At 36.5% G+C, this 72,089-nt stretch overlaps 1 protein-coding gene and 2 non-coding genes across 3 annotated transcripts; 1 reads left to right on the top strand and 2 right to left on the bottom strand.

Moving 5' to 3' along the window:
- The first annotated feature begins 9,750 nt into the window (after positions 1-9,750).
- Positions 9,751-9,858, top strand: LOC112761809 (small nucleolar RNA R71). The gene has a single exon (XR_003182185.1). It is a non-coding gene; the product is annotated as a small nucleolar RNA R71 (small nucleolar RNA).
- Positions 9,859-25,907: 16,049 nt separating this feature from the next.
- On the bottom strand, positions 25,908-26,015 carry LOC112761422 (small nucleolar RNA R71). The gene has a single exon (XR_003181815.1). It is a non-coding gene; the product is annotated as a small nucleolar RNA R71 (small nucleolar RNA).
- A 9,912-nt stretch (positions 26,016-35,927) lies between these two features.
- LOC112754709 (protein DETOXIFICATION 21) lies at positions 35,928-45,563 on the bottom strand. The gene is made up of 8 exons (XM_025802435.3): positions 45,319-45,563; positions 44,168-44,706; positions 42,424-42,510; positions 42,285-42,341; positions 41,897-42,135; positions 36,635-36,753; positions 36,180-36,266; positions 35,928-36,062 (listed from the first exon to the last, which is right to left on the bottom strand). Exons 1-8 carry the CDS (start codon positions 45,553-45,555, stop codon positions 35,988-35,990), a joined length of 1,440 nt encoding a protein of 479 aa, XP_025658220.1. The 5' UTR covers positions 45,556-45,563; the 3' UTR covers positions 35,928-35,987.
- Between the last annotated feature and the right edge of the window lie 26,526 nt (positions 45,564-72,089).

Consider the following 72,089-nt stretch of genomic DNA (forward strand, 5'->3'; position numbering starts at 1 on the left):
CTAATAGCACATAGACACATACACAGAGATTGCACAGAAGTATAGTCAGTCTGTCCTCAGTCTCTATAGGAATGAACTGCTCTGATACCATAATGTAACGCCCTACTACACAGAGCTTTACGCTTAAGTCATAGAATAGAGGTGGTATAGTGTTACGGACCTCTAATCGTAAAATACATACGTATAATAGTGGAAAAATATAATATACTAGGAGTCTTGAAAAACGGGTAAAGCAAAATCACAAAATAAAAAGCGCAACACTCAGGAAACGGAATTACTTGCGGGCTAAGAAACCTAAAGATCATAGATATGAATAAGCGAAAGACTGGATAGATAGCCAAGAATACAGCATAACTAGCTCCTGACTCAGCCTACGAAGCCAAGGCTGGCCGGAGAATATTTACTTACATATACAAGTCTCCCAAAATATCCAATATACAGAAATAAAACCTTAACTCTCCTTTAACCTCTATGAGGGACAAAATAATCAAGTTTCTTGGAGAGAAAGCTAAGTACATATATACATAAACTGATAATCAAAAGAACCCAGGGACTTCTCTGCTTCACGAATCTAGACGCCTAACGAGGAGCCTCTCGACCTGTATCTGAAAACAACAACACAGTATGGGGTGAGAACCGGGGGTTCTTGGTGCACGAAATTGTGATCTCAGGCAACGGCGCCAAAAACTCTGTGCGCACGTCTTAATAAATTGTTTTTCATTCACAACTTCGATACAACTAACCAGCAAGTGCACTGGGTCGTCCAAGTAATAAACCTTACGTGAGTAAGGGTCGATCCCACGGAGATTGTTGGTATGAAGCAAGCTATGGTCACCTTGTAGATCTCAGTCAGGCGGATATAAAATTGATTATTGAGTTTTCGAAAATAAATAATAAAATAAACAGAAAATAAGGATAGAAATACTTATGTAAATCATTGGTGAGAATTTCAGATAAGCGTATGGAGATGCTTTGTTCCTCTGAACTTCTGCTTTCCTGCTGTCTTCATCCAATCAATCCTACTCTGTTCCATGGTTGGCTTTATGTAAGGACATCACCGTTGTCAATGACTACTTTTTATCCTCTCTGGAAAATGGTCCGATGCGCTGTCACTGCATGGCTAATCGTCTGGAGGCATCACCCTTGTCAATGGCTGCATCCCATCCTCTTGTGAAAATGGTCCAAATGTTCTGTCACAGTACGGCTAATCATCTGAGGTTCTCGATCATACTGGAATAGGATTCACCCTCCTTTTGCGTCTGTCACTACGCCCAGCACTCGTGAATTTGAAGTTCGTCACAGTCATTCAATCCCAGAGTCCTACTCGGAATACCACAGACAAGGTTTAGACTTTCCGGACTCTCATGAATACCGCCATCAATCTAGCTTATACCACGAAGACTCTGATTAAGAGATTCAAGAGATACTCATTCAATCTAAGGTAGAACGGAAGTGGTTGTCAGGCACCCGTTCATAGGGAATGATGATGATTGTCACGTTCATCACATTCATGTTGAAGTGCGAATGAATATCTTAGAAGCGAAATAAGTTGAGTTGAATAGAAAAACAGTAGTACTTTGCATTAATCTTTGAGGAACAGCAGAGCTCCACACCTTAATCTATGGAGTGCAGAAACTCTACCGTATGAAAATACATAAGTGAATACAAGGTAAGCATGGCCGAGTGGCCAGCCTCCCATGGAGGTCTAGAGATCTAAATATGATCAAAAGATGTCTAATACAATAGTAAAAAATCCTATTTATACTAAACTAGTTACTAGGGTTTACAGAAGTAAGTAATTGATGCATAAATCCACTTCCGGGGCCCACTTGGTGTGTGCTTGGGCTGAGCTTGAATGTTACACGTGTAGAGGTCAATCTTGGAGTTGAACGCCAGTTTGTAACGTATTTCTGGCGTTCAACTCTGGCTTGTGACGTGTTTCTAGCGTTTAACTCCAGACAGCAGCGTAGAACTGGCGTTCAACGCCCTTTTACGTCGTCTAAACTCGGCCAAAGTATGAACTATTATATATTGCTGGAAAGCCCTGGATGTCCACTACAAGAAAACACGTCTATTGCCACACTTTTAAAGCGTGGCGAAAAGCTGAAAAAAGCGTGGCAATAGCTTTTCGCCACGCTTTTTGAGCTACCGCCACGCTTTTGAAAGGGTGACCTATCAAAGGGTGGTGGTTGCTCTATCGCCACGCTTTTGGTGACCTATCGCCACGCTTTTTCTTTTGCCACGCTTTTTACAACTGGCCACCCATTAAAGCGTGGCCATATGCGGGAGATATGGCCACGCTTTAGAAGCGTGGCCATAGGGAGAGATACGGCCACGCTTTGGAAGCGTGGCAATAGCAAATATATACAGCCACGCTTTAAAAGCGTGGCGAAAGCCTTGTTAAATTAAAAAAATATATTTATTTTCCTTACTTGATCTTCATTACTACACAATATAAATTTTCAATCCTTTTTTATTACCAAACCTACAAATAGAGTATGCAATTTTTATTACAAGACAAATCAAACAATAGTTAGTGACATATATAATTTACTATAATTGTTTTATACATTAAAAAACTAATACTCAAATACAAAATAAATCTCGAGTTCAAATTCCAAAACTAAAAATCGAAGAAAAATACAAAAACAATACAAATTAGAACTGCTCATAGTATATCAAATTACACTAATAGAGATGATCATCAACCTAAAGTGTAAGCAGCAATTTTTGTTTTCTCAAATGGTGTTGCGAGTTTACCAGCACCTTTTAGTCCTTCAATCTTCCCAGAGGTTGTGGCTAACAGGAATTGTGTGTATTTTACCATTGCAGAATTAATATTGTTCTCTTTTGCAAGGTCCAATCCCCACTCCTACACCATTTGCATAAAACAACAATGATATAAGCAAAATGGAGAAGGGAGAAAATCTATCAGCACAAAACGTGTTAGAATGACACATACATTTAATACAATTCACATTTAAAGATTCTCTTAATCTAAAACAAAGGTTTATGAGTAAAATAATCACATCCATAGAAAACTCAGGTTGATTTGGGCGAAACACCTACTTTTCTTCTCTTTCCCTAAATACTCACTCAAGTTGATTTGGGCGAAACACCTACTTTTCTTCTCTTTCCCAAAAATACTCTCTTATTCCACCAAAATTGCTTGGGCCATGTTCCAACAAAATAAAGCTTCATTATAATTCATGCAAATTGTTAAAAGTTTTTTAAACATTGAAAAGGAATCCAACTACTATTAAGCAGATAATTTATCTCATTCAGCTACACAGTCCCTTGACATTAATTGTGATCCATCTCAATTCACAACAAGAATCTTCCCCTCAAACTTCAAAATTCAAGTTACAATGCACAAACCTGAGTAAGATTCCTAAGGATAAAATGAATAACTCTGCTCAAATTCAGGCTCATATAAGTGGAAAATGCCCTACCTGTACCAGTGAATTATGCATCTTCAACTCCTCTAAAACCGCCTTCCTCAACTCAGAGATTCCAACCTTTGCATCGTCATCATCAGTACAATCTTCAACTAACTCGTACCTAAAAATTCAACAAAATTTCAATAAAGGAAGTTTAAACATGATTCCCCCACCCACCCAGCTGCTGTGGCCAATCCCCACCCTCCAAAAAATTGACAAACTAGTCTTAAAAAGAGGCAAACGTCCTGCCAAGCATCATAAATCTTCAAATAGCCAAACTCACCTCAAATCACTGTATCACCAACACCAAATAATCTAACCTTCCAGTTTTGGTTGCTGAAAAAGACTGACAAGTGACAAATAGAACCAAAAAATAAAAGAAAACTAAAAATCAAAACTCCAGTTATATTTATTTAATTACCACTTTTCTCCACATCCCTATAAAATTCACCCATCAAAAGCCATAAAAGTACAGCGGATTCAACATGTTATCACTAAGCTCAAAGCAAGAAATATTCCAGTTTTCGCAGTCTTCGTTGATAAGAATGATTTTATGCCACTACTCAACTCATGAAACAAAACCAAACCCAGTCATACATCTTCAATTTTTCTTTCCCATCTTCAATCTAAATCACCAGTTTTAACATAAGAAAAAAAAAAGAATGGTAGCATCTCTTGTTTGTTTCTAGATTATATGGTTCAGTAAAAAATTATAACCAACTCACATCATCCATATAAGAAGGCAGAACCTAAGGTATAAAATATAAGCATTTCATTTCCTAGTACTGTTTTACCATTTTGTCCTAAATCTTTGAATCTATCTATTCTGCCATTCCAGAAGCCATCTTGTAGAAAAAGCAACAAAAATAAGGGAATCCATACCTGATATTCAAGTAATGGTTTGACACACTTTGGTTTGCAAGAGTCTTCGAGATATCTCTTTTGATCAACGGGTTCGTCGTCAGCCCTAAGTGCAGGTCAATAAATAAGAAAACAACAAATTAACATAGGATCAGATCCATGGGAGAAATCAAGTACAAAGAGAACAGATCTGACTGAGGAGACTTACATTGCAGTTAGCGTTGGGAGCAGAGAGAGAGACGACACTGACGATGCAGAGGAGATCGGCGAGGAGGGCGACCCTAGTGACGAGGGGGAGACGAGGCAGAGGGGAGGCTAATGGCGCAGCGAGGACGGTGCTGGTGACGGTGGGGATCTGAGCTCTTCCAGGGTTGAGAGATGGGAGTTGAGAGTGACAGCGTAAGATCGAGTTGAGAGTGAGAGAGGAGAAGAGATCATACCTTTGGAATCGGAGGGCTTGGAGGAGAAGAGAGCGTCGCGGATACCTTGTCGTCGCCCATGTTTGGTGGAGCTTGAAGGTGAACAGAGAGATGAAGAGTATGAAGAAGAAGATGAAGATTAAGAAGATGAAGATGAAGAGTATGAAGAGTATGAAGAGTGACGAGGGCGAAGGGCGAAGGAGCTCTTCCAGGCGAGTATGGTTTCGAAGGGAAAAGAAGATTAGGGTTAGTGTCTAACGGGTTGTGGACCGGGTTGCGGGTCGGGTTGGTGTCAATGGGTTGGGGACCCTCTTGCCACGCTTTTACAACGTAACTGTTTCTCTCTACGGCCACGCTTTCGAAGCGTGGCAGAAAAAACCTTTTGGCCACGCTTTTAAAGCGTGCCAAAAGAGGACCAGGATATGGCCACGTTTTCCAAGCGTGGCCTTAATGAAACCCTTTCGCCACGCTTTTAAAACGTCCTTGTTGCTCTCTATGGCCATGCTTTTGAAGCGTGGCAGTTTTAAAACGGGGCCGTTGATCCTTTTCGCCACGCTTTTGAAGCGTGGCAAAAAAAAAGGTGGCCAAATCTCTAATCTATCGCCACCCTCATAAAAGCGTGGCAAGAAAAAAGCGTGGCCATAGGCCTTTTTTCTTGTAGTGGTCTACTTTCCAACGCAATTGGAAGCGTGCCATTTTGAGTTCTGTAGCTCTAGAAAATTCACTTTGAGTGCAGGGAGGTCAGAATCCAACAGTATCAGCAGTCCTTCTTCAACCTCTGAATCTGATTTTTGCTCAAGTCCCTCAATTTCAGTCAGAAAATACCTGAAATAACAGAAAAACACACAAACTCATAGTAAAGTCCAGAAATGTGAATTTAACATAAAAACTAATGAAAACATCCCTAAAAGTAACTAGATTCTACTAAAAACATACTAAAACAATGCCAAAAAGCATATAAATTATCCGCTCATCACAACACCAAACTTAAATTGTTGCTTGTCCCCAAGCAACTGAAAATCAAATAGGATAAAAAGAAGAGAATATACTATAAATTCCAAACTATCAATGAAACATAGCTCCAATTAAATGAGCGGGACTTGTAGCTTTTTGCCTCTTGAATAGTTTTGGCATCTCACTTTATCCATTGAAGTTCAGAATGATTGGCATCTATAGGAACTCAGAGTTCAGATAGTGTTATTGATTCTCCTAGTTCAGTATGATGATTCTTGAACACAGCTATTTTATGAGTCTTGGTCGTGGCCCTAAGCACTTTGTTTTCCAGTATTACCACCGGATACATAAATGCCACAGACACATAATTGGGTGAACCTTTTCAGATTGTGACTCAGCTTTGCTAAAGTCCCCAATTAGAGGTGTCCAAGGTTCTTAAGCACACTCTTCTTTTGCTTTGGACCTTGACTTTAACGGCTCAGTCTCAAGTTTTCACTTGACACCTTCACGCCACAAGCACATGGTTAGGGACAGCTTGGTTTAGCCGCTTAGACCAGTATTTTATTCCTTTAGGCTCTCCTATCCACTGATGCTCAAAGCCTTGGGATCCTTTTTATTACCCTTGCCTTTTGGTTTTAAGGGCTATTGGCTTTTTGCTCTTGCCTTTTGGTTTTAAGAGCTTTTGGCTTTTTCTGCTTGCTTTTTATTTTTATTTTTTTCGCCTATATTTTTTTTCTGCAAGCTTTGTTCTTTGCTGCTTTTTCTTGCTTCAAGAATCATTTTTATGATTTTTCAGATTATCAAATAACATGTCTCCTTGTCATCATTCTTTCAAGAGCCAACATATTTAACATTCTAAAACAACAACTTCAAAAGACATATGCACTGTTCAGGCATTCATTCAGAAAACAAGAAGCATTGTCACCACATCAATATAATTAAACTAAGTTCAAGGATAAATTCGAAACTCATGTACTTCTTGTTCTTTTGAATTAAAACATTTTTCATTTAAGAGAGGTGATGGATTCATAGGACATTCATAACTTTAAGACATAGTTACTAACTACTCATGATCATGTAATAAGACACAAACATGGATAAGCACTTAACATTAAGAAAATGAAAAACAGAAAATAAGAACAAGGAATGAGTCCACCTTAGTGATGGTGGCGTTTCCTTCTTGAGGAACCAATGATGTCCTTGAGCTCTTCTATGTCTCTTCCTTGTCTTTGTTGCTCCTCCCTCATTGCTTTTTGATCTTCTCTAATTTCATGAAGGATGATGGAGTGCTCTTGATGTTCCACCCTTAGTTGTCCCATGTTGGAACTTAATTCTCCTAGGGAGGTGTTGATTTGCTCCCAAAAATTCTGTGGAGGAGAGTGCATTTGAGGCATCTCTAGGATCTCATGGTGGTGAGCTTCATGCGTCTCTTGAGATCCATGAATGGGCTCTCTTGTTTGCTCCATCCTTTTCTTAGTGATGGGCTTGTGAGATGAATCTTTCCATCTCCCATGGCTCAGAGGTGGAAGCAATTGTCTTTCCTTTCCTCTTTCTTGAGGTTTCTCTGGCCTTAGGTGCCATTAATGGTTATGGAAAAACAAAAAAGCTATGCTTTTACCACACCAAACTTAGAATGTTGCTCGCCCTCGAGCAAAAGAAGAAAGAATAGAAGAAGAAGAAGAAGAAGATATGGAGGATATGGAGGGATGTGTGTATGGATGTGAGTGGTGAATGGAAAACAGAAGGGATGACCATGAATGGAGAGAGAGAGAGGGTGAGGTGGGTGGGGATCCTGTGAGATTCACAGATCCTGAGATGATCCTGTGGTGTCCACAGATCCTGAGGTGATCCTGTGGGATCCATAGATCCTGAGGTGTTCAAGGATTTACAACCTTGCACCAAATTAGGCATGCAAAATGCCCTTGCACACAACTCTGGGCGTTCAGCGCCAGATTGGTGCTTGTTCTGGGCGTTGAACGCCCATTTGTTGCCCATTTCTGGCGTTGAACGCCAGAACCATGCTTGTTCTGGGCGATCAGTGCCAGCTCTTCTCCAGGGTGCAATTCTGGCGTTCAAACGCCCAGATGCTGCCCATTTTGGACGTTCAGCGCCAGAACCATGCTCTGTTCTGGCGTTGAACGCCAGCCAGATGCTTCTTACTGGCGTTTAAACGCTAGTGAGATCCTCCTCCAGGGTGTGATTTTTCTTCTGCTGTTTTTGATTCCGTTTTCAATTTTTATATTTATTTTGTGACTCCACATGATCATGAACCTGATAAAACATGAAAGAACAAGAAAAATAAAATTAGATAAATAAAAATTGGGTTACCTCCCAACAAGCGCTTCTTTAATGTCAATAGCTTGACAGTGGGCTCTCATGGAGCCTCACAGATGTTCAGAGCATTGTTGAGACTCCCCAACACCAAACTTAGAGTTTGGATATGGGAGTTCAACACCAAACTTAGAGTTTGGTTGTGGCCTCCCAACACCAAACTTAGAGTTTGACTGTGGGGGCTCTGGTTGACTCTGTTTTGAGAGAAGCTTTTTATGCTTCCTCTCCATGTTTACAGAAGGATGACCTCGAGTTTTAAACACAAGGGAGTCCTCATTCAATTGAAGGACTAGTTTACCTCTGTCAACATCAATCACAGCTCTTGCTGTGGCTAGGAAGGGTCTTCCAAGGATGATGGATTCATCCTCATCCCTCCCAGTATCTAGGACTATGAAATCAGCAGGGATGTAAAGGCCTTCAACCTTTACTAGCACGTCCTCTAATTGTCCATAAGCCTATTTTCTTGAATTGTCTGCCATCTCTAATGAGATTTTAGCAGCTTGCACCCCATAAATTCCCAGTTTCTCTATTACAGAGAGGGGCATGAGGTTTATCCCTGAACCAAGGTCACACAGAGCTTTTTCAAAGATCATGGTGCCTATGGTACAAGGTATTAAGAACTTTCCCGGATCCTGTTTCTTCTGAGGCCATGTCAGTTGATCCAGATCACTTAGTTCATTGGTGAACAAGGGAGGTTCATCCTCCCAAGTCTTAATACCAAATAATTTGGCATTCAGCTTCATGATTGAACCAAGGTACTTGGTGACTTGTTCCTCAGTAACATCCTCATTCTCTTCAGAAGAGGAATACTCATCAGAGCTCATGAATGGCATAAGGAGGTTTAATGGAATCTCTATGGTCTCTAGATGAGTCTCAGATTCCTTTGGTTCCTCAAAGGAAAACTCCTTATTGATCACTGGACGTCCCAAGAGGTCTTCCTCCTTGGGATTCACGTCCTCTCCTTCCCTTACAGGTTCGGCCATGGTGATCAATTCAATGGTCTTGCACTCTCCTTTTGGATTTTCTTCTGTATTGCTTGGGAGAGTACTAGGAGGGATTTCAGTGATCCTTTTACTCAGCTGGCCCACTTGTGCTTCCAAATTTCTAATGGAAGACCTTGTTTCATTCATGAAACTTACAGTGGCCTTGGACAGATCAGAGACTAAGTTTGCTAAATTAGAGGTATTTTGTTCAGAGTTCTCTGTCTATTGCTGAGTGGATGATGGAAAGGGTTTACTATTGTTAAACCTATTTCTTCCACCATTATTAAAGCCTTGTTGAGGCTTTTGATGATCCTTCCATGAGAGATTTGGGTGATTTCTCCATGAGGGATTATAGGTGTTTCCATATGGTTCACCCATGTAATTCACCTCTGCTATTGCAGGGTTCTCAGGATCATAAGCTTCTTCTTCAGAAGATGCCTCTTGAGTACTGTTGGATGCAGCTTGCATTCCATTCAGACTTTGAGAAATCATATTGACTTGCCGAGTCAATATTTTATTCTGAGCCAATATGGCATTCAGAGTATTAATCTCAAGAACTCCCTTCTTCTAAGGTGTCCCATTACTTACAGGATTCCTCTCAGAAGTGTACATGAACTGGTTATTAGCAACCATATCAATGAGTTCTTGAGCTTCTGCAGGCGTTTTCTTTAGGTGAATGGATCCACCTGCAAAAGTATCCAATGACATCTTAGATAACTCAGACAGACCATCATAGAATATATCTAGGATGATCCATTCTGAAAGCATGTCAGAAGGACACTTTTTGGTCAGTCCTTTGTATCTCTCCCAAGCTTTATAGAGGGATTTACCTTCTTTCTGTCTGAAGGTTTGAACATCCACTCTAAGCTTACTTAGCTTTTGAGGAGGAAAGAACTTGGCTAAGAAAGCCTTGACCAGCTTATCCCAAGAGTTCAGGCTATCCTTAGGTTGAGAGTCCAACCATACTCTAGCTCTGTCTCTTACAGCAAAAGGGAAAAGCATGAGCCTGTAGACTTCAGGATCTACTCCATTAATCTTAACAGTATCACATATCTGCAAGAATTCAGTTAAGAACTGAAAGGGATCTTCAGATGGAAGTCCATGAAACTTGCAGTTCTGCTGCATCAGAGAAACTAATTGAGGTTTCAGCTCAAAATTGTTTGCTCCAATGGTAGGGATGGAGATGCTTCTTCCATGTAAATTGGAATTAGGTGCAGTAAAGTCACCAAGTATCCTTCTTGCATTATTATTATTTTCGGCTGCCATCTCCTCTTCCTGTTCGAAAATTTCTGAAAGGTGCTTGCTGGATTGTTGTAATTTAGCTTCTCTTAGTTTCCTCTTCCGAGTCCTTTTAGGTTCTGGATCTGCTTCAACAAGAATGTTCTTGTCTTTGCTCCTGCTCATATGAAAAAGAAGGAAACAGAAAAATAATAATAGGGATCCTTTTTACCACAGGTATAGAGGTTCCCCTGTGTGAGTAGAAGAAGAAAAGAATGTAGTGTAAAGAAAGAAACACAAGGGTAAGGAGAGCAGAAATGTGGGAGAATTTTCGAAAATAGTTTTTGAAAAAGGTTAGTAATTTTTTGAAAATCAAAAATTAAAATAATTAGTTAATTAAAAAGAAATTTTGAAAAAGAGGGAAGATATTTTCGAAAATTAGAGAGAGAGTTAGTTAGATAGTTTTGAAAAAGATAAGAAACAAACAAAAAGTTGGTTAGTTAGTTGAAACAAATTTTGAAAATCAATTTTTGAAAAGATAAGAAGATAATAAGTTAGAAAAGATATTTTAAAATCAGATTTTTGAAAAAGATATAATTTTGAAAAAGATAAGATAATAAGATATTTTTTTGAAAAGATATGATTGAAATTAGTTTTGAAAAAGATTTGATTTTTAAAATCACAATTAATGACTTGATTCACAAGAAATCACAAGATATGATTCTAGAACTTAAAGTTTGAATCTTTCTTAACAAGTAAGTAACAAACTTGAAATTTTTGAATCAAAACATTAATTGATGATGTTATTTTCGAAAATTATGTGATAAAGATAAGAAAAAGATTTTTGAAAAATATTTTTATAATTTTCGAAAATACTTAAGAAAAATGAAAAAGATTTGATTTTTGAAAAAGATAAGATTTTTAAATTGAAAATTTGATTTGACTCATAAGAAACAATTGAATTTTAAAAATTTTTGAAAAAGTCAAATCTAATTTTCGAAATTTATGAGTGAAAAAAGGGAGAGATATTTTTTTATTTTTGAATTTTTAATGATGAGAGAGAAAAATAATGAAAATGCTCAATGCATGCAGATTTTAGATCAAAACAATGAATACATGCAAGAATGCTATGAATGTCAAGATGAACACCAAGAACACTTTGAAGATCATGATGAACATCAAGAACTTATTTTTGAAAATTTTATATGCAAAGAAAACATGCAAGACACCAAACTTAGAAATCTTTCATGTTTAGACTCTATGGATGCAAAAATGCACATGTAAAACAAGAAAAGATGCAAAACAAGAAAACATCAAGATCAAACAAGAGGACTTATCAAGAACAACTTGAAGATCATGAAGAACACTATGAATGCATGATTTTTTTTCGAAAAATGCAGGATGAACATGGAATTGACACCAAACTTAAAAATTGACTCAAGACTCAAACAAGAAACACAAAATATTTTTTATTTTTATGATTTTATGATTTTTTTGGATTTTTATTTATATTTTTCGAAAATTAGTGTGAAAAAGAAAAATAAGGATTCCAAAATTTTTAAGAAGAATTCTAGGAATCTTTCAATATTATCCTAAAGCTCCAATCCAAGGGTTAGACATGGCTTAATAGCCAGTCAAGCTTTAGCATGAATATGCGAGTAATTCATTCAATTTTAGGCAAAAACCTCAGTCCAAAAGAATTTAGACATGGCTTTATAGCCAGCCATGCTTCAACATGCTTCATGAAATACTAGAATTCATTCTTAAAAATTCTGAAGAAAAATATATTTTTGAAAAGAATTTTTATTTTTTTTTCGAAAACAGATGAGAAATTTTTTTGAAAGATTTTTGAAAAATTTTTTGAAAAGAAAACAAAAAGAAAATTACCTAATCTGAGCAACAAGATGAACCGTCAGTTGTTCAAACTCGAACAATCCCCGGCAACGGCACCAAAAACTTGGTGCACGAAATTGTGATCTCAGGCAACGGTGCCAAAAACTCTGTGCGCACATCTTAATAAATTGTTTTTCATTCACAACTTCGATACAACTAACCAGCAAGTGCACTGGAAGTAATAAACCTTACGTGAGTAAGGGTCGATCCCACGGAGATTGTTGGTATGAAGCAAGCTATGGTCACCTTGTAGATCTCAGTCAGGCGGATATAAAATTGATTATGGAGTTTTCGAAAATAAATAATAAAATAAACAGAAAATAAGGATAAAAATACTTATGTAAATCATTGATGAGAATTTCAGATAAGCGTATGGAGATGCTTTGTACCTCTGAACTTCTGCTTTCCTGCTGTCTTCATCCAATCAATCCTACTCCGTTCCATGGCTGGCTTTATGTAAGGACATCACCGTTGTCAATGGCTACTTTTTATCCTCTCTGAAAAATGGTCCGATGCGTTGTCACTGCATGGCTAATCGTCTGGAGGCATCACCCTTGTCAATGGCTGCATCCCATCCTCTTGTGAAAATGGTCCAAATGCTCTGTCACAGCACGGCTAATCATCTGAGGTTCTCGATCATACTGGAATAGGATTCACCCTCCTTTTGCGTCTGTCACTACGCCCAGCACTCGTGAGTTTGAAGTTCGTCACAGTCATTCAATCCTAGAGTCCTACTCGGAATACCACAGACAAGGTTTAGACTTTCTGGATTCTCATGAATACCGCCATCAATCTAGCTTATACCACGAAGACTCTGATTAAGAGATTCAAGAGATACTCATTCAATCTAAGGTAGAACGGAAGTGGTTGTCAGGCACGCGTTCATAGGGAATGATGATGATTGTCACGTTCATCACATTCATGTTGAAGTGCGAATGAATATCTTAGAAGCGGAATAAGTTGAGTTGAATAGAAAAATAGAAGTACTTTGCATTAATCTTTAAGGAATAGCAGAGCTCCACACCTTAATCTATGGAGTGCAGAAACTCTACCGTATGAAAATACATAAGTGAATAAAGGGTAATCATGGCCGAGTGGCCAGCCTCCCATGGAGGTCTAGAGATCTAAATATGATCAAAAGATGTCTAATATAATAGTAAAAAGTCCTATTTATACTAAACTAGTTACTAGGGTTTACAGAAGTAAGTAATTGATGCATAAATCCACTTCCGGGGCCCACTTGGTGTGTGCTTGGGCTGAGCTTGAATGTTACACATGTAGAGGTCAATCTTGGAGTTGAACGCCAGTTTGTAACGTATTTCTGGTGTTCAACTCTTGCTTGTGACGTGTTTCTGGCGTTTAACTCCAGACAGCAGCGTAGAACTGGCGTTCAACGCCCTTTTACATCATCTAAACTCGGCCAAAGTATGGACTATTATATATTGCTGGAAAGCCCTAGATGTCTACTTTCCAACGCAATTAAAAGCGTGCCATTTTGAGTTCTGTAGCTCCAGAAAATCCACTTTGAGTGCAGGGAGGTCAGAATCCAACAGCATCAGCAGTCCTTCTTCAACCTCTGAATCTGATTTTTGCCCAAGTCCCTCAATTTCAGCCAGAAAATACCTAAAATCACAGAAAAACACACAAACTCATAGTAAAGTCCAGAAATGTGAATTTAACATAAAAACTAATGAAAACATCCCTAAAAGTAACTAGATTCTACTAAAAATATACTAAAAACAATGCCAAAAAGCGTATAAATTATCCGCTCATCAGTTCTCAGCATGGTAAAGGTGCCACGAATATAATATATAAAATCTTGGGAATGTCAGAGGCAATCCTAGAACACCAACACTCAGTTATAATGCTTAGATTCTACACAGAAGCCATAAAAAGGTAGGTGTCCTACAGAATTCAAGACTTATCTACTTAACCTTAACCTTATCGCCAACCCATTCCACCTTTCCTCCGCTCCTCCATCACCAGTGGTTTAGCAGAGACAGACAACCAAACAGTTTCAAGCACAAATAAAAAACAGGTAGTGCAGGTAGCAAATATAACAATTAGCATATTATATATTCAGTTAAGCAATCCCAAGTAATGCAAAGCAGACAAAGCAAATAGAATTCACATGATGTATGCCTGTCCTATGGCTGATGAGGCTCATCTGTCAGTTATCCAACCAACCCGACAAGTCCGAAAACCTTAGACTGTCCCTCGTCGTGCATTCTCATGAGTCTATGCATAGATTTTCTCATTCATTCATAATTCATATATTCATTCATTCTTTTATATCTCACTCAATGGGGGATATCCATTCCCGGGAATTTATACATGCCCGGTCAACCTTACGACGTAGGGTCAACAGAGTATTGAGTTTCAACCTGGAATGCGTGGTGGCAACTAACGGTTCTGTTATCCAGAAAAACTCGTATCTCAGATATCATCAAATTCATAGGCTGCATAATATTCAAACCATTCACATTCATCATATAATCATTCATCTTAGCCATAGCAACATATATTCATTTAGCTTTCACATTATTCTCTTATAATTCATCACGTTTACCCTTTTCTTCATCCCCAAGTTACCTCAATTTCCTAGCTTCAACTAATTACTAAACTTACTAATAAGATCTAGGGTCAAAAGGATAAAAATAGAGGTTTAGAGGTTTGAAACCATGTATGAATCATAAAAATACAAGTGCTGGAAAAAACAGAGTGTGTGCGAACGCACACAGGTGTGTGTGCACAATTTGTGAAAGGCAGAGCGTGTGCGTGAGCATGAATGTGTGTGTGTGATTTCTTACAATAATTGTTGTTAGATTTTATTGTTGTTATCCATTTACTATGCTTTTCTTTAGTGCCTTCCAAGTATTTGATGAAATGCTTGGTTGGATTTTAGTGTAGATTTTGTTCCTCTTGGCTTTGGTAGAGTAATTAGTGACGCTTGAGTTATCTAATTCCTTTGTTGATTGATAATTAGAAGTTGCTAATTGATTTGGATACCACTAACGCTAGTCTTTCTCTTGGGAGTTGGCTAGGACTTGTGGAATCAAGTTGATTCATCCACTTGACTTTCCTCCATGATTAGAGGTTAACTAAGTGGTAGCAATGGACAATTTTGGTCACAATGGAGGAGGATAACTAGGATAGAACTTCTAGTTCTCATACCTTGTCAAGAGCCTCTTTTAGTTGTTAGTTTATTTTCATTGCCATTTACATTTCATGTCTAATATCTCAAAAACCCCAAACATAGCTCCATAACCAATAACAAGGCACTTTATTGCAATTCCTAGGGAGAACGACCCGAGATTTAAATACTTCGGTTTATAGATTTTAGGGGTTTGTACTTGTGACAAACAAATTTTTGTATGAAAGGACTATTGTTGGTTTAGAAACTATACTTGCAACGAGATTTCATTTGTGAATTCTAGATCACACAAAAGTCCTTCTCATCAAAATGGCGCCGTTTCCGGGGAGTTGCAATGGTGTTATATTATTGGTTATTGTATATATGTGAATATTGTGAATAGCTTGATTTTTGGATTGCTTGTTAGTTTTTGCTAGTTTTAGGACTTTGTTTCATTATTTCTTGTTACCTTTTGTTTCTTATTTTCACTTTTCACTATGAATTCTCACTTTGGCTATGAGTGTGATTACAACTATGTTGTAGATAATGGGAGCTTCAATGAAGATGTGCATCAAGGATGGGATACTCAAAGATGGGGGGAGCCATATACATATGATCTATCCTCTTGGCAACAACCCCCACCAATGCACTATGAACAAGAGCCATTCTATGATGCATATCAATCCAATGGCTATGGTGAGTATCCTTGTGACTTTCAAGAACCACCACTATATGCCTATGAGCCATACCCTCAACATGACCCTCAACTATACTCACAAGCCACTTTTCACCAACCACCTTCATGTGACCCTAATCCATATCCAACCTACCAACAACCATATGAGCCATATGAACCACATATAGAGCCACCACCATCCCAACATTAATATTTTCAAGAGCCACCCACTCCATAGTATTACCAAGATAAACCACTTCCAATGTATAAAAATTTTCAACCACAAGATGAATACTACTTTCCACCACAACCTCCCATGAAAGAATATTCATGTCCATTGATCCAAGAGCCACATGATCCGAATCATATTATCCAAGAAGAACAAAAGTCACGGGATCATCTCAAGGAAACATTGGATCAACTTCAAGCAACCATGGAGCGTGTTGTGCAACAAGTGAAAAGAGTGGAAAGTAGTGAACCACCACAACTCTACCAAGAAGAACCACCTTCCTACTATGAATCCTTCCCCCAAATTGATGAACCCTTCCATCCACCCCAACCTCCAATGGATGACATCCTTGATGTTCTTGTTCAAGGACAAGAGGAGATGAAAAGGGATGTGCAACAATTCACGACCGCCTTGGATGAGGTGGTAAACCGGTTAGCATCCCAATGCTTGAACACTCAAGGAACTCCCGTGGCTAAATGTGGAGAAAAAAATGAAGAGCATAACATGAAGGAGAGATTGGTGGAGAATAAGAGAAGTTGCTTTGTATTGGAACAATTGAAGGAAGCTATAATTGTTGAAGAAGAGGAAGAATTGGTTGAAGACTTAGGAGATGCGGAGCCTCCATGGGAACATAGAATTGAAGAAAACCCCTCCAAGATGATTGAATTTGATGCTAAGGAGGAATGTGCACAACCTCCAAGGCATATTCCATATGAAGACTTGGATGGGATAGAGCAAGAAGTGAGTTCCCTTGGTGATGAAGATCAAGCATCAAACCTTAGTGGTGAAGAATCCTTTAAGCATGAAGAATCCTCTCCCGGTGAATTAGAAAGCAATATGGAGGTAAATTTTTCTCACTCTCCCAATTATGATTTGAGTAAGGGAAAAGGCTTATATAGAATTGATGAAAAAAGGATTGAAATTAAGAGATCTTGTGAAGAGGTGGAGACCCTTAGAAAAAGGAGGATGGGAATTGAATACGCTTTGTCAAGACCCTTAGGAGCTTCTTTGCCTAGGTTGCCATCTACTCCTACATTTGAGTGGGTAAAATTTATTTCTATTACCTTTATTATCCCACTCGAATATGGCTTGCTTGAAATGGATGGTCAACTTAGGATGCTTTGTGGGATGAAGCATAAAAGAAAGATGTTTCGTGGTTGGCGTTGCAAATCAAGGTTCATTATGGTTGATACATCAAACATGAGATATAAAGGTTGGATTCGTGCTCAATTAGATGGGTCTAGGAGGATTGTTGGGCACTTCATAGAGAATTCACCTTACTCACCACCCGGATGGACTAATAATGATGATCAACTTTAAGACGGGTGTGAAAATAAAGTGTGGGATCCCGGATCACAAGACGAGGATCAACTTTGGGAGCCCCAAGCTTGTGAAGAACTCAATCAACACTTGGTGCAACAAATAAGAAATCTTGGGGCACAATGGAGAGCCAAGCATTGGTGGGAGTTCCAAGGTGAATTCAAGCACAAGCCACCTTGATGAGGAGCTCCCCATAAGTCCAACTTAAGGACAATAAACAAAAGTGTTAGGTGGGAGACACCCCACCATGGTACACTCTTTCCACTCTCTTGAAGCTTTGATTAATAAGTGATTTGAGTTGCCATTGTAGGTAGTTTTCCTCTTCATGTAGTTTTATCTTAATATCTTGGTTGTTAGTTGCTTAAAGTGCAAGTTATGTTTGTTTGCACTTGAAATTTTTTGTTAATTTTGCATTTTAGTTGATCTTGAGTTGTAGGTAGTGTTAGGGAGATTTTAGCTGTTTATAGTATTTTTGAAAAAAAAAATTCAAGGACGCGTACGCACGCTGTGCGCGTGCGCGTCCATACGCATTATTCAGGCCCATACTTTTTTCAGAGAGTTGGGCCAATCTCGCGCAATAGCTGGGCCAATTGGACAACTGTGTGTATGCGTGCGCGCACTGTGTGCTTATTCATCGATGTCCTTATTTTGCATACGCGCGCGCCCGCGCACATGCCGCGTGCGCGCCGATTTGCTAAAGTGGTTCCCAGGCCAATGACCCGAGAGTTGTGCCAGCTCTGGGCCAGCACTATACCTTTGGCCCAACCTCACCCACGCGTACGCGCACCTGGCGCGTACACGCCCCTCGGCCAAAATGCACATCTACGTGTAAGCGTGCATGACGCGTCCGTGCCGGTAAAAAAAAAGAGTTTTTTTTCCTCCTCTTCTATTTTCTTTTGTTTATCGCATTCATATACTTCTCTTCTTTACATTTTTATTTTGTTTTTGTAGCCTGTTTTTACTTTATTTTTTTGAGTTTCTTATTTTAATAATGGTGTTGAATTCTTATATGCAATTGTTGAGAATTTCTTGCATTATTTTGGTGCCTCTTGACTTGTTTGATATTGTTGGGTGATGAAACTTTTAAATCAATGCTTAATCTTGTATGACTCTTGTGTCTTTGTGCATTGATATGAGCTCATATTGTCTTTCATGACCCACTCTTTCTTATTTAAACTTGATGCTCCATATGCTCTTCATACTTTGACTTTACTCTTGCATCAAGTATTAGTTGATATGCCCTTTTCCTATATTGCTTTCTCACTTACATGCGTAGCTAACATGTAGTGAGCACCCTACCCTTATTTGGCATTAGCCCCCGCCTATGTTCTCTTTGCTTTGATATCTTTGTTACAGGCTTAATTTTCTTCTTTTTTTTCTCTCTTTAGGTTGGCCACCGAGAAAGGAGGAAAAGGAAAAGCTTCGAGATGGGGCAACGAACAAGTCATCCGCACAACCTTTTGAAGAAGCTCATCAATTGGAGCAACCCATCCACCTTGCTCTTCTTTGTATGCACCGAGGACGGTGCAATCTTCAAGTGTGGGGAGGTCGTCCGACCGATCTCCGTGGGTAACAATTTCTTTTTTTTTCAACACCAAAGTTAGCTAGATGTTGCATTGCATGATAGGTTGTATGTTAGTTAGAATTTTTATATATTTTATCACTTCTTTTTATGCTAGAACTACTTGGTTAGGGTGATGATTTCTTTTCCAAGAAAATTGTTTTAGGGCACCCTACCAATTTGAAAACTTTTTGGTTGAACTTGCTTGAAAGAATTTATTTTGGAACATAGTTTTGAGCTAAGAACACAAGCTTGTGAGATTTGAGCCTAATGGCGTGGTTACATCTTATAACCACTTATTTTCCCTTCTTGTGTGCATTGTTCTCTTTCTATGATTGTGATCTTTGATTTGTTTGATTCTTTATGTCCATTATTTTGTTTATCCATGCATTTATATGATTGAGGCCATCATTTCATTTAGCTCACTTACCCAAATGGCCTTACCTTTTATCTTCCATTGTTAGCCAATTTGAGCCTATACTTAACCCACTTTGTTCATAATTTTAGCACATTACAAGTCTTAAAGTGAAAAACAATAAAAGTCCTTATTTAGATCTTTGATTAGCTTAGGCTAGTGTGTGTGTACCATTCAAGTGTGAGAATCTTGGGACATTGGGGGAATAAAAGGGTAGTTTTGTATTTTCATTGAAATTATTGGAAATTGGGTACATGCTCATGTATTGATAAAATGTATAGACTTTATGCATTGATGTTCTTGTATATAGTTTGAAAGAAAGAAAGAAAAAAATAAAAACGAGAAAAAGGGAAAAAAACATTATGGAAAAGAAAAGAAAAAATAGAAAAAGAAAGAAACAGAGAAAAAGAAAGAAATAAAAGGGGACAAAATGTCCCAAAGCAAAGCTCAATAAGGGTCAATGTGTAAGTGTTGTGAAATAAAAAGGAATACATGAGTATGTGAAAAAGTGAAAAAAAATGGGTAGTTAGGTTAACCTTGAAATTGTATAGGATGTCATAGGTTAGGTGGGAAGTTTAAGCTTATCAAAGATTCAAATTTCAAGCTCACTTGACCAAATATGCATCCTTACCTTGACCCTAGCCCCATTACAACCTAAAGAAAAGACCTCATGATACTTGTATGCATGCATGAAATATATGTTGATTGTTAGAAGAAAAACAAATCTTAAAAATCATGATTAGGAGAGAATTGAGAGAATCGACCCTACACACTTGAGCGACTAGAGTGCAAACACTTCCGGTGAGGGTTCGATGCTCAATTCCTTGATTCCCGGCTTTCATGAGCATTCTTCTTGCAAGTCTACTTGAACTTCATTTTGATATTTAAATTGGTAGGATTCATGAGTCGTCATGGGACCTTAGCCCTACTTGTGCATGTATGTCTTGGAAATTGATTTATTTTTAAACAAGTAGGTAGAATCATTTCGCATTTAGTTGCATTCATATAGATAGATGCATATAGTTTAGGTTGCATTTAGATTAGTTCACATTGAATAAATGTTAATACCCTTTGCTTTCTCTTGGTTTAAGCATGAGGGCATGCTTGGTTTAAGTGTGGGGAGGTTGATAAACCCCATTTGTAGGGTTTATCTTGTGATGAATTTAGAGCATTTTGATAACCTTTCCTCAAATTTATTCATGAAATAGCATGGTTTTATAACTTCTCCTTTAATTGTGCTTAAGAGTGAACACATGCTTTTTAGGACTTAGAATTGCTAAATTTAATTCACCTTGATTCCATTAGATGCCTTGATGTGTTTGTAAAGTGATTTCAGATTTGGGAGGCAAAGATTGGATCAAGGGAATGAAGAAAAAGCATGTATAAATGGAGAACTCATGAAGAAATGAAGGAATCGCAAAAGCTGTCAAGCTGACCTCTTCGCACTTAATCGGCCATAACTTGAGCTACAAAGGTCCAAATGATGTGGTTTTAGTTGCGTTGGAAAGCTAACATCCGGAGCTTCCAAACGATATAAGATTTGCCATAGTTTCTACACGTATGGTGATGCGTATGCACACTGTACACGCACGCGTCGTTGCTGCCATATGATCCACTTAAAGCAATACGTGGCCAGCAAATTCTAAAGCCTTGTGGGCCCAATCCAACTCATTTCTGATGCTATTTAAGCCAAGGATTGAAAGGGAATCAACATACTTTAGATACTTTCACACATTAGTTTAGTTTAGGTTAGTTTTAGAGAGAGAAGCTCTCACTTCTCTCTAGAATTAGAATTAGGATTAGGTTTAGTTCTTAGATCTAGGTTTTGATTCATGCTCTCTACTTCTTCTTCTTCTCAATTCTTTGTTGTTACATTTATGATTCCTCTATTCTTTTGTTGTAATCTCCTTTATGTTGTTTCTATGCTTTATTGTAGATCTACTTTTGTTCCTTCTCTTCTCTTTCAATTCAATTAGAGGTAATTCATAATAATTGTGTTCCTTTTGTGTGATCTAGAATTCACAAATGAAATCTCATTACAAGTATATTTTCTAAACCAACAATAGTCCTTTCATACAAAAATTTATTTGTCACAAGTACAAACCCCTAAAATCTATAAACCGAAGTATTTAAACCTCGGGTCGTTCTCCCTAGGAATTGCAATAAAGTGCCTTGTTATTGGTTATGGAGCTATGTTTGGGGTTTTTGAGATATTAGACATGAAATGTAAATGGCAATGAAAATAAACTAACAACTAAAAGAGGCTCTTGACAAGGTATGAGAACTTGAAGTCCTATCCTAGTTATCCTCCTCAATTGTGACCAAAATTGTCCATTGCTACCACTTAGTTAACCTCTAATCATAGAGGAAAGTCAAGTGGATGAATCAACTTGATTCCACAAGTCCTAGTGATGAGCGGATAATTTATACGCTTTTTGGCATTGTTTTTACATAGTTTTTAGTATGATTTAGTTAGTTTTTAGTATATTTTTATTAGTTTTTAAATAAAATTCACATTTCTGGACTTTACTATGAGTTTGTGTGTTTTTCTGTGATTTCAGATAATTTCTGGCTGAAATTGAGGGACTTGAGCAAAAATCATATTCAGAGGTTAAAGAAGGACTGCAGATGCTGTTGGATTCTGACCTCCCTGCACTCAAAGTGGATTTTCTGGAGGTACAGAAGTCCAAATGGCACGCTCTTAATTGCGTTGGAAAGTAGACAACCAGGGCTTTCCAGAAATATATAATAGTCCATGCTTTTCCCGAGTTTAGATGACGCAAACTGGCGTTCAACGCCAAATCTCTGCCCTATTCTGGAGTTAAACGCCAGAAACAGGTTAAAAATTGGCGTTTAACTCCAAGAAAGACCTCTGCACGTGAAAGCTTCAATGCTCATCCCAAGCACACACCAAGTGGGCCCGGAAGTGATTTTCTACATCAGTTACTCAATTCTGTAACCCTAGTAACTAGTTTAGGATAAATAGAACTCTTTACTATTGTACTAGGGGTCTTTTTTCCCTATTTTTGAATTCATATGCCATTTTGGGAGGGTGGCAATTCGGCCATGCCTAGACCTTGTTCTTATGTATTTTCAACGGTAGAGTTTCTACACACCATAGATTAAGGTGTGGAGCTCTGCTGTTCCTCATGAATTAATGCAAAGTACTACTATTTTTCTATTCAATTCAAGCCTATTTCTTCTCTAAGATATTCATTCGCACTCAAGAACATGATGAATGTGATGATTATGTGACGCTCATCATCATTCTCACTTATGAACGCGTGCCTGACAAATACTTCCGTTCTACATGCAAACAAGCTTGAATGTGTATCTCTTAGCCTTCTGATCATGAGATCAGAGTCTTCGTGGTATAGGCTAGAACTATTGGCGGCCATTCTTGAGGTCCGGAAAGTCTAAACCTTGTCTGTGGTATTCCGAGTAGGATCCGGGAAGGGATGGTTGTGACGAGCTTCAAACTCGCGAGTGCTGGGCGTAGTGACAGACGCAAAAGGATTACTGAATCTTATTCCAGTATGATCGAGAACCGACAGATGAATAGCCGTGCGGTGACAGCGCGTCTTGGACCATTTTCACTGAGAGGATGGGAAGTAGCCATTGACAACGGTGATGCCCTACACAAAGCTTGCCATAGAAAGGAGTGGGAATGATTGGATGAAGACAGCAGGAAAGCAGAGGTTCGGGAGGAACGAAAGCATCTCTATATGCTTATCTGAAATTCTCACCAATAAATTACATAAGTATCTCTATCTTTATTTTACGTGTTATTTATCTTTTAATTATTAAAACTCCATAACCATTTGAATTTGCCTGACTGAGATTTACAAGGTGACCATAGCTTGCTTCAAGCCGACAATCTCCGTGGGATCGACCCTTACTCACGTAAGGTTTATTACTTGGACGACCCAGTGCACTTGCTGGTTAGTTGTGCGAAGTTGTGACAAAGTGTATGAATTACGTTCGGAGCACCAAGTTTTTGGCGCCGTTGTTAAGGATCACAATTTCGTGCACCAAATTTTTGGCGCCGTTGCGGGGGATTGTTCGAGTTTGGACAACTGACGGTTCATCTTGTTGCTCAGATTAGGTAATTTTATTTTAATTTTAAGTTTTTGTTTTTATTCTTTTTATTTTCGAAAATTTTTCAAAAAAAATTTATTCTATGTTCTTCTGAATTTTTAAGAAGGAATTCTAGAGTTTCATGAAACACGTTGAAGCCTAGCTGGCTGTAAAGCCATGTCTAACTCTTTTGGACTGAGGCTTCCACTCATCAGCACAGAAGCAAGTTGAATGAAGTATCAGCTGTTGTATGTCTGATTGGTATCTGCTGAAGCTTGGCTGGCCATTGGCCATGTCTAGTGTTTTGGACCGGAGCTTTCACTGAAAGCTTGGCTGGCTAGTAAGCCATGTCTAATTCCTGAACTGGAGCTTTAGACTAACATTGCAAGATTCCTGGAATTCCTATTAAAAATTTTTGAAATCCTTATTTTGCTTTTTCCAAATAATTTTCGAAAAATACCAAAAATTTAATAAAATCATAAAAGTAAAAAAAATAATTTGATGTTTCTTGTTTAAGTCTTGTGTCAGTTTTTAAGTTTGGTGTCAATTGCATGTTTATCTCTTTCTTGCATTTTTCGAAAATCCATGCATTGCATTTTTCATGATCTTCAAGTTGTTCTTGGTACGTCTTCTTGTTTGATCTTCATATTTTCTTGTTTTGTGTCTTTTCTTGTTTCTCACATGCATTTTTGAATTATTAATGTCTCAACATTAAAAATTTTTAAGTTGGTGTCTTGCATGTTTTTCTTTTCTTAAAAATTTTTCAAAAAAAAAATATTCTTGATGCTCATCTTGACATTCAAAGTGTTCTTGGTGTTCATCTTGACACTTATAGTGTTCTTGCATGCATCCTTTATTTTAATCCAAAAATTTTTATGTTTTGCATCAATTTTATGTTTTTCTCTTTCTTCATTAAAATTCAAAAATAAAAAAAATATCTTTTCCATTTTCTCTCATAATTTTCAAAAAATTGAGTTGACTTTTTCAAAAATTTTTAAAATTCAATTGTTTCTTATGAGTCAAATCAAATTTTCAAATTGGAAATCTTATCCTTTTCAAAATCTTTCTTTCAAAAATAAAATCTTTTTCATTTTTCTTTCATAATTTCGAAAATTTCAAATTGATTTTCAAAAATCTTTTTCTTATCTCTATTTCATATTTTCGAAATTAATGCTAACAATTAATGTGATTGATTCAAAAATATTAAGTTTGTTACTTGCCTAGTAAGAAAGATTCAATCTTTGAATTTCAAAATCATATCTTTTTGTTTCTTGTTAGTCAAGTAATCAACTTTAATTTTCAAAATCAAATCTTTTTAAATTTCTTTTTCAAATATTTTTCAAAATAAATTTCAATCACATCTTTTTCAAAATTAATTTCAAAATCTTTTCTAACTTCTTATCTTTTCAAAATTTGATTTTCAAATCTTTTTCAATTAACCACTTAACTTTTTGTTTGATTCTTATCTTTTTCAAAACTACCTAACTAACTCTCTCTCTCTAATTTTTGAAAATCCCTTCCCTCTTTTTCAAAATTCAATTTTAATTAACTAATTATTATAAATTTTAATTTTAATTTTATTTCTTTTCTTATTTTCGAATTTCAACTTTAATTTTAAATTAAAAACAAAAAAATATTTTTATTTTACTTAATTTTCGAATTCTTCCCTCTCTCATCTCCTTCTAATTATTTATTCATCTACTAACACTGCTCTTCCACCCAAGAATTCGAACCCACTCTTCCCCTCTGTGTTTGGATTCTTATCTTTTCCTTCCTCTATTCTTCTCTTCTTATACTTAAATGAGGAATCTCTATACTGTAACATAGAGGATTCCATATTTTATTTTCTGTTTTCTTCTTTTTCATATGAGCAGGAACAAGGATAAGAACATTCTTGTTGAAGCTGATCCTGAACCTGAAAGGACTCTGAAGAGGAGGCTAAGGGAAGCTAAAGCACAACTCTCTCGAGAAAATCTGACAGAAATTTTCGAAAAAGAAGGAGACATGGCTGAAAATAATAACAATGCAAGGAAGATGCTTGGTGACTTTACTGCACCAAATTCCAATTTACATGGAAGAAGCATCTCAATCAGTGCCATTGGAGCAAACAATTTTGAGCTAAAGCCTCAATTAGTTTCTCTGATGCAACAGAACTGCAAGTTTCATGGACTTCCATAAGAAGATCCTTTTCAATTCTTAACTGAATTCTTGCAGATTTGTGATACTGTTAAGACCAATGGGGTTGACTCCGAGGTCTACAGGCTTATGCTTTTCCCGTTTGCCGTAAGAGACAGAGCTAGAATATGGTTGGACTCTCAACCTAAGAATAGCCTGAACTCTTGGGATAAGTTGGTCACGGCTTTCTTAGCCAAGTTCTTTCCTCCTCAAAAGCTTAGCAAGCTTAGAGCGGATGTTCAAACCTTCAAACAGAAAGAAGGTGAATCCCTCTATGAAGCTTGGGAGAGATAAAAGCAACTGACTAAAAAGTGTCCTTCTGACATGCTTTCAGAATGGACCATCCTGGATATATTCTATGATGGTCTGTCTGAATTATCAAAGATGTCATTGGACCATTTTGCAGGTGGATCCATTCACCTAAAGAAAACTCCTGCAGAAGCTCAAGAACTCATTGACATGGTTGCAAATAACCAGTTCATGTACACTTCTGAAAGGAATCCTGTGAGTAATGGGACGCCTCAGAAGAAGGGAGTTCTTAAAATTAATGCTCTGAATGCCATATTGGCTCAGAATAAAATATTGACTCAGCAAGTCAATATGATTTCTCAGAGTCTGAATGGATTGCAAGCTGCATCCAACAGTACTCAAGAGGCATCTTCTGAAGAAGAAGCTTATGATCCTGAGAACCCTGCAATAGCAGAGGTGAATTACATGGGGAAACCCTATGGAAACACCTATAATCCCTCATGGAGAAATCATCCAAATTTCTCATGGAAGGATCAACAAAAGCCTCAACAAGGCTTTAATAATGATGGAAGAAACAGGTTTAGCAATAGCAAGCCTTTTCCATCATCCACTCAGCAATAGACAGAGAATTCTGAGCAAAATCTATCTAGCTTAGCAAATATAGTCTCTGATCTATCTAAGGCCACTTTAAGTTTCATGAATGAAACAAGGTCCTCCATTAGAAATTTGGAGGCATAAGTGGGCCAGCTGAGTAAAAGAGTCACTGAAACTCCTCCTAGTACTCTCCTAGGCAATACAGAAGAGAACCCAAAAAGAGAGTGCAAGGCCATAACCTTACATGGTGTGGCCGAACCCAGAGAGGAGGAGAAGGACGTAAATCCTAGTGAGGAAGACCTCCTGGGACGTTCAGTGACCAATAAGAAGTTTCCCTTTGAGGAACCAAAGGAATCTGAGGCTCATCTAGAGACCATGGAGATTCCATTGAACCTCCTTCTGCCCTTCATGAGCTCTGATGAGTATTCATCCTCTGAAGAGGATGAAGACATTACTGAAGAGCAAGTTGCTAAGTACCTTGGTGCAATCATGAAGCTGAATGCCAAATTATTTGGTAATGAGACTTGGGAAGATGAACCTCCCTTGCTCACCAATGAACTAAATGCATTGGATAGGCAGAAATTACCTCAAAAGAAATAGGATCCTGGTAAATTCCTAATTCCCTGTAACATAGGCACCATGACCTTTGAGAAGGCTCTGTGTGACCTGGGGTCAGGAATAAACTTAATGCCACTCTCTGTAATGGAGAAACTTGGGATCTTTGAGGTGCAAGCTGCCAGAATCTCATTAGAGATGGCAGACAACTCAAGAAAACAGGCTTATGGACTAGTAGAGGACGTGCTAGTAAAGGTTGAAGGCCTTTACATCCCTGCTGATTTCATAATCCTAGACACTGGGAAGGATGAGGATTAATCCATCTTCCTTGGAAGACCCTTCCTAGCCACAGCAAGAGCTATGATTGATGTGGACAGAGGAGAGTTGGTCCTCCAACTGAATGAGGATTATCTTGTGTTTAAGACTCAAGGATCTCCTTCTGTAAACATGGAGAGGAAGCATAAAAAGCTTCTCTCACTGCAGAGTCAACCAAAGCCCCCACAGTCAAACTCTAAGTTTGGTGTTGAACCCCCACAGTCAAACTCTAAGTTTGGTGTTGGGAGGTCCCAACCTTGCTCTGATTATCTGTGAGGCTCTATGAGAGCTCACTGTCAAGCTATTGACATTAAAGAAGCGCTTGTTGGGAGGCAACTCAATGTTATTTAATTATATCTATTTTATTTTTATTTTATATTTTTTTTAGGTTGATGATCATGTGGAGTCACAAAAACTACTGAAAAATCAAAAACAAAATGAAAAACAGCTTTAAAAACAGCTCACCCTGGAGGAAGAACTTACTGGCGTTTAACGCCAGAAAGAAGCATCAAGCTGGCGTTAGACGCCAGAAACAAGCACCAGACTGGCATTTAACGCCAGAACAGAGCATGGAAGTGGCGTTAAATGCCAGAAACAGGCAACATTTGGGCATTTAACGCCAAAAACAGGCAGCAAGCTGGCGTTTAACGCCAGACATGTATGTTAAGGGCGTTTTACACACCTAATTGGAGCATGGATGTTAAGTCCTTGACCCCACAGGATCCCTACCTACCTTCTTCTCTCCTTTTCACATCTTCTTCATATCACTCTTCCCCATCACCTCTTCACCACTCACATCCATCATCTCTTCCCCAAAAACCCCCACCTACCTCCAAAATTCAAACTCTTTTCCCTCCCAAACCCAACCCTAATGGCCGAACCCTAAACCTTCCCCCACTCCTATATAAACCGCTCACTCCTTCTTCATTTTCACACAACACAACCCTCTCTTCTCACCCACACATGGCCGAACCACTCACCTCCCTCCATCTCCTCCATTTTCTTCTTCTTCTACTACCTTCTTCCTTCTTTTGCTCGAGGACGAGCAAACCTTTTAAGTTTGGTGTGGTAAAAGCATTGCTTTTTTGTTTTTCCATAACCATTAATGGCACCTAAGGCCAGAGAAACCTCAAGAAAGAGGAAAGGGAAGGCAATTGCTTCCACCTCTGAGTCATGGGAGATGGAGAGATTCATCTCAAAGGTCCATCAAGACCACTTCTATGAAGTTGTGGCCAGGAGACATCCTCATTGAAGAAGACAAGCCCATCACTAAGAAGAGGATAGAGCAAACAAGAGATCATGGACCTCAACAAGAGCATGAGGAAATTCCTTACCATGAAATCCCTGAGATGCCTCAGGGGATGCACTTTCCTCCACAAAACTATTGGGAGCAAATCAACACCTCCCTAGGAGAATTAAGCTCCAACATGGGACAACTAAGGATGGAGCACCAAGAGCAATCCATCATCCTCCATGAGATTAGAGAAGATCAAAGAGCTATAAGGGAGGAGCAACAAAGACAAGAAAGAGACATAGAGGATCTCAAGAGTACCATTGGTTCTTCAAGAAGAGGAAGACGTCACCCTCACTAAGGTGGACACATTCCTTAATCTCCTTGTTCTTATTTTCTGTTTTTCGTTTACTATGCTCTATGTTTATGTTTGTGTCTTATTATATGATCATTAGTATTTAAGTGTCTATGCCTTAAAGTTATGAATGTCCTATAAATACATCACCTCTCTTAAATTAAAAATATTTTAATTACAAAAAAACAAGAAGTACATGGTTTCGAATTCATCCTTGAAACTAGTTTAATTATTTTGATGTGGTGACAATACTTTTTGTTTTCTGAATGAATGCTTGAACAGAGCATATGTCTTTTGATATTGTGGTTTATGAATGTTAAATATGTTGGCTCTTGTAAGAATGATGAAAAAGGAGAAATGTTATTTGATGATCTGAAAAATCATAAAAATGATTCTTGAAGCAAGAAAAAGCAGTGAAGAACAAAGCTTGTAGAAAAGAAAAGAAAAATGGCAAAAAAAAAAGAAGAAAAAGAAAAAGCAAGCAGAAAAAGCCAAAAGCTCTTTAAACCAAAAGGCAAAAGCAAAAAGCCAATAGCCCTTAAAACCAAAAGGCAAGGGTAATAAAAAGGATCCAAGGCTTTGAGCATCAGTGGATAGGAGGGCCTAAAGGAATAAAATCCTGGCCTAAGCGGCTAAACCAAGCTGTCCCTAACCATGTGCTTGTGGCGTGAAGGTGTCAAGTGAAAACTTGAGACTGAGCGGTTAAAGTCGAGATCCAAAGCAAAAGAAGAGTGTGCTTAAAAACCCTGGACACCTCTAATTGGGGACTTTAGCAAAGCTGAGTCACAATCTGAAAAGGTTCACCCAGTTATGTGTCTGTGGCATTTATGTATCCGGTGGTAATACTGGAAAATAAAGTGCTTAGGGCCACGGCCAAGACTCATAAAGTAGCTGTGTTCAAGAATCAACATACTGAACTAGGAAAATCAATAACACTATCTGAATTCTAAGTTCCTATAGATGCCAATCATTCTGAACTTCAATGGATAAAGTGAGATGCCAAAACTATTCAAGAGGCAAAAAGCTACTAGTCCCGCTCATCTGATTGGAGCTAAGTTTCATTGATATTTTTGAATTTTATAGTATATTCTCTTCTTTTTATCCTATTTGATTTTCAGTTGCATGGGGACATGCAACAATTTAAGTTTGGTGTTGTGATGAGCGGATAATTTATACGCTTTTTGGCATTGTTTTTACATAGTTTTTAGTATGATTTAGTTAGTTTTTGGTATATTTTTATTAGTTTTTAAATAAAATTCATATTTCTGGACTTTACTATGAGTTTTTGTGTTTTTCTGTAATTTCAGGTAATTTCTGGCTGAAATTGAGGGACTTGAACAAAAATCAGATTCAGAGGTTGAAGAAGGACTGCAGATGCTGTTGGATTCTGACCTCCCTGCACTCAAAGTGGATTTTCTGGAGCTACATAAGTCCAAATGGCGCGCTCTCAATTGCGTTAGAAGGTAGACATCTAGGGCTTTCCAGCAATATATAATAGTCCATGCTTTTCCCGAGTTTAGATGATGCAAACTGGCGTTCAACGCCAGCTCTCTGCCCTATTCTGGAGTTAAACGCCAGAAACAGGTTGCAAAGCAGAGTTAAACGCCAGAAACAGGTTACAAACTAGTGTTTAACTCCAAGAAAGACTTCTGCACGTGAAAGCTTCAATGCTCATCCCAAGCACACACCAAGTGGGCCCGGAAGTGATTTTCTGCATCAGTTACTCAATTTTGTAACCCTAGTATCTAGTTTAGGATAAATAGAACTCTTTACTATTGTACTAGGGGTCTTTTTTCCCTATTTTTGAATTCATATGCCATTTTGGGAGGCTGGCCATTCGGCCATGCCTAGACCTTGTTCTTATGTATTTTCAACGGTAGAGTTTCTACACACCATAGATTAAGGTGTGGAGCTCTGCTGTTCCTCATGAATTAATGCAAAGTATTACTTTTTTTCTATTCAATTCAAGCCTATTTCTTCTCTAAGATATTCATTCGCACTCAAGAACATGATGAATGTGATGATTATGTGACGCTCATCATCATTCTCACTTATGAACACGTGCCTGACAAACACTTCCGTTCTACATGCAAACAAGCTTGAATGTGTATCTCTTAGCCTTCTGATCGTGAGATCAAAGTCTTCGCGGTATAGGCTAGAACTATTGGCGGCCATTCTTGAGGTCCAGAAAGTCTAAACCTTGTCTGTTGTATTCCGAGTAGGATCCGGGAAGGGATGGCTGTGATGAGCTTCAAACTCGCGAGTGCTGGGCGTAGTGACAGACGCAAAAGGATTACTGAATCCTATTCCAGTATGATCGAGAACGGACAGATGAATAGTCGTGCGGTGACAGCGCATCTTGGACCATTTTCACTGAGAGGATGGGAAGTAGCCATTGACAACGGTGATGCCCTACACAAAGCTTGCCATAGAAAGGAGTGGGAATGATTGGATGAAGACAGCAGGAAAGCAGAGGTTCGGGAGGAACGAAAGCATCTCTATATGCTTATCTGAAATTCTCACCAATGAATTACATAAGTATCTCTATCTTTATTTTACGTGTTATTTATCTTTTAATTATTAAAACTCCATAACCATTTGAATCTGCCTGACTAAGATTTACAAGGTGACCATAGCTTGCTTCAAGCTGACAATCTCTGTGGGATCGACCCTTACTCATGTAAGGTTTATTACTTGGATGACCCAGTGCACTTGCTGGTTAGTTGTGCGATGTTGTGACAAAGTGTGTGAATTACGTTCCGAGCACCAAGTTTTTGGCGCCGTTGTTAAGGATCAGAATTTCATGCACCACCTAGCCAACTCCCAAGGGAAAGACTAGCGTTAGTGGTATCCAAATCAATTAGCAACTTCTAATTATCAATCAACAAAGGAATTAGATAACTCAAGCGTCACTAATTACTCTACCAAATCCAAGAGGAACAAAATCTACACTAAAATCCAACCAAGCATTTCATCAAACACTTGGAAGACACTAAAGAAAAGCATAGTAAATGGATAACAACAATAAAATCTAACAACAATTATTGTAAGAAATCAATAACAACAATCAAAAGGAACAAAATTATTATGAATTACCTCTAATTGAATTGAAAGAGAAGAGAAGGAACAAAAGTAGATCTACAATAAAGCATAGAAACAACATAAAGGAGATTACAACAAAAGAATAGAGTAATCATAAATGGATGGTAGATTTGACTGATTAGTGCTTATTGCAATGCTTGTATTTTGGTTAGTTTAGTAAGACAAATTTTTATATAAGAGTTATTACTTTTGATTTTCAACACTAAAAAATTTTATATTATATTTAATACTTTGTTTATGAGTTATATAATATTTTGTTTATAGATTGTGATTTTTTGTTATTGTAAAATTTTAATAAAAAAAAATGTTTAACACGACAAAAACGACAGTAAAAATTGTCTTTTTAAATGATAAAAAATGTCACTTTTACCTGGTAAAAATGGCGGTTTCAAACGCCATTTTAATCAATAAAAACTCTACTGTCGGAGTAAAAATGGGAGTTCAAAAATGTTATTTTAACCAACCAAAAATGTCGTTTTAACCTGGTAAAAACAACGGTTTTAAATACCATTTTAACTAACCAAAACGCCACTCTGTCAGGGTAAAAAATGGTGATTCAAAATTGCCGTTTTCCATTTTAACCAACCAAAAATGTCATTTTTACCTTAGAAATAATGGTGGCGGTTTTAATCACCGTTTTAAGTAATCAAAATATTAACTTAGACAATAATAAACTCAAAAAATTAACAATCATCCAAAATACCATCAACTCAAAACAAATCCTAAATTACACCCTACTTAACCTAATATTATTTAATTTCTAATTACACTAAATTAATATAACAAATCCTAATCACACACTTCATTAAAAGTTTTAGTCAATAATTTAATAAAATACCTAACAAAATCTTAAACAGAAAATCTAAAAAATACAAAAACTATAAGAAAATTACCTCTGATGGTAGATGCAGAATGGTGGAAGCATGGTGGTGACTGGAGGCAGCAATGAAACCTACAGTGGTGGAGTTAGGATTTAGTAATATAACAAATAACCAAAAGAAAAAATGAAAAACAACCTTACCTTGGCGCGATAGACCTCAGCCACGGTGATGACGACAACTTTCGATCAATGGCAAGGGACACCAACAGCGGTGGCACAACGGAGGCTTCCATGGAGATTCCAACAGCAGTGATGACGACGATCTACGATGACAATGTTGCTTACTGGTGGTGGCAACAACTCTAGGTGGTGGTGGCGCACCCTTTTTCATTGGACCAGGAGAGAGAGAGAGAGAGAGAGAGAGAGAGAGAGAGAGAGAGAGAGAGAGAGAGAGAGAGAGAGAGAGAAGAGTTTCGCGTTTAAATTTTATCCCAAATTTACCGTTGGATTTATCGACAGAAAAATCTGACGGTAAAGTGTTCGTGATTGCCTAAATGATGTGTTTCGCTAAATCTTGTTCATGGTAAATTTGGCGCTAAATTTAGTGACGGAAAATTTGACGGTAACTTATTCGAGGGACGAACTTTTTATTCTATCCGTCAGAAAATCTGCCACTAAATCCGATACTAACGTCCATCTTTAAATTCGACGGTACTCAACATTTTTTTTATAGCGAGAAAGAAAAAAGAAGGGTGAGGATTTCAGTGGGTTTTTTTTATTATGAAAGAAAAAATTTTGGAATAATAGTTGATTGTAATTAGCTGATACTGTAATTGGTTATTACTTTTTTTTTCCAAAGTCAAGTAGTATTCATTTCATAATCCAAGGAATACAAGAGGTCCATGTAGGACAAAAAAAGAGAACGGAAAACTCCCAATCAACTCCCGTGCTGAGTTATATCGCAACATAATAAAAGAAAGAATAAAAAGGGTATAATAAAAGGACAGAAGATCTAAAAGGGGCTTTAATCCCTAACGTTTCACTAAAAGAGAATTTGGGGAATAGTCACCACTTCCATCAACATTCTTCGAGAAATTTGGTCTGTCTCTTCCGGTGAAATTTCTTCATGTTCAAAGACCAAGGAGTTTCGAGCTCTCCAAATATTCTAGCACATAATTCCAATCAGGAGCAAGTTTTATTGGTTACCTCCACTCCATGATAGGTAAGCTTTCTTTCTCCTCCGGCACCGATAGAGTTTCTCTTCCTCTTCTCCTATCGTCACATCTGTAAATGGGCTTCTGAGCCATACTTCTTTTGCCTTATTGCAGGTGAATAAGCAGTGCATAGTCGATTCCTCTCCTATTTGACACCGGAGGCAAATCGCAGAAATTGATGAAATTCATCGCTGGAGATTCAACAGGACAAGAAGTCTTCCATGGAGGGCACGCCAGAGGAAGAATTTGATCTTCGGGGGTAATCTCATTTTCCACAAATCTTTCTAAATATCACTACATTGAGTTATAGGTAGACAGAACTCAATTGGTGGGTGGTGAAAATGGTAAGCCACTTGATATGCTGATGCTACTTCATAATTACCAGACTTGTGAAAAGCCCAGGATATTCGGTTCTCTCGGTCTTCAATATCAACTGAAAGAATATTTTGAGCAATTTTTAGAGAAAACAAACACTGTATTAATTGATTATTCCATTCCTTGTTTTCAGTTAGGAGTTCTTTTATCCAAGTCACATTTTGCCTTGTTGTTGCAGACTGCATAGGAGCACAATGAGAATAAGGAGATGGCAGCTATATATCTACATAAACACGGATACTTCCCCCTGACCCTACCTTCCAGAACAAGCCTTTCTCAAAAACTTTACGACCCTCTAGGACGCTTCTCTAACCCTTAATTGGTTATTACTTAACTAGCATAATTGTTTTGAGATTTATCTTTTATTTTCAACGCTTTTAAAAATGTTTTTCTCAAATATAAACTTAAGTCCTTTATAAAATCAAGATATGTATTTTGATGCTCGTAAATCCAAAAACTTGATGAATTTTTTAAACTTATTTCAAATTAAAAAAAATTCCAAGCTCAATTCATCTCATTCTTGTTCGTTTTCTAGCCATTTCAATTAGGATATTCACTTTACGAAAAGCCAAAAGGGATTATTAGTGGTGTAAATGGGTTATAATCTCATCATCAAAGATGGCACTACTTTCCTTAGTTGAGTTGACATTGTCGTGGCTTCCACTACTTTATACCATTCTAGGGAATGAAATGAGATGTATCATGATAATGATAACTATATATAACAATAACTTTTTGTTGTTAGGTATTTACCTTCTGTCTTTGCATTTTTATTCTATTTTATGACAAAAATTATGGTAGGGATCATATTCATTTGTATATCCATGATAGGAAAGTTTGTGAATAATTCGTTTTCCAGTTAAGAACGATTAACACACTCAAAGGAAGGACACTTTATAAAATTATGAACTAAAATAATTATGCTAATTGATTATAATCAAACCTTACATTATATTAATTTGCATGTCATGAGAGCAAACATATATACCCCTTTTAGAAAAGAATACCTTTTACACACAAAAAATAAAAAAAAAGTTAACCCAATGACCTAAACCAACTAAACCCACGACAATACAATTTAGATTAGTTCCATTCGATTCATATTTATAAGAGTAAGTATTTTTTTTTTATTTCTGACCATTTATCCAAAAAACAAAGTATTTTTTTACAATTTAAAAATTTTTAATCGATCTCCAACCATTCAAATAATTAGTCTAACTGACCCTGATACATCAGTAGGTCACTGTTTAATTTAGATGATCAATGACCGATTAAAAATATTTGAATTATAGAGGTATATTTTGTCCTTCTCAAACAAATGGTTAGAGATAAAAAAAATATATATTATTTATAATTAAGAAAAAAATGAAATAAAATAAAATAAACCAATCATCAAATTTAATCGATTGATTTTGATTTATTTATGTTCAGTTGCAATTCAAATCAATTCAATGACACCCCCTAATATTACAATCTGATCAGGTAGCTCTAGCTAACTACTGTTGCAGGGTTCTTCGTTCTCTTCGATTATAGTCCATTTGTTAACACGATTTCGAGCTATCTCTACCTGCAAATCCGAATTATATATATAGGAAACTCATCTTAATATATAGGTAAGCATCCAAAACAAATTTCACAATAATCTTGGACCTAACAAATTTAAAACGTTAACTTAATTACGTACTTGCTTGTCCCAATCTGTTTTCATTGTGATTGTAATAAGCATTATCGTTTGAACAAATGTTCCAAACAGCATTCCGATCCAAATACCCTGCAAAACAGCCAGATTTATTTGTATATATATGATATGATGCATAAATAACTTGTATACTTATTTAATATTAAATATTTTTTAAAAACTTATGTGTTCAATAACATTTTCTATTTTTCTTCATCTGAAAGACTCAAATTCCTTGCCATTTAAAAACCCTAATATGTTTCAAAATTCAAAGTCAACGTATCTAACAACAAGCATATTTATATTTAGATACATTAATTTTTTAGGCTTTTTTTTTTTACTTCATGTTTTTGATAATTTAAAATGGAGGTAGTAAATGGTAATAATTATACTCATTGTATAGAAATGAACACCTCCCTTAAATTAATTATTGCAAAATATAATAGATCGTTTTTCTTTACCTTGATTTTCAAATGGAGAAAATTACCAAGTACCACTCCAACAGGAATACCAATTAGGTAATAGCAACCTATGTTTACGTATGCTACAACACTCTGCCACCCAGCTCCAACAGAAACTCCTGTTTCGAAATTTTTAATATTCAGTCTCTCAAGCATGAAAAAAGAAAAGCCATTTGAATAATTTTTATTTTAGAGTGAGTTTATAAGTTGGGATTTCAGAGAAGAAAGGGGGAAGAGAACAAGTTAATGCGTACAGTCAAATTTATTTTAGGTTTAATTATTCGGTTGATTTTTATAATTTTTAAAATTTTTTAATTAAATCTATATATTGTATAAAATTTTAAATCAAGTCCCAATTAATTATTTTCTTTTAACAACAACACAATAATTTTAATATATTTATTTTTATAATATTCTACTAGTTATTCGTCATCAAACATAGTTGAATTTAGTAAATTAAACTGCAATAAAGATGATGACTAAATATTATTGGATTAATTATCAATTATTTGTGTGATTTGTTTGATTTAGTATGTAAAAAATAAAACAGATCCAAGAAACAAATGGCCAAAGTCCACATACACACACTCTGGTCCATTACTAATGTCAATTGTACCACTCTATTCACGCCAAACTTAATCCAAGAAGGATGGACGATTGAACCAAGTGAAAGAAATAAAGATAAGATGGTCTAATCCAAACCCAATTCGGTGATCACACTTAAATCTATCTCTCTTTAACCTAATCACTAACCGGGCAAGCAAATTAAGTTCCACTTGAATCTTCCTTCACTTCTATTGAATACAAACTCTCTCCCCTCTCTCTTCCATTCTCTTCACGTCAAATCCCTGAACTAAGAAAGAAGAAAGATGAAATATCAGAAGCTAGAACAAAAAGAAGAACGAAAAGCTAGCTTCTGATAAAGTAAAGGGACTACAACAAAGGGGTAAAATCTCATCCGAATAGAGTATTTTAAAAACTGATTTTTCCATTTGTGAATCACCAAGAAACCGTGAAGAAATCAACTCTGTACAATCACCATTCTGAAAACTATAGAAAATTAAATGTGAAGTCAATGGTGCTCTGCTTGAAATCTGATAAACCCCATTTGTAGGGTTTATCTTGTATTGATTTAGGGAAATTTATCACCTTTTACCCACATTTATTCAATGAAATAGCATGGATTCATGATTGTCTCCTAATTTGTGCTTAAGTGTGAAAACATACTTTTTAGGCCCTTAAGTGCTAATTTTGATTCGCTTTTGATTCCACTAGATGCCTTGATGTGTTTGTTAGTGAATTCAGATTGGAGAGGTTAGGAATGGATCAGAGGGATGAAGAGGAAAAGCATGCAAGTAGAGAACTCATGAAGAAACAAGAATTTGGGATGCTGAGACCCACGCACATGCGCAGCAGACGTGCACGCGTGGATTGTGACGTTGCATGGCGACGCGTATGCGTACATCACGCGTACTCGTGGATGGAAAATTGTCAAGCGACGCCTACGCGTGAAGTGCGCGTACGCGTCAATGCTCACAAGTGACTCACTTAAAGGCAATACGCTGGGGGCGAATTCTGGGCTTCCCAGGCCCAAATCCAACTCATTTCTGATGCTATTTAACCCAAGGAATGAAGAGGAATCAACACACTTTTACACACTAGTTTAGTTTAGTTTAAGTTTTGGAGGATTAGTTAGTTTTAGAGAGAGAAGCTCTCACTTCTCTCTAAGATTAGAATTAGGATTAGGTTTAGGTCAATAATCTTGGATCTAGGGTTTAATTCATGCTTTCATCTACTTCTCCTTCTCAATTCTTTGTTGTTGCAATCATCATTCTTCTATTCTTTTGTTGTAATTTCTTTTTCTTTGTTTCTATACTTTGTTGTAGATCTACTCTTGTTTCTTCTATTTCCTTCTAATGCAATTTGAGGCAATTCATGTTAATTGTTCTTTTTTTAATTGTTATTATTAATTCTTTGCAATTAGTTGTTGTTAGATTTTATTCTTGTTGTTGATTTACTATGCTTTCCTTTCATGCCTTCCAAATGTTTGACAAAATATTTGGAAGGATGCTAGAGTAGATTTTAGTGCTCTTGGCTTGGGAAGGTAACTTAGGAACTCTTGAGTTACTAATGTCCAAGTGATTGATGATTGGTAGCCATTGACTCTAGCTCTCATTAATTCAATTAGTGAATAGCTAGGACTTATGGACTTGGATTGATATAGCTCACTTGACTTTCCTTTACTTGTTAGAGGATAATTTAGTGGGATTGATCCTTGCAATTATCATGTTGTGGTTAGTGATGAGGATAAAGATCCTTGACTACCAAACCTTGCCAAGACCTTTTTGTCATCCGATTTTCATTTCCATTTACTTTTCTTGTTTCCTATTCAAAACCCCAAAATATACATGTCCATAACCAATAACAAGAACACTACCCTGCAATTCCTTTGAGAGACGACCCGAGGTTTAAATACTTCGGTTATTAGGCTTATTAGGGGTTTGTTACTTGTGACAAACAAATTTTTGTATGAAAGGATTATTGTTGGTCTAGAAACTATACTTTACAACGAGACTTCATTTGTGAAATTCTATACCATTAACATTCCGTTCATCAAAATCCACGGTCAAGAAACAAACTTGGAACAAAAAAAAAGATACAGGCCCAGATTTAAGAATCTCGAAGAAAAAGGTTGAGAGAGAACGGTAAGGTTGCATGTCACTACTTCTGCTCTCTCTCACCTTTGACCATGCCGCTGCGAGTTCTGATGTTGAAGAAGAAGACAACCCAAGTGTTGAACTTGGTTCAAATTTTGGAAGCTTCACTCCTCTATAATAGGAGTGAACGGCCAATGATTGAGCAAGAGAGAAAGAGCACTTGTTTCGATTTTCATAGCTCCCTGAACTGTTCTTATTCTTCTCCTTCATGGTTTTTATTTTATAATTCTTTTTCTCAGTTTAGTTTGTCTGAGTTTCATTGGGAAAAGGTAAATATGGTGTTTGTAAGAAAAAGCCAACGAGTGAAAAAAGACAGTGAGATAGACTTAGAGAAAAAGTCTAAGTTATCTTAGAAATTCTTTGTAAGTTTTTCTGTTTTGTGTCATGATCCTGAGATGATTTTCTTACAAGTTGGGTTAGCACTTTGCTTTAGAAAGTTAGAGTGAGTCCTAATCAAGTTTAGGTTGGGTTAGAATTTGGACTTATCCCAGATAGAATTGGGGTAGATACTAGGGAGAATTGATGTATGTAAACTGTTGAAAAGATGGTAAAATTTCATCATTGTTGTGATGGAGACTGGATATAGGTTACATTGCATTGAGTAACCGAACCAGCATATATCTGTGTGCCACACTCTAAACTCTTCTCTATTTCTAGTTCTGTATCTTAGGAGACAAAATTAAAAGTGTCTCCTGTTTGCTCAACGTAACTGCATCTCACTATATCTGTTCTAACAAGTCATTGTGTTTTGGTTCCACTCGTGTCAGGAGATAAAACTCAAATTCTTTTATGTAACTCTCTTCAAAAAGCAAAGTTACAAGTATAGTAAAAAGGAGGCTAAGATTCAACCCCCCTTTTCTTAGCCATTGATTACTATCAAATACAAAAACAAATATTTTATAAGAATATTTTGTATTATTTAAAAAAATTAATTCAAAATATTTAACTAATATATAAATTCAATTACAAATTTTTAAAAAATACAAAGCTAATTAAAAATTGATTAAATTATAAAACAAACAAAATAAGTTTTTCTTTGTAAATCTTAACTAAGTAAATTAAAAATAATTAATGCTAAAAAAATCCTAAATAAATATAGGTCTGGATTTATATAATTCATCATAAACAACTGAGTTGGCATCAAACAAAACTGAGACTGAGAGAATCTATTATCACTGGTTACACACATGTCAACAGGAAAATAGATGTCATTTTTCACGGATTGAAAGACAAGGATTTTTGTCTTAGAATAAAACAGAAATTGACTAAAATGAATTTTTAAATATATTAAGAATTTAATAATAGAAATATTTTAAACATTTAATATATCTGATAGATTAAAAATGTATAAAACTTATTTAAAAAAAAAAAGAAATGTTAAACATTTTTTATAATATTTTTAAAATATATTATTAAGACAAATGTTAGCAAATACACTAGTATAAATAATTTGTGTACCATTGTCCCTTCCTCAATATTTCAATAATAGAGGGGTTCATCATTGTAGTGTGTTTGTCTTTTGGTCATCAGTCTAGTATTGAATGTTTACTCTTTCATCGGTTTAAGGCATTACTAATCATTTTTTTTAAGAAATGTTATATAAATATTAAAATTTATTATTTTTAATTAATAATTGATCAATAAATATATTTTTATATTAAATTATAAAATTTAAATAAAAAATTTTAATAATATAAAAATAAAATATTAATCACAATATTAACTAATATTAATAAAAAAATATTAATCTTCTAATCCTTTTTTCTTTTTCTTTTCCTACGGTTTTTTTTAGGTGAACAAAATAGTGTTACTTTTTTTTTTCCAAAGTTAAGAGTGAGTTTTGAATCCAAAATTTTTAGATGAAAATGGAGAGTGATTATGTCATTTAAGTTAGGTGGATACTATAATGAAGATGGCAAAAATATCTTCTCATGAAGATGCTTTGGTTAAAAGTGTAGTTTATTTATCTAGTCACACTTTAAATAAAAACAACACTTTTATAAATATCAAAATCTAATCATACAATCCATCATCCAAAGGTCAAAAAGAAATATATTCATATAAAAACAATTATAAAATCTTGATTGTAGTATCCACCTTTAAGTTATAGTTGGTTGGTAAAGTTGTGCGACTTTACTTGATGCTTTTCTTTTGGTCAGATATTTGAAAAATAAGTTGTTTTTCTTTTAACGAACAACTTTTAGTCAAGCCCTTACCACGACGCTATAGGCCCTCATTAAAGCCCAAAGAAACATTGTTGACAATAAAAAGAAAGATCATCAGAAAAAAAAAAGTTGAAAAGAAAAATGCAAATAATGATGATGATGATGATAACAATACCCAAAAAAAATGACCATGATAATAATATCACAAATCACACTAATTCTAAGATAAATGTAAGGCTGAATCATTCTATAAATTCTTGATCATAATTTTACTAGATTTTAGTTAAACCATTAATGATTAAAAGTTAATAATTAAATATGTGTGTTAAATAAAAAATGAGAGTTAAAAATGTTAGACATATGTGAATATTAATTATTACCGGAGAGCACAGGTTGGAGACTGTTCAACAAGATAGAGAAAGCGAGTAAAGGTGATAATTCCCCAACTGCTTCAGCCACCATTGGATTTGGAGTGAAAACATATGCAACTCTTTCTCTCAGCAAAAGGAATACAAAGAATAGCACAATGCCAATGCAAAATGATGTCACTGCTGTCACTACAATGGAGAATTTTGCACCCTCTGAACTCCCTCTTCCAAGTTCATTTGCCACCCTCACACTGCAAATTACATCATATTAATATCAAGGCCTCAATAACATTTTGTCTTAAAATAATTGTTTAAAAAATAGATGATAGTAATATTTAGATTTTAATTTTCTTGTTAGTTTGGCAATGGAAGTTTTTGTAATAATATGACAAGGAAGTACCCAGCTGCAGCAAAGAAACCAAGGGCTATCATCATTTCCCATCCATTGATGTTGAGGCTGCAAAATAATAATGACATTTTGATTAAATCAATATGAAGAAGCAGGTTGAGCATATATAATAAAAATTAATGTCCCATACCATATGGATAGTGCATCAATGTAAACCTCAGCATTTTTCATGTTCCCTGTTAGAAGGATCAAGACTGCATTGTACCATATCTCAAGGCTGCAACATTATTGAAACGGAACCATAGCTTTAAGCTTAATCTCTCTTGAATTTTCTTACTTATTTGGTAAAATGTAATGCAACATTAGATACTAAAACTTTCCTCTGCTTTTTGACTTTGTAAACATGATTTAATTTATTCCTCCTTGTTTGAAATTAGCACTTAGGTTCTTTTCACGTTTTTATGGATTTGATTAGGGGTGTTCATGGACCGGATAAAATTGGATTTGTCCTGATTCAGATATGGTCCTAAATATACACTAGGTTCATTTTTTAGATCCTAACTCGGTCCTAAATCCGATGAAACCTAAACATTTTCGAGTCACAATTACACCGGATCCAAACTGGGTGAAAATTGGGTCTTTAAAACTTTAACAATCATTTATAAAAAAAACTTATTTATTATGCACTTATTTTTAAAGAAGAAAGTTGTTACGGAAAAGTTGATATCCATATTTGAACTTGAATTTGTCCATAAATTTTAATTTGATATTTTTTTTTATCTATTTTCTAATTCAACAAGTGTGATTAAAAATAAAACAATAAGCTTATAATTAATATAATATAATATTAAAATTAATTTAAAACATATATTTTTTTTTAGTTCCTTTAAGGTGTACATGGGTCGAGTGAAGATGGGTTCGCCTTGAACCGGACCCGGTCCGAAATAATTATTGGATTCATTTTTGAGATCTTTACTCAATTTTAGATCCAATAAAATCACACCAAATTAGTTCCTAAATATTCGAAACCGGACCGAATCTTCAAACGGGGCCATGAACACCCCTAGATTTGAGTTATATATATATATATATATATATCCTGACCACATGATATTACTACTCAATGTGTGTCACTTAGTATGTTATTGTTAACACCTTCCGCACATGTACCATATATTACTACTCACATGACCTGGCTCCTTTAACATGTGTCATATTAATCAAATCCATAACAGATTAAAATAATCAACGGAATATCATTTCAGAGAGTTTGTCTTAAAAGAAAAAAGAAAAAAACAAAGAAGGTGAAATCTCAATGACAAATAATAATTTCAAAATGTTAAATATTAAAGTGTATGCATACAAAGTCAATACAAAACTAGTACATATGGGCTTTAGTTGATATAGTCATCTATCAATGGATATATGAGTAATGATAGAAAATCAGCAGTTTTTAGTAAATATCATTCAATTTTTTTAACATTATTTTATTTTAAATCTTAGACCTTAAATCATAAATTGTTAATTATAATTCTTAAATTATAAACCTAAATCTTAAAATTGGCTAATGTTGATTAATTTAAAGTTGGTTTTTCATTTTTTTTTTCTTAATATATATATAGATGTAGATATTATTTGAGTTTTGGTAACCAATGCTTGTATTGGTCCAAAAAAATAAAAAAATGAAAACTTCATTTAAAAAAGTTAAGCAAGAGCCTTAGAATTTTAATCCATTGGGGACATAACAATATTAATTGAGTAATGATTAGGAGTACTAAACTTTCTTTGTTTAGAAGTTAGGAGGATAATTAGGAGAATAAATTAGGACTCTCAATCATTTTTCATGTTAATTCATTAGACTTTATATTTGATGTCATTCATAATCTTTGATGAAAGAGGAGAGGATGGGGGAGTTAGGTTAATGAATTTCTTACCACATCATAGCCCCAGAAGACAAAGAGAGCTTGGCAAGAGGCCAAAGATCCTTAAATGCTAAAAATGAGAAACCTTTCCAAGTTTGAGGACAATTCCTCATGATGTAAACAAGCTGGCCCAAATTAGGTATCCAATATGCCAAAACTGTTGAAATCATTGCACCATTAAGCCCAAGCTTATACCTCACAGTCAAAAGCCATGATAGAAAAATATGAGTTGAGATTGAAAGTGCTGCAAGGTATGCAATGATCTTGTTCTTGCTCTGTGCTTGGAGGAACATTTGGCATGTGAATGAAACTAAGAATGAAAATACCACAAGAATTGACCATAGTGAAATGCTTCCTGCCACTTCAGCAATGGTTTTTTCTTGGCCTAGAAACTTTAAGAGTGGTGCTGTGAAGATGAAAATTGGAAGAAGGAGTAGTGAGGTCATGAACAAGATTATCCATGATCTTTGGAGATATATTCCAAGCATCTCATATCTTTTGGCTCCATATGCTTGCCCACATAGAGTTTCCAATGCACTTGCCATACCTAGCTACAATTTTCAATTTTCCCAGCCATTATTTTAACTTTGTTAATTAAATAGTAGACTACACATTAAACATCATACACAAAAGCTTGTACAAATCTGATACATTATAAGAACACTCCAACAAAATTGACTGGTATTTTATTTTTTATTTTTTGTAGAAAACTATTATTATACTATAGAAAATAAATTCTAAAGAATAACTCTAATTGCGCTTTCAAAAAGTTCTAATTATATTCTAATTTTTTGTCATACTGCAGCATAGAAATAGAAACCAAATAGAATAACTATTCATTGGAGTTATTCTTAAAAATGTCAGATATGAAAATAATGAAAGAAAAGAAAAATGATGTCTTTGTGTTTGTGTGAACGGCAACATCTCTAACATGCCTCTTCGTACCAAAGCTCTTTAGGATATAACGAAATTTTGCATAGTTTTTTTTTATCTTGTACTAAAATTCTATTGTTTTTTTTAATCAATGGTAGAATCTTAGATCTTTTAGATCATGGAAGTTCTGATATCATATAAAAATACTTACTTATCTTGAAAGTGATAGAAGAAAACACATAAATAGTTATATTTGTAATAAATAAAAAAAATGAAAAAATAGGTCTTACCAAAACACCATTTGCAAATTTGACTAGTAAAGTCATGACAAGTGCATAGGCAGCAAGGTCAGTGGATCCAATATGACCAATGAAGGATTGACTAACCACAGTTATACCAAATGTTGAGAACCTTGACATTATGGCTGGCCCGGCCACTACCCACATCTTCTTGCTCTCTTTCCATACCCTTTTCCCAATTGATGAATTCTTTTGCAAAAGCTTCTCGTTTATTTCCTCCTTCCCCATCTTCTTTTTCTGCTAATATTTCAAATTTTCAATCAGCAATTCATGTCTTTGCATGCAGTAGTGCCTTAATTATTTCACAGATGTTTTTGATCAAGATAACTTGGTTATTGTTCATTTAGGGCATCATTTTATCGAATACCTTTGATTCCAAAAATGAAAATTTAGATCCTATTTATTTAACTTTTTATCACTCTATTTTTTATGCATTATATTTGGAAATAGTGCTTTGTATATCAAAATTAAATTTTTAATGTATTTAGATGTAACTTACGCAATTTTTATTAGGGAGATGCTATGGTGTTTAAAGATATAATGGTTAACCAACTTGGGTTAGTCGAGTGGTCAACTCATTCGTCCGCCTAAACAAGTGCGATATTTAAAGAGTGTTACTAAAACTAAAGTAATGTTTCTTTTTACAATTTAACAATGTCGTCTAATTTAAAAATAAAAAATATTATTGAATTTAAAAAATATGACTTTAATTTTAATAATATTTTGTAAATATTGTTAAAATTGATTAGCAATTATAATCCCCATAACCATAAACATCATAAACTCTATTTTTTTTTTAATTAATGTGTATTCACATAATCAGTTGGAATAACAGATGCTTTATCTCTTTTAATTAACTAATAATCTCACAATCAAACTTCGAATATAATACAAAAATACTCTAATAGAATTGCAATGAAAATGACAAGAGAAGAAAAATTCAAGGAAAGAATCTAACACCTGTGTTTAGAGAACTATCGGTTTGTCCTAGAATCATAATTTCTTTTACTTAATACCAAAAACAGAGTTTTGTTATGGATGTGGCTAGTAGTATTGGGTAGTTTGTCTTTTAACCAGATTCCACTGTTCCATTATTAGAGAAAATTTTATCCATTATTATTGTTAGAAAACCATAGAAAAGACACCTCATTATTGTTGCCATTAGTACTGGGAATACCTCCAAAGTTTGTCGTAATTATTCAATCTGAGAAATTACATGTACAATATTTTTCGGAAGACCTTTTACTTTGAAATTAAAAATTTATTTCTTTCATGATGACCTGAATAAGAAAGGACCTGTACTATTTTAAGAGTGATGTAATACAACAAGGTAGTTTAATTTTAGAGGAAAAATGTCATTTTCTTCTCTTTTGAATGATAACTAAATAAAATAATAATTATATTTAAATGAATAAACTTAAGAGTGAATTCAATTTTACTGTATAGGAAGATAGTACACATGCACCTCCACATCCATATCTAGTGAATGTGTACTTACATAAAAAATAAAGAATCTTATGCAATATCAGTGTTAGTGTAAAAATATATATATGTATGTAGATATTTTAATCTAATATATTGTTGTATTTGTAAAATTTGAGAAAATTATCCGTAATCAGTCGTCACATATTTTTTTCCTTAAAAAAAAAAAAGGAAGGTGTAGGAACAATTTAACAGAGCTATTTGAAGAATTTAACCACATACATTACAATAATATAATTTGAAGCATGTTGTATATATGAACACACAGGATATATAGAAACATAAATTCGTTTCATTGAACAAGTACATCATCAAATTCCAATTCCCCTCTTCCCTGATTCTAACCATAAAAGAAATTAAAACATATATAGAAGAAATAATTTAGTAGCAACGTGTAACGAACTATATATGAAAAATTAATGATGGTATTGGCAACTGGTTATTATATAAATTATTTCATTTTCTTAATTCTCGCCAACTTTTTTTTTTGAAGGTTAATTCTCGCCAACTTTGTAATCGCATACTTGTGTAACCACCAGCAGAAAAGTAAGTATAAAAGCATATGATTATATATATATATATTTTCATATACAGGGATGAATGAACTACATACAAGAAATTAAATCATCATCAAGTTCCAAGTGTCATACCATATAATAATAATATTGAAGAGGGAACTAGAAGGAACTTACCCGGAGGAGTTGCAAAATGAAGTAAAGTAACGATGGAAGAGGATGAGAATTTTGGCCTTATCACTTGCTCAGCCTTATGACATGTATATAATATGTTCAGACATTCAATAATTCATGTAATTAATTATGTATCTTCTCCTATTTTTGTTGCAAATACTTTGCATCGTTTTGTGGAAGTGTATTAATTTAGGGCGGGTTCAGTAAACTTTATTAAAAAGATGTTTGTGATTTTTAAACTTACGGATACTTTATTTTATTTAATTTTTAGTAATGAAGAAACCCATGAGTATGTGATTTTGTTTTGTTTTTTTTTTTTAATATTTAAGGAGATTTCGTAAAATCAATTTATATTTTACAAAATTAAAAATTACTCTCATCTTTATGTTATTTATTATAAGTTTCAGAGACAATTTTACCCAATGTTGTTGTCATTGTGCTTTTGTAGAAAGTATAATTTCTATTTTATTATGCCAAAGATACTGCTATAATTTTTTATGAAAAGTAAAATTTTTCTCAAATTCATTTTTAATTAAATCCTGAGTGAATTTCAGGTATGAACCCCAGCAAAAATATAAAATTAAAATTTAAGTTATTTTACTAAATTATTAGTTAATATTTTAACAAATTAATAAATAGCAAATCATAAAATATTAGATATTATTTCAGTATATATATGGTAAGTCATTTATAGTTGAATAATTATTAAGATACTATTCTATTTTAATTAATATAATAATAATAAAGATATTGTTTGTAACTTTAGAAATTAAGTCTTCTAGAATATATATGATATGCATATAACGTCACCAAAAAAATATATGATATGCATATAAATTTAATATGAAAAAGTACATAAAGTAATTTTTAATTAGTCAATATTTTTATTATAAAATTATTTTTTAACTTTTATTTTTAAAAAATTTAGAGTATAAAATTTAAGATTTAAAATTTATGATATAGGATTTAAAATTAAAAAAAGTTGGTTAATATTAGGTAAAAAAAAGTTAACTCTCTAATTGAAATTATTAAGTAAATAATAAAAATAGTTCTTCAAATATTACAAATCAAATTATATTCATCCACATTTAAAAAAGAAACTCTAGCAGAGAAAGAGTACTACTGCGTACTTAGGGAGAATGAGAAAATGAGAGAGTGAGGGTGAGCAGTTGAGGGTGAAATATGGTGAGGAAGATGGTCATGCCATCGGAAGAGATAAAGGAGAGAGCGTGGGATGGTGTGTATCCGGTGTTAAGGAGGGTTCTTCTCGAGAGGGTTCAGAAATACCATCCAAAGTCTCGTTTAGAGATAAGGTCATTGATGCATAAAAGTCTAAGGCATTAGTAGGGTCTTTATCAGGGGATAGTATCGCGAAGGTGACAGGTAAGCAGGGTGATTTCCGTCCACCACCAAGTGTCAGTTTTACTAAGGAGGCAAAAAACTACCTAGCTGAACCTTATAAGGAAGCCATCGTGATCAAGGTGCTGGATAAGCATTATGGCTACACGGCTCTTATGCATTAGCTTCGGATAGTATGGCGCATCAAAGGAGGGTTTGATTTGTTGGATGTGGGGTTTGGGTATTTTTTTTTTGTTAAATTTGATATTGCTGCGGATCATGAGAAAGTCATTTTTGGTGACCCGTGGTTGATAGGCGGTCACTATGTTGCAGTAAAGCCTTAGGACGAGGATTTTAGGCCATGCGAAAAATCCTTCGGATCAATGCTAGTATGGTTTCGAGTCTCGAGACTTCCAATTTGGTGTTACCATGAACAAACAATGCTGCGAATTGCTTCTGCAATAGGAATTTCGGTGAAAGTAGACTTGGCCACTAAGCTTGCAGAAAGAGAACAATATACTCGAGCTTGTATCTAAATTAATCTTGGGTTGCCTGTAATCAAACATATTATAGTAGAGGGTATGACTCATGAAGTGGAGTACGAAAGTTTACAGCTGATTTATTCTACTTGTACATGGTATGGGCATGATAAATCGTTGTGCATGGAGAAGGAGTCCTTGGAAGAAAATGGTGATTCTTTTGGTGATGGAAAAAATAATGAAGCCCCGACACTAGTGCCACACAACAATCATGAAATTCAAAAAGAGGCTGAATTAGAAGCTTGCGATTTAGGTGAGAATTCTCGTAACTTGGGTGAGAAATTAGGAGTTGTTAAAGGGAAAGATGCAGTTATGGAATCATTGGCTCCTCACGTGCCTGATGGTCATGTTAATGAGGCATGCATGGATGATGGAGAGGGCCGGCAACAAGTGTTGCATAAGGAAAAATTCACAATGGGCCATCCATCAGGTTTGAAGGATCAAGATGGAAAGCATCACAAATATGGTTTGAGAAGGGTTCCAAGGCTCAATTTGTATAGTGATGAAGGCAAATCAATTGGCATTAGGATGGGGCAACGAGGAAAACATGAAATTGCGCCATCTCCATCGCGCAGAACTCTTGCACGTCGTGGAATTTCTCTACGGAAGCGTCCGCGGCCTTCCTCCCTGCAGAACTCACCAATTGATAAAAATGGGGGAACAACAGAAAAAACCTTAGTAGATGGAAGCATGGCAGGTGCAGCGTTAGGAGGTCCGAGGATGGCAATTATTGAGGATCAGAGTGTGCCAGTACCACAGGACAAACCACCTATTGAAGTTGGTAATTCCATATAGAGTTTATGTTCTTATTTATTTTGTCCCTATTATTTATGATAGTTTAAATATGATTGTTTGGAATATTAGGGGTGCTTCTAATAAGTTAGCCCGGGTGCATTGTAAGGAACTTGTTAAGAAATTTAGACCTGTTTTCTTTATTGTGGTTGAAACTCAGTCTCCTTTTCAGCATTTAAAATTATTTTGGAAAAGGTTGGGGTATCACTCTGTTGGTATAGTGGAAGCAGAGGGGCATAAGGGGGTGATGCACGAAAACTTGTATCGCTACAAATTTCTCTCGGCAAGTATATACCGAATTGTCGTCAAGTAAAAACTCACAATAGAGTGAGGTCGAATCCCACAGGGATTGATTGGTCAAGCAACTTTAATTAGAGAAATGTTCTAGTTGAGCTAAGCAAAAATTGAGTTGAGGAATTGCAGAAAATTAAATGGCGGGAACGTAAATAACAGAAAATGTAAATGCTGGAAGTAAATGGCAGAATGTAAATAGCATAAAGTAAATTGCAGAATCTTAAATAGGGATTTGGAGAGATGAGCAGAAAAGTAAATGGCAGAAAATAAAGAGAATGGGTAAGATCAGAAATGGAGAATTCATTGGGCATAGGAGATGTTGCATTCTCCGGATCAAGTTCATTCTCATCTCTTCCTCAATCAATGCATTCATTGATCTCCTTGGCAATCTTAAGTGATTGGATTCCAATTCCTTGGCAACCCAATCTCTCTAAGCTTGAACAATTACCCAATTCCTTGATTTAATTGCTCATGGGAAGAAATGAAGTTTGGTCACTGATTATACCACGTGAATTCCCAAATCAAAGTGTTGGTAGGATTATATGTCACTATATCCATCTAAACACCAATTTGGTCCAGCATGAGAAAGCATTTCTAGCATGATCTCCTCATTTCTCTTCCAAGGTTCCGAGGAGATCCAATTATGGAGAGCTTCTCTTCCAAGATAGCTAACCAATTGGATGAAGAACGAAAGCTTTCTAGTAAAATCAAGAGAAAAGAAATAGGAAGAATAATGAAAACTATTATTGATCCATCAAATTACAACAGAGCTCCCTAACCCAATGAAAAGGGGTTTAGTTGTTCATAGCTCTGGAAATGGAAATCAAAAATGAAAAGTGCATTCTCAATATCAAACTAGAAGTTGCAGAGAAAGTAAATTATACAGAGTGTAGTTCTCAAGTTCCCGATCCCTTTTTAATTCAAAACTATCCCTATATATACTACTCTTCAGATCTTCTAGTTAGCTCTTCAAGTCTTGGATATGGACCCTTGATCTTTAGTTGAAGCAGTTACAGTCTTTAGTGGGCTCAGCTTTGCTTGCAAAGAAAGTGTGAGTTAGGCATGATGGGAGGTTAGTTAGGACGTTAGTGGTGTTAACGTTAAGTGTAAAATTGGGGTCGAAAGCGTTAGCGACGATGACTTTTTTTACTAACGTTCCCAACAAATTGATCCACATTAACTTCAACGTTAGTGATACTAACGTAGCCACTAGCGTAGCCTCTTAGCCCTTCACAAACGTTATTGGCATTCACCTTTACCAATAACGTTGCTCTTTGTCCCTTTCTTCCACGTTAATGGTCCACGTTAGTGTAGCTAACGTGGCCTTTAACGTGGGCATGCCAAGGCTCGAGAGCGTTAGTGACACTTACCTTTGTCACTAACACTTCAAAACGCCCCTTCCTTCCACGTTACTGATTCACGTTAATGGCATTAACGTGACAGCTAACGTGGGTGTATATGCCATCTCCAACGTTAGTGACAAAGGTGAGTGTCATTAATGTTGGCCTATCATTCATTGCTCCACGTTACCCTTCACGTTAGTGGTCTTAACGTGACCACTAACGTAGGCAATTTAGGCTCGGTCTAGCATTAGTGACAAAGGTGATTGTCACTAACGCTTGCGACTTCCTCTTCACTCTGCGTTAGAGTCCACGTTAATTGGATTAACGTGGCTCTTAATGTGGCTTAGTGTGGCATTTTGGAACGTTGGTGGTGTTCACTTTTACCACTAACGTTGGAGCTCCCCCTTTCTTCCACGTTAGTTCCCCCGTTAGTGTAACTAACTGGTGCGGTATTTTACAACCACACTTACTTACCGGCAAGTGCACCGGGTCGTACCAAGTAATACCTTACGTGAGTAAGGGTCGATCCCACGAGGATTGATGGATTAAGCAACAATGGTTAATTGATTTGGCTTAGTTAGACTAGCAGAAAATAGAGTTGGAAGTTCAAAAGCATTAAACAATGAAGAAAAGTTTGAAGACAGGCAAGTAAGAATGTTGGGAATAAAATATTGAGAAGGCAGTTAAGGCTTCAGAGTTATCTATTTTCCTGATTGACTTTTCTTATTAACTTTTTAATCATGCAAGATTTAATTCATGGCAAACTATTTGTGACTAGACCCTAATTCCTTAGACCTTCCTAGTCTCCTCTAAAATTTGTCAATTGCCAATTCCTTGGTCAATTGATTCCAATTAGAGGGTGATGATTAAATTCCAGTTTATATGCCACAAGAATCCTAATTATCCAAAAATAAGGGGATTATATGTCACGTATCCCGTTAAATACAGACAACTAGAAATTCAGGATAATATGTTTTCAAGCTATTGTTCAAGTAAAGAGCTTTTCCAAGTTTTACAAGAACTCAAATAGAACATGGGTCATACTTCCGTTCCACCCAAATTCATAAAATAAAGAACGAAAACAATTATTGAAATATAAATCAAAACATGAATTAAAATAGAAAAATAATATTATCAATCCATACAATAGACAGAGCTCCTAACCTTAACAATGCAGGATTAGTTGCTCATGGAATATGAAATGTAAATTTGTATGGAATAATGTTGTGGAATATGTTGTCCTAGAACCACCCTATTGGGATTCCTTTTATAACTAATCCTAATTAATTAAAAATCAAATTTCTAAAATTAAAATTAAAATAATATCTTTTCCTAATTTAAGATTTGAATTTAAATTTGAACTAATTAACAGATCTTCAGTTGATGGATGGGGACCACTTGTTCTGTCCATTCTGCAGCTTCTAATCTGTGTTTTCTGGGCTGAAAATTGAGTTAAAACAGCCCAAAAATCGCGCCCAGCATTTTTCTACATTTTCTGCACGTGGTGCATGTGACGCGTTCGCATTATTTGTGCAGATTCCAGTCCACGCGATTGCGTCAGGCACGCGATCGCGTCATTGCGATTTCCTCCATTCCGCGCGGTCGCGTGAGCCATGCGTCCGCGTCGGTATTCGCTGGTCATCTCCTTGGCTTCTTCTCTTTCTCTGCAGAAACTCCATCAAATTCCGCCAAATGCTACCTAAAATAAACAGTATTGCACAAAACTCAAAATAGCATCCATAGTGGCTAAAATATAATTAATTCTTAATTAAACTCAATAAATTAGATGCAAATTCACTAGGAAAAGATAGACAAGATGCTCACGCATCACAACTCCAACCTTAAACTGTTGCTTGTCCTCAAGCAACCAAAACTAATATAAGCTTAGGATGTGAATTTGCATGAGAATGAGAGTTCGATTAAGCCCATGTCTTCCCTTATAGTGGGGTTTACAACTGCAATCCTGAACAGTTTTGGCATCTCACTTTATCCTTTGAAGTTCAGAATGATTGGCATCCATAAGAGCTCAAAATTCAGATAGTGTTATTGATTCTCCTAGTTCAGTATGTTGATTCTTGAACACAGCTACTTTATGAGTCTTGGCTGTGACCCTAAGCATTTTGTTTTCCAGTATTACCACCGGATACATAAATGCCACAGACACATAACTGGGTGAACCTTTTCAGATTGTGACTCAGCTTTGCTAGAGTCCCCAGTTAGAGGTGCCCAGAGCTCTTAAGCACACTTTTTTTGCTTTGGACCACGACTTTAACCGCTCAGTCTCAAGCTTTTCACTTGACACCTTCACGCCACAAGCACATGGTTAGGGACAGCTTGATCTAGCCGCTTAGGCCAGGATTTTATTCCTTAGGGCCCTCCTATCCATTAATGCTCAAAGTCTTGGATCTTTTTACCCTTTGCCTTTTAGTTTAAAGGGTTATTGACTTTTTCTGCTTGCTTTCTCTTTAGTTCTTTTTTTGTTTTATTTTTTTTCGCAAACTTTGTGTTTTTCACTGCTTTTTCTTGCTTCAAGAATCAATTTTATGATTTTTTAGATTATCAATAACATTTTTCTTTTTCATCATTCTTTCAAGAGCCAACAATTTTAACATTCATAAACTTCACTATAAAAAATATGCACTATTCAAGCATGCATTCAGAATCACAGAAAATACCACCACATTTAAGTAAATAAGACTATTCTAAAAATTAAACTCAAATTCTCATGCACTACATTTGTTCTTCTTTCTTTTTGATTTCAAGTTTAGTGGGCAATACATGAGACATCTTTTCAGAATTAAGCAATTAAGAGAAAACTAAACTAGTCATAGGATTCTAACTAATAAAGGATCATGCACTAAACAAGACAAAGTAGCAGGAAACCGGAACATAACATAGAAAAAGAGGGGAGGAATAAAAAATGAAAGGAACTCAACCACCTTAATTATCCGCTTTATTCTTCAGGTTGTGCTCCTTCGCGAAGATGATTCGCCTCCCTTTTGTACTAGAAAACCTATAAGCGCAGCGTCAACACCAAACTTAAAGGTTTGCTTGTCCTCAAGCAAAGAAGAACTGAAAATAGAAGAGACAAATATTTAAATGAAAGAAAAAAATAAAAGGATAAGAGAATAAAAGAGAATTAGGATTGGGAGAGAGAGAGAGAGAGAACTGGGCGGTGCAAGCGACGCGGCCGCGTGGGCACACGGTCGCACAAATTGCGTGTATACTGATTGACGCAATCGCGTCGGTCACGCGGTCGCGTGACCCGTTCCATGCTACTGGCGCGAGGGCAGCCTCGCACTCGCACAACTCTGTGTTTGAAATTTTATTTGTTGCCAAATCTAGGGTGACGCGATCGCGTAGGGCACGCGATCGCGTGAGTGGCCATTAGAAGGATATGACGCGGACGCATGAGCCATGCGTCCGCGTGGGAATAATTGTGCGTTTAGCATCCATCCAGCACCACTCTAGCACAACTTTCGGTTGTCCACCCTTTTCACGTCGAATTCCAGGACACGCGGCCGCGTGAGTGACGCGGACACGTGGGTGGCAAAAATCACAAGCGACGCGAATGCGTGGGGCACGCGTTCGCGTGGGATCATTTGTGCGAAAGGCATAAGTCCAGCGCCACTCCCACGCAACTCTCTGTCAATATTTAATCTTCACGCACACTTGATTGACGCGTTCGCGTCAGTGACGCTTACGCGTCGTGTGCCCCCCCTTTTTTTTTGGCTTGAGGTGTTCGGTTCCTGGAAGAACATAGCTGCATGATCAGAGAATTAGTAAGAACTCAATAAAAATAACTAAGAAAAACTACTACGAAAAATGGCAAAGGATACGAAATTATTGGGTTGCCTCCCGACAAGCGCTTCTTTAACGTCATTAGCTTGACGGTCAGTTTTGCTAGTTCAGCAGATGAGTGGACCTCTGGCGGTCAATCTCGCCTCCAAGATAGTGCTTCAACCTCTGGCCATTCACTGTAAATTTCCTATCAGAATTTTCTTCCTGTATTTCCACATGACCATATGGTGAGGCTCTGGTAACCACAAACGGTCCTGACCACCGGGATTTCAGCTTCCCGGAAAAGAATTTGAGCCTTGAATTATACAGAAGCACTCTTTGTCCTGGCTCAAAGACTCTGATGGCAATCTTCTTATCATGCAGTAGCTTGGTTCTCTCCTTATAGAGCTTGGCATTCTCATAGGCTGAATATCTGAATTCATCAAGCTCATTCAACTGAAGCATCCGCTTAATTCCTGCAACTTCTGAATCAAGATTCAGGTACCTGATTGCCCAATAAGCCTTGTGCTCCAGCTCCACTGGCAAGTGACAGGCTTTGCCATAGACCAACTGATATGGGGACATGCCAATTGAAGTCTTGTATGCTGTCCGGTATGCCCAGAGAGCATCATCAAGCTTCCTAGACCAGTCCTTTCTTGAAACACTGACGGTCTTCTCCAGAATCCTCTTAAGCTCCCTGTTGGAAACTTCAACCTGTCCACTTGTCTGAGGGTGATAGGGGGTTGCCACCTTATGACGGACTCCATATCTATGCAGAAGAGAGTCCAACTGTCTGTTACAGAAGTGACTTCCTCCATCACTAATGAGTATCCTTGGGACGCCAAACCGGCTAAAGATATACCTCTGAAGAAAGCTCATTACCACCTTGGCATCATTGGTGGGCAAAGCCACAGCTTCCACCCATTTGGACACATAGTCGACTGCCACTAGGATATAGTTGTTTGAATGTGAGGGTGGGAAAGGTCCCATGAAATCAATACCCCACACATCAAACAACTCAACCTCAAGAAGTCCCTGCTGTGGCATTTCATGGTTAGCAGGGAGATTTGCAGCTTTTTCACATCTGCCACAGTGCTTTACGAAAGCTCTTGAGTCCCTGAAGAGAGTCGGCCAGTAAAACCCGCTCTGAAGGACTTTTGTAGCTGTCCTCTCACCACCAAAGTGGCCTCCATACTCAGAACCATGATAGTGCCAGAGAATCTGCTGTTTTTCTTCATCTGGGACACACCTCCGGATAATTTCATCCGAACACCTTTTAAAAAGGTATGGTTCCTCCCAAATGTAGTACTTTGCATCAGTCAATAGCTTCTTCACTTGTTGCCTACTGTACTCTCTTGGGATAAAATTCATGGCCTTATAATTTGCAATGTCTGCAAACCATGAAGCCTGCTGAATGAGGAACAATTGCTCATCCGGAAATGTCTCAGTTACAGCTGTGGGTGGTTGCATTCCTGCTTCAGGCTCAATTCTGGAGAGATGGTCAGCTACTTAATTTTCTGACCCTTTCCTGTCTTTTATTTCAATATCAAACTCCTAAAGGAGCAACACCCATCTGATTAATCTTAGTTTAGAATCCTGCATGGTTAGAAGGTACTTCAAAGCAGCATGGTCAGTATAAACAATAACCTTATAACCAAGTAAATAGGACCTAAACTTATCAACCGCATACACAACAGCTAATAATTCTTTTTCTGTAGTTGTGTAATTCTTTTGAGCATCATTTAACACACGACTGGCATAATAAATGACATGTACAAGTTTACCATGCCTCTGTCCTAAAACAACTCCTATAGCAAAATCACTAGCATCACACATTAATTCAAATGGTAAATTCCAGTCAGGGGGAGCTATAATGGGAGCAGAGGTGAGGTTTGCCTTCAGAGTTTCGAAAGCATGCAGACAGTCAGAATCAAAGACAAAAGGAACATCAACAACCAGCAGGTTACTCAATGGTTTAGCAATTTTAGAAAAATCCTTTATAAATCTTCTATAAAATCCTGCATGACCCAAGAAACTCCTAATTGCCTTATGATGAGCGGATAATTTATACGCTTTTTGACATTGTTTTTAGTATGTTTTTAGTATGTTTTTAGTAGGATCTAGTTACTTTTAGGGATGTTTTTAATAGATTTTGTGTTAAATTCACATTTCTAGACTTTACTATGAGTTTGTGTGTTTTTCTGTGATTTCAGGTATTTTCTGGCTGAAATTGAGGGATTTGAGCAGAAATCAGATTCAGAGGTTGAAAAAGGACTGCTGATGCTGTTGGATTCTGACCTCCCTGCACTCAAAGTAGATTTTCTGGAGCTACAGAACTCGCAATGGCGCGCTTCCAATTGCGTTGTAAAGTAGACATCCAGGGCTTTCCAGAAATATATAATAGTCCATACTTTGGCCAAGAATTGACGACGTAAACTGGCGTTCAACGCCAGCCTTCTGCCCAATTCTGGCGTCCAGCGCCAGAAAAGGATCCAAAACCAGAGTTGAACGCCCAAACTGGCACAAAAACTGGCGTTCAACTCCACAAATGGCCTCTGCACGTGCAACACTTAGGCTCAGCCCAAACACACACCAAGTGGGCCCCGGAAGTGGATTTATTCATCAATTACTTACTCATGTAAACCCTAGTGACTAGTTTATTATAAATAGGACCTCTTACTATTGTATTAGACGTCTTTTTGACCATCTTTGGACGCCTGGTTCTTAGATCAGAGGGGCTGGCCTCTCGGCCATGCCTGGACCTTCACTTATGTATTTTCATACGGTAGAGTTTCTACACTCCATAGATTAAGGTGTGGAGCTCTGCTGTTCCTCAAAGATTAATGCAAAGTACTACTGTTTTCTATTCACATACTAAAGCTACTGTTTCTGATTTACATACTAAAGCTTGGCTGGCTATTAAGCCATGCCTGACCCTTTGATTGGAGCTTTAGAACATAAGATTCCTGGAATTCATATTAAAAATTTTGAATCCTTATTTTTCTTTTTTTTCATATAATTTTCGAAAAATATAAAATAAAAATCCAAAAAAAAAAATTAGAAAGTCAAAAAAAAAAAAAACAAAAAAATCAAAAATATTTTGTGTTTCTTGTTTGAGTCTTGAGTCATATTATAAGTTTGGTGTCACATGCATATGCATCTAGCATTTTTTCGAAAATATCATGCATTCATAGTGTTCTTCATGATCTTCAAGTTGTTCTTGGTAAGTCTTCTTGTTTGATCTTGATGATTTTTTGTTTTGCGCCTTTTCATGTTTATCATATGCATTCTTGAATTCTTAATGTCTAAGCATTAAAGAATTCTAAGTTTGGTGTCTTGCATGTTTTCTTTGCATTAAAAATTTTTCAAAAACATGTTCTTGATGTTCATCTTGACATTCATGGTGTTCTTGGTGTTCATCTTGACATTCATATCATTCTTGCATGCATTCATTGTTTTGATCTAAAAATTTTATGCATTGCATAATTTTCATGTTTTTCTCTTGCATCATAAAAATTCAAAAATCAAAAAAATATCTTTTCCTTTTTCTCTCATCAAATTCGAAAATTTGAGTTGACTTTTTCAAAAATTTTTAAAATCAAGTTGTTGCCAATGAGTCAAATCAAATTTTCAATTTGAAAATCTTATCTTTTTCAAAATCTTTTTCAAAAATCAAATCTTTTTCAAATTTCTTAGTTATTTTCGAAAATTTCAAAAATATTTTTCAAAAATCTTTTTCTTATTTTATATCATAATTTTCGAAAATAACATAAACAATTAATGTTTTGATTCAAAAATTTGAAGTTTGTTACTTGCTTGTTAAGAAAGATTCAAACTTTAAGTTCTAGAATCATATTTTGTGATTTCTTATGAATCAAGTCATTAATTGTGATTTTAAAAATCAAATCTTTTTCAAAACTAATTTCAATCATATCTTTTCAAAAATATCTTCTTATCTTATCTTTTTCAAAAATATCTTTTCAAAATATCTTTCCTAACCTCCTAACTACTTATCTTTTCAAAATTTGTTTCAACTAACTAACTAACTTTTTGTTTGTTTCTTAACTTTTTCAAAACCACCTAACTAACTCTCTCTCTCTCATTTTTCGAAAATATCTCTCCCCTTTTTCAAAATTTCTTTTTAATTTATTAATTATTTTAATTTTTAAAACTTAATTTTCGAAAATTACTAACAATTTTTCAAAAAAAAACCATTTTCAAAAACCACTAACTCCTTTTCAAAAATAATTTTCGAAAATTCCCTCCTTCTCTCTCATCTATTCTATTTATTCATTCATATCCTAACATCTCATCTCACATCTCTTCCATTCGTACAGTTGCATTTCTTCCTTTACATCACATTCCTTGTCTCCCCCTTCTCTTCCACTCAAAAAGGGATCCCTATACTGTGGTATAAAGGATCTCTATTATTATTATCATTTTTCTGGCCATTCTTCCTTGTCATATGAGCAGGAGCAAGGATAAGAACATTCTTGTGGAAGCAGATCCAGAACCTGAAAGGACTCTGAAGAGAAAATTAAGAGAAGCTAAAATACAACAATCCAGAGATAACCTTTCAGAAATTTTCGAACAGACAGAGGAGATGGCAGCCGAAAATAATAATAATGAAAGGAGGATGCTTGGTGACTTTACTGCACCTAATTCCAATTTACATGGAAGAAGCATCTCCATTCCTGCCATTGGAGCAAACAACTTTGAGCTGAAACCTCAATTAGTTTCTCTGATGCAGCAGAACTGCAAGTTTCATGGACTTCCATCTGAAGATCCTTTTCAGTTCTTGACTGAATTCTTGCAGATATGTGATACTGTTAAGACTAATGGAATAGATCCTGAAGTCTACAGGCTCATGCTTTTCCCTTTTGCTGTAAGAGACAGAGCTAGATTATGGTTGGATTCTCAACCCAAAGACAGCCTGAACTCTTGGGATAAGCTGGTCACGGCTTTCTTAGCCAAGTACTTTCCTCCTCAAAAGCTGAGCAAGCTTAGAGCGGATGTTCAAACCTTCAGACAGAAAGAAGGTGAATCTCTCTATGAAGCTTGGGAAAGATACAAACAGTTAACCAAAAAGTGTCCTTCTGACATGCTTTCAGAATGGACCATCCTGGATATATTCTATGATGGTCTGTCTGAGTTATCTAAGATGTCATTGGACACCTCTGTAGGTGGATCCATTCACCTAAAGAAAACGCCTGCAGAAGCTCAAGAACTCATTGACATGGTTGCTAATAACCAGTTCATGTACACTTCTGAAAGGAATCCTGTGAGTAATGGGACGCCTATGAAGAAGGGAGTTCTTGAGGTTGATACTCTGAATGCCATATTGGCTCAGAATAAAATATTGACTCAGCAAGTCAATATGATTTCTCAGAGTCTGCATGGAATGCAAGCTGCATCCAACAGTACTCAAGAGGCATCTTCTGAAGAAGAAGCCTATGATCCTGAGAACCCTGCAATAGCAGAGGTAAATTACTTAGGTGAACCTTATGGAAATACCTATAACTCAACATGGAGAAATCATCCAAATTTCTCATGGAAGGATCAAAAGCCCCAACAAGGCTTTAATAATGGTGGAAGAAACAGGTTTAGCCATAGCAAACCTTTTCCATCATCAACTCAGCAACAGACAGAGAACTCTGAACAAAATGCTTCTAATTTAGCAAATCTAGTCTCTGATCTATCTAAGGCCACTGTACGTTTCATGAATGAAACAAGGTCTTCCATTAGAAATCTGGAAGCACAAGTGGGCCAGCTGAGTAAAAGGATCACTGAAATCCCTCATAGTACTCTCCCAAGCAATACAGAAGAGAACCCAAAAGGAGAGTGCAAGGCCATTGACATAAGCGCCATGGCCGAACCTGTGAGGAGAGGAGAGGACGTGAATCCCAAGGAGGAAGACCTCCTGGGACGTCCAGTGATCAATAAGGAGCTTCCCTCTGGGGAACCAAAGGACTCTGAGACTCATCTAGAGACCATAGAGATCCCATTGAACCTCCTTATGCCCTTCATGAGCTCTGATGAGTATTCCTCTTCTGAAGAGAATGAGGATGTTACTGAAGAGCAAACTGCCAAGTTTCTTGGTGCAATCATGAAGCTAAATGCCAAATTGTTTGGCATTGATGCTTGGGAAGTTGAACCTCCCTTGTTCATCAATGAACTAAGTGATCTGGATCAACTGACATTACCTCAGAAGAGACAGGATCCTGGAAAGTTCATACTACCTTGTACCATAGGCACCATGATCTTCAAAGCTCTGTGTGACCTTGGTTCAGGTATAAACCTCATGCCCCTCTCTGTAATAGAGAAACTGGGAATCTATGGGGTGCAAGCTGCTAAAATCTCACTAGAGATGGCAGACAGCTCAAGAAGACAGGCTTATGGACACGTAGAAGATGTATTGGTAAAAGTTGAGGGCCTTTACATCCCTGCTGATTTCATAGTCCTGGATACTGGAAAGAAAGAGGATGAATCCATCATCCTAGGAAGACCTTTCCTGGCCACAGCAAGAGCTGTGATTGATGTTGACAGAGGTGAAATAGTCCTTCAATGGAATGAGGACTCCCTTGTGTTTAAAACTCAAGGATCTCCCTCTGCAACCATGGAGAGGAAGCAGAAAAAGCTTCTCTCCAAGCAGAGTCAACCAGAGCCCCCACAGTCAAACTCTAAGTTTGGTGTTGGGAGGCCACAACCAAACTCTAAGTTTGGTGTTGGAGAGTCTCAACAAAGCTCTGCACATCTGTGAGGCTCCATGAGAGCTCACTGTCAAGCTATTGACATTAAAGAAGCGCTTGTTGGGAGGCAACCCAATGTTTATCTAATTCTTATTTTTATTGTTTTTCATGTTTTCTTAGGTTCATGATCATGTGGAGTCACAAAATAAACAAAAAAAAAAATCAAAAACGGAATCAAAAACAGTAGAAGAAAAATCACACCCTGGAGAAGCATCTGTCTGGCGTTCAAACGCCAGAACAGAGCATAGTTCTGGCGCTGAACGCCCAGAATGGGAGCATCCTGGCGCTGAACGCCCAGAACAAGCATGGTTCTGGCGTTCAACGCCAGAAATGGCAGCAAAGGGGCGTTGAACGCCCAAAATGGGCACCAACCTGGCACTGAACGCCCAGAGTTGTGTGCAAGGGCATTTTACATGCCTAAAATGGTGCAGGGATGTAAATGCCTTGACACCTCAGGATCTGTGAACCCCACAGGATCCCCACCTACCTCATCATCTCTCTTCCCATTCATGATCATCCATTCTACTTTCCATTTACCACTCACATCCATACACCCACTACCTTCAAAAATTCAACATCTCTCTCCCACCCAATCCCACCCAGATGGCCGAACACACACTCCCATCCATCTCCTCCATATCTTCTTCTTATTCTTCAGTCTTTCTTCTTTTGCTCGAGGGCGAGCAACATTCTAAGTTTGGTGTGGTAAAAAGCATAGCTTTTTTGTTTTTTTTTTCCATAACCATTGATGGCACCTAAGGCCAGAGAAGCCTCTAGAAAGAAGGAAAGGGAAGACAAAAGCTTCCATCAAGGGTCTATAGCTCAGTGGTAGAACATTTGACTACAAATCAAGAGATCCCTGAGATACCTCAGGGGATACATTTTCTTCCACACAATTATTGGAAGCAACTAAGGGTGGAACATCAAGAGCACTCCATCATCCTTCATGAAATCAAAAGAAGATCTAAAAGCAATGAAGGAGGAGCAGCAAAGACAAGGAAGAGACATAGAAGAGCTCAAGGACATCACTAAGGTGGACTCATTCCTTGTTCTTACTTTCTCTGTTTTTCGTTTTCTATGTTATGTGCTTACCTATGTGTGTGTCTTAATTACATGATCATTAATAGTTAGTAACTCTGTCTTAAAGATATGAATGTCCTATGAATCCATCACCTCTCTTAAATGAAAAATGTTTTAATTTAAAAGAACAAGAAGTACATGAGTTTTGAATTTATCCTTGAACTTAGTTTAATTATATTGATGTGGTGACAATGCTTCTTGTTTTCTGAATGTATGCTTGAACAGTGCATATGTCTTTTGAAGTTGTTGTTTAAGAATGTTAAATATGTTGGCTCTTGAAAGAATGATGACTAGGAGACATGTTATTTGATAATCTGAAAAATCATAAAAATGATTCTTGAAGCAAGAAAAAGCAGCAAAGAACAAAGCTTGCAGAAAAAAAAAAAAGAAAAAAAAAAGAAGAAAAAAAAATAGGCGAAAAAAAAAGAAAAAGAAAAAGCAAGCAGAAAAAGCCAATAACCCTTAAAACCAAAAGGCAAGGGCAAATAAAAAGGATCCCAAGGCTTTGAGCATCAGTGGATAGGAGGGTCTAAAGGAATAAAATCCTGGTCTAAGCGGCTAAACCAAGCTGTCCCTAACCATGTGCTTGTGGCGTGTAGGTGTCAGGTGAAAACTTGAGACTGAGCGGTTAAAGTCAAGGTCCAAAGCAAAAAAAAAAAAAAAAAGAGTGTGCTTAAGAACCCTGGACACCTCTAATTGGGGACTTTAGCAAAGCTGAGTCACAATCTGAAAAGGTTCACCCAATTATGCGTCTGTGGCATTTATGTATCCGGTGGTAATACTGGAAAACAAAATGCTTAGGGCCACGGCCAAGACTCATAAAGAAGCTGTGTTCAAGAATCATCATACTGAACTAAGAGAGTCAATAACACTATTCGAAATCTGAAGTTCCTATAGATGCCAATCATTCTGAACCTCAATGGAAAAAGTGAGATGCCAAAACTATTCAAGAGGCAAAAAGCTATAAGTCCCGCTCATATGATTGAAGCTCTGTTTCATTGATAGTTTGGAATTTATAGTATATTCTATTCTTTTTATCCTCTTTTGATTTTCAGTTGCTTGGGGACAAGCAACAAATTAAGTTTGGTGTTGTGATGAGCGGATAATTTATACGCTTTTTGACATTGTTTTTAGTATGTTTTTAGTAGGATCTAGTTACTTTTAGGGATGTTTTTAATAGATTTTGTGTTAAATTCACATTTCTGGACTTTACTATGAGTTTGTGTGTTTTTCTGTGATTTCAGGTATTTTCTGGCTGAAATTGAGGGACTTGAGCAGAAATCAGATTCAGAGGTTGAAAAAGGACTGCTGATGTTGTTGGATTCTGACCTCCCTGCACTCAAAGTAGATTTTCTGGAGCTACAGAACTCGAAATGGCGCGCTTCTAATTGCGTTGGAAAGTAGACATCCAGGGCTTTCCAGCAATATATAATAGTCCATACTTTGGCCAAGAATTGACGACGTAAACTGGCGTTTAACGCCAGCCTTCTGCCCAATTCTGGCGTCCAGCGCCAGAAAAGGATCCAAAACCAGAGTTGAACGCCCAAACTGGCACAAAAACTGGCGTTCAACTCCACAAATGGCCTCTGCACGTGCAACACTTAGGCTCAGCCCAAACACACACCAAGTGGGCCCCGGAAGTGGATTTATTCATCAATTACTTACTCATGTAAACCCTAGTGACTAGTTTATTATAAATAGGACCTCTTACTATTGTATTAGACGTCTTTTTGACCATCTTTGGACGCCTGGTTCTTAGATCAGAGGGGCTGGCCTCTCGTCCATGCCTGGACCTTCACTTATGTATTTTCATACGGTAGAGTTTCTACACTCCATAGATTAAGGTGTGGAGCTCTGCTGTTCCTCAAAGATTAATGCAAAGTACTACTGTTTTCTATTCAATTCTTCTTATTTCGCTTCTAAGATATCCATTCGCACCCAAGAACGTGATGAAGGTGATGATTATGTGTGACGTTCATCATCCTTCCCCCTTATGAACGCGTGCCTGACAAACACTTCTGTTCTACATGAATTAAGCTAGAATGAGTATCTCTTAGATCTCCTAACCAGAATCTTCGTGGCGTAAGCTAGAATGATGGCGGCATTCAAGAGAATCCGGAAGGTCTAAACCTTGTCTGTGGTATTCTGAGTAGGATTCAATGATTGAATGACTGTGACGAGCTTCAAACTCGCGAGTGCTGGGCGTTAGTGACAGACGCAAAAGGAGGGTGAATCCTATTCCAGCACGATCGAGAACCGACAGATGAATAGCCGTGCCGTGACAGGGTGCGTGAGCATATGATTCACTGAGAGGAGGGGATGTAGCCACTGACAACGGTGATGCCCTTGCATACAGCCAGCCATGGAAAGGAGTAAGACTGATTGGATGAAGATAGCAGGAAAGCAGAGGTTCAGAGGAACGAAAAGCATCTCCATTCGCTTATCTGAAATCCCTGCCAATGAATCTACATAAGTATCTCTATCCCTTTTATTGTTTATTTTAATCTAATAAAGTATCATGTTTAAATCCGCCTGACTGAGATTTACAAGGTGACCATAGCTTGCTTCAAGCCAACAATCTCTGTGGGATCGACCCTTACTCACGTAAGGTTTATTACTTGGACAACCCAGTACACTTGCTGGTTAGTTGAACGGAGTCGTGTCCACACATAGAGCCACAATGAGGATTCAATACAATTATATATTGTTAATCACACACAAGTACAAAGAACGTGGAACACAATTTCGTGCACCACCTTAACATTAGTTGGTGGTGGTAATTTTTCAATTACCTCCACCTTTGCTCTGTCAACCTCAATTCCCTTACTTGAAATCCGGTGCCCAAGAACAATGCCTTCGGTGACCATAAAATGGCATTTTTCCCAATTTAAAACAAGGTTTGATTCTTGACACCGTTTCAAGACAAGAGATAAATGTTTAAGGCAGGATTCAAAAGAATTACCAAAAACAGAAAAGTCATCCATAAATATCTCAATAAACTTTTCAACCATATCAGAAAAAATTGAAAGCATACACCTCTGAAAAATTGCTGGAGCATTGCAAAGTCCAAATGGCATTCTCCTGTAGGCAAATACTCCAAAGGGGCATGCGAATGCTGTCTTCTCTTGATCTTGAGGGTCCACTGCAATTTGATTATATCCAGAATATCCATCTAGAAAACAATAAAAAGCATGACCAGCTAACCTCTCAAGCATCTGATCAATGAAGGGGAGGGGGAAATGATCCTTCCTTGTAGCAGTGTTAAGCCTCCTGTAATCTATGCACATTCTCCATCCTGTGACTGTTCTGGTAGAAATAAGCTCATTCTTTTCATTCTTGATCACTGTCATCCCTCCTTTCTTGGGAACTACCTGCACAGGACTTACCCAAGGACTGTTAGAAATAGGGTAAATAATACCTGCTTTCCATAACTTCATTACCTCTTTTTGGACCACCTCTTTCATAGTTGGGTTGAGTCTCCTTTGTGGTTGCACAACTAGTTTAGCATCATCTTCAAGAAGGATTTTGTGCATACACTTGGTTGGACTAATCCCCTTCAAATCACTAATGGTCCACCCAAGAGCTGTTTTATGACTCTTGAGCACTGAAACAAGTGCCTCTTCTTCTTCAGGTTTTAGAGAAGAGCTAATGATCACTGGGTATGAATCATTTCCACCCAAGAACACATATTTCAGAGAAGGAGGTAAAGGTTTGAGCTCAAGCTTGGGGGCTTCCTTCTCCTTTATAGGCGTGTTCATCAGTTCCTTTTGGGGTGGTGAATCATCAACTTCAACTAATTCACATTCAGAAGTAGGATCCAGAACATCATCAAGTATCTCAGTTTCCAGTACTTCTTGAACAAGTGGTTCTATAACATCTATTTTCATACACCCCTCGGAATCATTGGGGTGCTTGAGGGCTTCAAAAACATTTAGGACCACCTATTCTTCATTGACCCTCAGGGTTAATTCACCTTTTTGCACATCAATCAGAGCTCTACTTGTAGCTAAAAAGGGTCTACCAAGTATAATAGAGGGTTTTACCTCCTCTTCCATGTCTAATATAACAAAATCAATAGGAAAAATAAATGGTCCTACTTTAACAAGTAAATCTTCAACCACACCCACAGGTAATTTAATAGAAAGATCAGCAAGTTGAAGAGAAATACGAGTGGGTTTTACCTCCTCAATTTGAAGCTTTTTCATCACTAAAAGTGGCATGAGGTTGATGCTAGCTCCAAGATCACATAAAGCTCTCTGAATGCCGACTTCTCCAATGGTGCAAGGAATAACAAAGCTTCCTGGGTCTGGCATTTTCTCAGGAAGGGTGTGTTGAATAATAGCACTGCATTCCTTGGTTAACACCACTGTCTCTTGTTCCTTCCAATTCCTCTTGTGGGTCAACAACTCTTTCATAAATTTAGCATAGAGAGGCATTTGCTCCAGGACCTCTGCAAAAGGAATGTTGATCTGCAGCTTCTTGAAGACATCTAAAAATTTAGATAATTGCTTTTCTTTGGATGCCTTCTGAAGCCTCTGAGGATATGGCATTTTTGGCTTGTATTCAGGGGCCTTTGGCAAGGTGGGATAAGTGTCAAGAGAGTCAGGAAATGGGTTGTCTGCATGTTTAGGAGGGGCGTGCTCTACTTCTTCTTTCTTCTCCTTTAGAGCTTCCTTTTCAACTAGATCTTCATTGACCTTAGTCTCAGAACTAGCTACCTTACCACTTCTCAATTGAATGGCCTTGCAATATTCTCTTGGGTTCACTACTGTATCACCAGGGAATGTATTTGAAGACCTTTCAGGTAATTGCTTGCTCATTTGACCCATTTGCACCTCCAGGTTTCTAATGGAGGCTTTGGTTTCTTGTATGAAACTCATCATCATCTCCCATTTAGGATCTTCTTGGGATTTAGAATTTGCCTGCTGAGGTGGTTGTTGTTGCTGAGACTGAAATTGGCGGTTATTATGGTTGTTCTGTTGAAAACCACCCTGAGAACTATTGTTGAAGTTTTGAGGTCTCTGAGGTTGATCTCTCCACCCAAAATTTGGATGATTCCTCCATCCCTGATTGTATGTCTTAGAATATGGATCATTGTTGGGATTTCTAGGACCACTCCCCATGTAATTCACCTGTTCAGAAGAGGGTTGAGCATAATCATAATTATCATTTTGCATAAAGTTACCTGTCATGTCATAGGAGGTATCTTGGGGTGGATTTTGAGTGTTGATAGCTGAGACTTGCATGCCACCCATCTGTTGAGTAAGTAGATTTATCTGCTGAGACATAAGCTTGTTCTGAGCAAGAAGAGCATTAACAACTTCTACTTCCAACACGCCTCTCTTCTGAGTGGCCTCAGAGTTCACAGGATTCCTGTTAGATGTGTATAAATATTGGTTGCTTGCAACCAATTCAATCAGCTCAATAGTCTCCTCTGGTGTCTTCTTCTTGTGCAGTGAACCACCTGCAGAAGTGTCTAGACTCATCTTTGACATCTCTCCTAAGCCTTCATAAAAAATATCTAGTTGAGTCCACTTGGAGAACATGTCCGGAGGGCATTGCCTAGTCAGCAGCTTGTACCTTTCCCAAGCTTCATAAAGAGTTTCACCCTCCTTTTGCTTGAAAGTCTGAACCTCCAACCTAAGCTTAGTCAGCTTCTTTGGTGGGAAAAATTTAGTGAGAAATTCCATGACAACCTTTTCCCACGTATTCATACTCTCCTTTGGTTGGGAATCTAGCCATAGCTTTGCTTTATCCCTCAGAGCAAACGGGAAAAGCATGAGTTTGTACACCTCTGGGTTCACTCCATTTGTCTTCACAGTATCACATATCTGCAGAAAATCAGATATAAACTGATTTGGATCTTCATGAGGAAGTCCATGATACTGGCAATTTTGCTGCACCAGAGTGACCAATTGTGGCTTCAACTCAAAGTTGTTTGCAGTTATAGGAGGCACCACAATACTTTTCCCATAGAGATCCGTAGTAGGGGCAGAATAAGAGCCAAGCACTCTCCTCTGTTAATCATCCCCATTCGGATTTATCACGTTGGCATTAGCATTATTATTTGCCATAGTGGATTTTGCAGTCTTGCAAAATCTTGCTTGTTGTAAACGTCGCCTGAAAGTTCTTTCAGGTTCAGGATCAAAGTCTAAGAGATGTCCTTTGTTTCTGTTCCTACGCATACACAAGCAGAAAACAAGAAAAAATGGGACTCTCTACGTCAGAGTGTAGAGAAGTCCTTGTGAGGTAACCTATATAAAATAATAAAATAAAAATACTAAATAAATAAATAAATATTTTGAAATTTCTTTTTTTAAATAAAATAAATAGAAAAAATTAAAATAAGAATAAAAATAAATAGAAGACACCAAACTTAATTCCAGAAATTAAAAAAAAATATTAGTGCTATTTATTTATTTAAATTTTTTTATATATATATATATATATTAAAACTAAACAATAAAATAAAAGAAAAAGAAAGAAACAAAACGTAAAGAAAAAAATTGACGTAAAAAAAAGAAAAAAAATGAAAAATAAAAGAAAAATAAACAACGACAAAATAAAAAAAAGGGGGAAGGGGTTATGCTAACGAAAAAAGGAAACAAAGAAATTATTATTTTATTTTTATTTTTATTTTTATTTTATTTTTTTTTATTTTCAAAAGTTAAATAAAGTAAAAAAAAAATTAAAACGGATACAGGGTGGGAAACGAAAAAAAAAACAAGGAATTTTTTTTTGAAAAATAATAAAATAATATTTAAATAAAATTAAAATTAAAACGTCTAATCTAAACAATCAAACAACTAATAGTTGTTAATCACATTCAATCCCTGGCAACGGCGCCAAAAACTTGGTGCGGTATTTTACAACCACACTTACTTACCGGCAAGTGCACCGGGTCGTACCAAGTAATATCCTACGTGAGTAAGGGTCGATCCCATGAGAATTGATGGATTAAGCAACAATGGTTAATTGATTTGGCTTAGTTAGACTAGCGAAAAATAGAGTTGGAAGTTCAAAAGCATTAAACAATGAAGAAAAGTTTGAAGACAGGCAAGTAAGAATGTTGGGAATAAAATATTGAGAAGGCAGTTAATGCTTCAGAGTTATCTATTTTCCTGATTGACTTTTCTTATTAACTATTTTAATCATGCAAGATTTAATTCATGGCAAACTATTTGTGACTAGACCCTAATTCCTTAGACCTTCCTAGTCTCCTCTAAAATTCGTCAATTGCCAATTCCTTGGTCAATTGATTCCAATTAGAGGGTGATAATTAAATTCCAGTTTATATGCAACAAGAATCCTAATTATCCAAAAATAAGGGGATTATATGTCACGTATCCCGTTAAATACAGACAACTAGAAATTCAGGATAATATGTTTTCAAGCTATTGTTCAAGTAAAGAGCTTTTCCAAGTTTTACAAGAACTCAAATAGAACATGGGTCATACTTCCGTTCCACCCAAATTCATAAAATAAAGAACGAAAACAATTATTGAAATATAAATCAAAACATGAATTAAAATAGAAAAATAATATTATCAATCCATACAATAGATAGAGCTCCTAACCTTAACAATGCAGGATTAGTTGCTCATGGAATATGAAATGTAAATTTGTATAGAATAATGTTGTGGAATATGTTGTCCTGGAACCACCCTATTGGGATTCCTTTTATAACTAATCCTAATTAATTAAAAATCAAATTTTTAAAATTAAAATTAAAATAATATCTTTTCCTAATTTAAGATTTGAATTTAAATTTGAACTAATTAACAGATCTTCAGTTGATGGATGGGGACCACTTGTTCTGTCCATTCTGCAGCTTCTAATCTGTGTTTTCTGGGCTGAAAATTGAGTTAAAACAGCCCAGAAATCGCCCCCAGTGTTTTTCTATATTTTCTGCACGTGGCGCATGTGACGCGTCCGCGTCGTCCACGCGTTCGCATCATTTGTGCAGATTCCAGTCCACGCGATCGCGTCATTGCGATTTCCTCCATTCCGTGCGGTCGTGTGAGCCATGCGTCCGCGTCGGTATTCGCTGGTCATCTCCTTGGCTTCTTCTCTTTCTCTGCAGAAACTCCATCAAATTCCGCCAAATGCTACCTAAAATAAACAGTATTGCACAAAACTCAAAATAGCATCCATAGTGGCTAAAATATAATTAATTCTTAATTAAACTCAATAAATTAGATGCAAATTCACTAGGAAAAGATAGACAAGATGCTCACGCATCACTAACGTGGCAACTAACGTGGGTTATGATGGCATTCGAGGGCGTTATTGGTGGTAACTTTACCACTAACATTGCAAGCTTACTCCCTTTCCACGTTAGTGTTCACGTTAGTAAAGCTAACGTGGCTCCTAACGTGGCTCTTCTTTGCTTCCTTTGTCCTGAAATCAAACAAACAAGGTGCATCAAAGCTTTGTTTCAAGTCATGAGATCATGCATCATCCATATTATCATTCAATTCATGCATAATTCTCATGAAATCATGTAAAATTCACAATGTTTGCTTGAATCAAGATGTAAGTGTATATTCACCCAAAACTTGCTTATTTACTAAGAAAATGCATGAAACTATCCTAACAAAGTAAAGAAAAAGGTCAGTGAAACTGGCCAAAATGCCCTGGCATCACAACACCAAACTTAAAGCTTGCTTGTCCCTA

The sequence above is a fragment of the Arachis hypogaea genome, chromosome 16, assembly GCF_003086295.3.
Source record: "Arachis hypogaea cultivar Tifrunner chromosome 16, arahy.Tifrunner.gnm2.J5K5, whole genome shotgun sequence".
NCBI classification, from domain to species: Eukaryota; Viridiplantae; Streptophyta; class Magnoliopsida; order Fabales; family Fabaceae; genus Arachis; species Arachis hypogaea.

What these genes read in the sequence shown, in the direction of transcription:
- LOC112754709 (XM_025802435.3), bottom strand. Translation starts at nt 45,555, where the DNA reads ATGGGGAAGGAGGAAATAAACGAGAAGCTTTTGCAAAAGAATTCATCA. An exon ending in ATTGATGCACTATCCATATG is followed by an intron (nt 42,342 to 42,423) that starts GTATGGGACATT and finishes ATTATTTTGCAG; the next exon opens with CCTCAACATCAATGGATGGG. An exon ending in AAACAGATTGGGACAAGCAA is followed by an intron (nt 36,063 to 36,179) that starts GTACGTAATTAA and finishes TCGGATTTGCAG; the next exon opens with GTAGAGATAGCTCGAAATCG.